At 45.3% G+C, this 72,089-nt stretch overlaps 1 protein-coding gene across 1 annotated transcript; it reads left to right on the top strand.

Annotated features, from left to right (window-relative positions):
• Window positions 1–15,632: 15,632 nt before the first annotated feature.
• On the top strand, window positions 15,633–42,257 carry LOC139555959 (delta-like protein 4). Its single transcript, XM_071369378.1, has 11 exons — window positions 15,633–16,159; window positions 16,304–16,564; window positions 17,019–17,076; window positions 18,290–18,553; window positions 24,942–25,002; window positions 25,773–25,903; window positions 27,556–27,725; window positions 31,516–31,735; window positions 33,839–34,601; window positions 39,846–39,957; window positions 40,605–42,257. Exons 1-11 carry the CDS (start codon window positions 16,106–16,108, stop codon window positions 40,608–40,610), a joined length of 2,100 nt encoding a protein of 699 aa, XP_071225479.1. The 5' UTR covers window positions 15,633–16,105; the 3' UTR covers window positions 40,611–42,257.
• Window positions 42,258–72,089: the final 29,832 nt, after the last annotated feature.

Consider the following 72,089-nt stretch of genomic DNA (forward strand, 5'->3'; position numbering starts at 1 on the left):
TGCGTGCGATCACGTGAAATAAAAATAAACGGTGTACATAAAATAACAATCTCTGAACGCCCCACAAACAACTCCACGTGTTGGATCTGTTAACCACACGCTCAGTCACAATTCTGTGTTCTGAAAAACGTCTCCGGAGGGAAAAAAAGCCTAATCTTCTCCGCACCACGTTGCTCCCGTCCAGGCGAAAGAAAGAAAATCCCAAAAAAGAGAGGGAGGAATGAAGTAAATCAAATCAATAGCCTACAAATACATCCCCCAAAAGGACATAGGCCTAATCGTTTGGACTAAATCAAACAGAAAGGAGGGAGCAAATTCCTCAGAGGAATCTATAGGATAAGTTTGTTATTATTAAAATGAAATATCAATAGGAGAAGGCGGTCTTAAACATTAGGCATAAAATTGACACACTAAACCTCTCGTTAGGTCTGTAGATGTGTCGCAATCGACCGACTATCAATGGTGAAGGCCTATGTGAAAATTATAAATACATTATAAAAAGTAGAGTATGGGCCTAATATAAAATTGACCGTATCTGATTACTTTGTCTGCCAATTATCGTTTTAGGCTACTTTTAATTACCCCTTTTATGTCAAGTGAGAAAATTAACCATTTACAGCCTGTCATCTTGTCTGTAGAACACATAGGCTAACAGGCTGTAAATGGTTCATTTTCTCACTTGACATAAAACGTTAGCAGACCTAGATTAGAATATAGGACCTATCCCCCTCTCAGCTAAATGTCAGTAGGCCTAGGTTAGAATATAGGACCTATCCCCCTCTCAGCTAAATGTCAGTAGGCCTAGGTTAGAATATAGGACCTATCCCCCTCTCAGCTAAATGTCAGTAGGCCTAGGTTAGAATATAGGACCTATCCCCCTCTCAGCTAAATGTCAGTAGGCCTAGGTTAGAATATAGGACCTATCCCCCTCTCAGCTAAATGTCAGTAGGCCTAGGTTAGAATATAGGACCTATCCCCCTCTCAGCTAAATGTCAGTAGGCCTAGGTTAGAATATAGGACCTATCCCCCTCTCAGCTAAACGTTAGCAGACCTAGGTTAGAATATAGGACCTATCCCCCTCTCAGCTAAATGTCAGTAGGCCTAGGTTAGAATATAGGACCTATCCCCCTCTCAGCTAAATGTCAGTAGGCCTAGGTTAGAATATAGGACCTATCCCCCTCTCAGCTAAATGTCAGTAGGCCTAGGTTAGAATATAGGACCTATCCCCCTCTCAGCTAAATGTCAGTAGGCCTAGGTTAGAATATAGGACCTATCCCCCTCTCAGCTAAATGTCAGTAGGCCTAGGTTAGAATATAGGACCTATCCCCCTCTCAGCTAAATGTCAGTAGGCCTAGGTTAGAATATAGGACCTATCCCCCTCTCAGCTAAATGTCAGTAGGCCTAGGTTAGAATATAGGACCTATCCCCCTCTCAGCTAAATGTCAGTAGGCCTAGGTTAGAATATAGGACCTATCCCTCTCTCAGCTAAATGTCAGTAGGCCTAGGTTAGAATATAGGACCTATCCCCCTCTCAGCTAAATGTCAGTAGGCCTAGGTTAGAATATAGGACCTATCCCCCTCTCAGCTAAATGTCAGTAGGCCTAGGTTAGAATATAGGACCTATCCCCCTCTCAGCTAAATGTCAGTAGGCCTAGGTTAGAATATAGGACCTATCCCCCTCTCAGCTAAATGTCAGTAGGCCTAGGTTAGAATATAGGACCTATCCCCCTCTCAGCTAAATGTCAGTAGGCCTAGGTTAGAATATAGGACCTATCCCCCTCTCAGCTAAATGTCAGTAGGCCTAGATTAGAATATAGGACCTATCCCCCTCTCAGCTAAATGTCAGTAGGCCTAGATTAGAATATAGGACCTATCCCTCTCTCAGCTAAATGTCAGTAGGCCTAGGTTAGAATATAGGACCTATCCCCCTCTCAGCTAAATGTCAGTAGGCCTAGGTTAGAATATAGGACCTATCCCCCTCTCAGCTAAATGTCAGTAGGCCTAGGTTAGAATATAGGACCTATCCCCCTCTCAGCTAAATGTCAGTAGGCCTAGGTTAGAATATAGGACCTATCCCCCTCTCAGCTAAATGTCAGTAGGCCTAGGTTAGAATATAGGACCTATCCCCCTCTCAGCTAAATGTCAGTAGGCCTAGGTTAGAATATAGGACCTATCCCCCTCTCAGCTAAATGTCAGTAGGCCTAGATTAGAATATAGGACCTATCCCTCTCTCAGCTAAATGTCAGTAGGCCTAGGTTAGAATATAGGACCTATCCCCCTCTCAGCTAAATGTCAGTAGGCCTAGGTTAGAATATAGGACCTATCCCCCTCTCAGCTAAATGTCAGTAGGCCTAGGTTAGAATATAGGACCTATCCCTCTCTCAGCTAAATGTCAGTAGGCCTAGGTTAGAATATAGGACCTATCCCCCTCTCAGCTAAATGTCAGTAGGCCTAGGTTAGAATATAGGACCTATCCCCCTCTCAGCTAAATGTCAGTAGGCCTAGGTTAGAATATAGGACCTATCCCCCTCTCAGCTAAATGTCAGTAGGCCTAGGTTAGAATATAGGACCTATCCCCCTCTCAGCTAAATGTCAGTAGGCCTAGGTTAGAATATAGGACCTATCCCCCTCTCAGCTAAATGTCAGTAGGCCTATGTTAGAATATAGGACCTATCCCCCTCTCAGCTAAATGTCAGTAGGCCTAGATTAGAATATAGGACCTATCCCCCTCTCAGCTAAATGTCAGTAGGCCTAGGTTAGAATACAGGACCTATCCCCCTCTCAGCTAAATGTCAGTAGGCCTAGGTTAGAATATAGGACCTATCCCCCTCTCAGCTAAATGTCAGTAGGCCTAGGTTAGAATATAGGACCTATCCCCCTCTCAGCTAAATGTCAGTAGGCCTAGGTTAGAATATAGGACCTATCCCCCTCTCAGCTAAATGTCAGTAGGCCTAGGTTAGAATATAGGACCTATCCCCCTCTCAGCTAAATGTCAGTAGGCCTAGGTTAGAATATAGGACCTATCCCCCTCTCAGCTAAATGTCAGTAGGCCTAGGTTAGAATATAGGACCTATCCCCCTCTCAGCTAAATGTCAGTAGGCCTAGATTAGAATATAGGACCTATCCCCCTCTCAGCTAAATGTCAGTAGGCCTAGGTTAGAATATAGGACCTATCCCCCTCTCAGCTAAATGTCAGTAGGCCTAGGTTAGAATATAGGACCTATCCCCCTCTCAGCTAAATGTCAGTAGGCCTAGGTTAGAATATAGGACCTATCCCTCTCTCAGCTAAATGTCAGTAGGCCTAGGTTAGAATATAGGACCTATCCCTCTCTCAGCTAAATGTCAGTAGGCCTAGGTTAGAATATAGGACCTATCCCCCTCTCAGCTAAATGTCAGTAGGCCTAGGTTAGAATATAGGACCTATCCCCCTCTCAGCTAAATGTCAGTAGGCCTAGGTTAGAATATAGGACCTATCCCTCTCGCAGCCAAAATAAATAAATAAAAAACAGCTATAATGACATTTAGCAGGGCGGGTGGGTCATTGGATGGTGGCTACATGTTGTCTTACCTCCAATAGTAATAACAGTAATCGCTTTTAGTCATCGGTCCGTTTCTCAGTGACCAGGATTGACATTCAAAAACCTGCTTGTTTCCTCAGGAGTTTTGAAGTGTTGCATGGACTCCTTTGTGAATAATCCTGAACTTGTTAGGGTATCTGAATCCCCTGAAGATGCCTCGGTCAATTAAATGTTTCTTCACCTCGTCAAACTCTCGGCGCTTTCGACGTATTCCAGCTGACAGGTCCTGGTGTGAGGATGTCTTCGACAGAGGACGAGGTTGGCAGTTGTTGGAACTTGGAAAGGGATGGGTCCTCATGCTCCTGGCTAACGGTGCTAGCTTTTTCTGAAGGGAGCTGTTTCTTGGAGCTGATTCCTGAAGGGGGCTGTTTCTTGGAGGTGATTCCTGAAGGGAGCTGTTTCTTGGAGGTGATTCCTGAAGGGAGCTGTTTCTTGGAGGTGATTTCCTCGTCTATTGCTCGAGTCCGGGTAAAAATGCCACATGCAATGTTGCCTTTTGTAGCCACCAATACTTGTTTTTACTTAAGCTAATGGGGTTTAAATTGAAGTGGAGCTCTCAGTTCATGCGGCCATCTCATTCAAGGGTCACGTGATCCCGCAGGTGGAGTTTTAAAATTTCCTGAGACGGGTCTGGGTTTGAAACCAGTTTTTTTTTTTTTTTTTACTTGCCTGAGACTCAGTCTAGGTTTGAAACCAGAGCTGTGGGTGTTAAACCTCTCTGGGTCTGGGTTTGAAAGCAAAGCTCGGGGGTGTTAAATCTCTCTGAGACTGGGTCTCGGTTTGAACCTGTGGGTCTGAGAGCAGCCACATCGTAAACTCCAAACCCAATCCTTGCTCTTAGTCTTGTACCTCCAGCATCAGTGTCAATCTGCTACGACCTCCAACATATTTGCCTACCCTCGCTTAAATCAAGATTTACTATACTTTTACGACAGAGCCCATCTGGACATCAAACATAGACTCCATCGAGCAGCAACAGCCACAGACAGCCAGTATGGCCTCATCAATGTAACGGGTCAATCACAGCTAGAGCCTGATCCAGTCTAGTGTCAGGGGAAGACAATGATCGACTGTCTGAAACAGATTTTAGTCTAGAGATCACATGTAAGGCTTTAGAGGTGTGAAACCAATACATTGTCACATGGCAAATGTATTAACACAAAAGGCAATGCAGTGTAAATTATTGGCGTTCTTACAGCCCACTGGATAGGGTGGTTGGGTTTGCTGTTGTTATGAAACTGCTGTGTACATGATTGTAAAAACTATTGGTTGCTAATTCCGGAGAAATGACGGACTATGTAAAAAACTGTTGGTCACTAAATCCAGCTAGAGGACCACGTAAAAACGGTTGGTCACTAAATCCAGCTAGAGGACCACGTAAAAACGGTTGTCTGGTATGAACCTCACCCACTATATACTTATAAATGATTGGTTTGGTTGTGTCCTCTATAGTGCTGTCCGGTTACAACATGGTGTTGAGGCCCGTCCCTGTACTCTTGATAGTCACCACAACACAGCTGTTTCCATTTGAGGAAGTTTATATGATTTTGGTCATCTCAATGACTTGGAATCTTATTGTTGTTGTTATTTGGATGCACGCAACGACATCCAGACATTTGTGTTAACGTCAACAATAAAAAGTCCTCGAGAACACGCTGACCTGAGTGGGCGGGTGCAGCGTCCAGATACGCATGTCCAAGCGCTTTGATTGGTTGGGAATGTCAAGGGCTATGATGGGTGAGGGATAACTAAGGTGAGGCTGAGCAGCCAAACTAACGGGACCGAAGGGAAACTGATGGGAACATGAGGGGACGTTAGGTAGGGAGAAGAGGAGCAGGACATTCTTTTTTTACAAATAGAGAAAGTGGCACACTGCATGTATAATCTCAGACCCTGAGGAAGGCACAGTGATGCCGAAACGTTGGTAAATACCCATTAAATTGCTGGGAGTTTATACATGGTGTGTGTGACTTTCTTCATTTTGATAGTTTATAGTTTATTCACCGTTAGTCAGCACCTCCACACAAACTATTTTCTGGGTGTGCGCCAGCTCATGGTTTTTTTTATCTAACAATTATAGATGATACCTAAATATGTAAGACAACTAAAATTATTCTCACCACAATCATGTTTGGTATATATGATAGACTACTTTCCGTTCACGCAAGAAAACAAGTGTCCGATGATAAGCGAGGCAAGCAACGTCATGTAGCCTAGCATATTGTTTAATTCTGCTGCATTCCAGGCATAGCTCTGACAACAATAGATATTCTACTGTCAAATCTCTGAACAAATAGTTGTTTACACTCTCACAGCACTGCCTGAATCAGAGGGCCACAGTTTATTCACAGTGAGAACAGGCAATGGTCTGAAATCTACAACCAGAGAACGTTTCTGACCCGATCCTGGTCCGACCCCTTGTTTTCTTCTTCTTGATACGGTTTTGGTTCTTCTTCTGGTTCTCTAAAGACTACTGAGACAGGAGGCGAGAGGAGGTGAGAGGAGGTGAAAGAGGGACAAAGGGAAGGGGAAGTGGAACAGACACTGAGGGGTCGATGCTAGATGCTTTATCCCCCAGTCAACCTCCATCCTCCCTCCACCAAGACCAGAGGAAGTACACCAGGAACTTAAGGTCTGGTTAGAGAAAGAGACCCTGCTGTGATGACGTGGTATGTGTGTGTCTGCGTGTGTGTGTGTGTGTGTGTGTGTCTGTGTCGGTGCTTATAGTTGAGAGAGAGAGACCCTGCTGTGATGATAGGAAGACAAGAGATTTGTTCCGATGTCTCAATCCTTCTAGGCACAATATTAAGCTACTCTCTCTCTCCCTCTCTCTGACTTTCTCTCTCTCTTTATTTCTCTCTCTTTCCCTCTCTCTCTCTCTGACTTTCTCTCTCTCTTTATTTCTCTCTCTCTCTGACTTTCTCTCTCTTTATTTCTCTCTCTCTCCCTCTCTCTCTCTCTCTGACTTTCTCTCTCTCTTTATTTCTCTCTCCCTCTCTCCCCCCCCTCTCTTTCTCTCCCTCTATCTCTCTCTCCCCTCTGTCTCTCTCCTTCTCTCTGTCTCTCTCCCCCACCCCTCCCTCTCTCTCTCTGTCTCTCTCTCTCCCCCCCCTCTGTCTCTCTCCCTCTCTCTGTCTCTCTGTCTCTAGATAATCTATGATAGTCTGTGGTTAGGTGGTTTAAAGGTTCAGATCTAACATTGGGTTTATTGTGGTCACAGTTTCTTCCTAACACTGTAATAATAAAATACTGTGTCCGTTCAAGTAATTACAAACAGAATGCATTAGAATAACCCACAGAATATGTGCCAATCAAAATCTCCCCTTTGATCGTGTTAGTGTGGACATGCAGGCATTTCCTGGGAAGTATCTGGGATCTATGAAAGAAATCTTGCATCGCTTTCAGCTCTGATAGAAGTAATTGCATGACTTGTTTTTATATTATTTTAACTAGTAAAACATGTAATGACAGTAAATTCAATATAAATAGGCAACTAATATCTATAAAATAATACTAATACCTATGAAAAAATACTAATATTTGAAACAATACTAATATATATATATGAAAAAATACTAATATATGAAACAATACTAATATATATATGAAACAATACTAATATATATATGAAACAATACTAATATATACAGTGGGGAGAACAAGTATTTGATACACTGCCGATTTTGAAGGTTTTCCTACTTACAAAGCATGTAGAGGTCTGTAATTTTTATCATAGGTACACTTCAACTGTGAGAGACGGAATCTAAAACAAAAATCCAAAAAATCACATTGTATGATTTTTAAGTAATTAATTTGCATTTTATTGCATGACATAAGTATTTGATCACCTACCAACCAGTAAGAATTCCGGCTCTCACAGACCTGTTAGTTTTTCTTTAAGAAGCCCTCCTGTTCTCCACTCATTACCTGTATTAACTGCACCTGTTTGAACTTGTTACCTGTATAAAAGACACCTGTACACACACTCAATCAAACAGACTCCAATCTCTCCACAATGGCCAAGACCAGAGAGCTGTGTAAGGACATCAGGGAGAAAATTGTAGACCTGCACAAGGCTGGGATGGGCTACAGGACAATAGGCAAGCAGCTTGGTGAGAAGGCAACAACTGTTGGCGCAATTATTAGAAAATGGAAGAAGTTGAAGATGACGGTCAACCACCCTCGGTCTGGGGCTCCATGCAAGATCTCACCTCGTGGGGCATCAATGATCATGAGAAAGGTGAGGGATCAGCCCATAACTACACGGCAGGACCTGGTCAATGACCTGAAGAGAGCTGGGACCACAGTCTCAAAGAAAACCATTAGTAACACACTACACCGTCATGGATTGAAATCCTGCAGCGCATGCAAGGTCCCCCTGCTCAAGCCAGCGCATTTCCAGGCCCGTCTGAAGTTTGCCAATGACCATCTGGATGATCCAGAGGAGGAATGGGAGAAGGTCATGTGGTCTGATGAGACAAAAATAGAGCTTTTTGGTCTAAACTCCACTCGCCGTGTTTGGAGGAAGAAGAAGGTTGAGTACAACCCCAAGAACACCCTCCCAACCGTGAAGCATGGAGGTGGAAACATCATTCTTTGGGGATGCTTTTCTGCAAAGGGGACAGGACGACTGCACCATATTGAGGGGAGGATGGATGGGGCCATGTATCGCGAGATCTTGGCTAAAAACCTCCTTCCCTCAGTAAGAGCATTGAAGATGGGTCCTGGCTGGATCTTCCAGCATGACAACGACCCGAAACACACAGCCAGGGCAACTAAGGAGTGGCTCCGTAAGAAGCATCTCAAGGTCCTGGAGTGGCCTAGCCAGTCTCCAGACCTGAACCCAATAGAAAATCTTTGGAGGGAGCTGAAAGTCCGTATTGCCCAGCGACAGCCCCGAAACCTGAAGGATCTGGAGAAGGTCTGTATGGAGGAGTGGGCCAAAATCCCTGCTGCAGTGTGTGCAAACCTGGTCAATAACTACAGGAAACGTATGATCTTTGTAATTGCAAACAAAGGTTTCTGTACCAAATATTAAGTTCTGCTTTTCTGATGTATCAAATACTTATGTCATGCAATAAAATGCAAATTAATTACTTAAAAATCATACAATGTGATTTTCTGGATTTTTGTTTTAGATTCCGTCTCTCACAGTTGAAGTGTACCTATGATAAAAATTACAGACCTCTACATGCTTTGTAAGTTGGAAAACCTGCAAAATCGGCAGTGTATCAAATACTTGTTCTCCCCACTGTATATGAAACAATACTAATATATGAAACAATACTAATATATATATGAAACAATACTAATATATGAAACAATACTAATATATATATGAAACAATACTAATATATGAAACAATACTAATATATATATGAAACAATACTAATATATGAAACAATACTAATATATATATGAAACAATACTAATATATATATGAAACAATACTAATATATGAAACAATACTAATATATATATATATGAAACAATACTAATATATGAAACAATACTAATATATATATATATATATATATATATATATATATATATATATATATATATATATATGAAACAATACTAATATATATATACATATATATATATGAAACAATACCAATATATAAAGTGCCTTTGGAAACTATTCAGACCCCTTGAATTTTTCCAAATGTTTTAACTTTGCTACCTTAATCTAAAATGTATTCAATGTTTTTTTCCCCTCATCAATCTACACATAATAACACATAATGACAAATCCAAAACAGGTTTTTACACATTTTTTCTAATTTATATATATTTTTTAACTGAAATATCACATTTACATAAGTATTCAGACCCTTTACTCAGTACTTTAATGAAGCACCTTTGGAAGCGATTACAGCACAGAGTCTTTTTGGGTATGACGCTACAAGCTTGGCACACCTGTATTTGGAGAGTTTCTCCCATTCTTGTCTGCAGATCCTCTCAGGCACTGTCAGGTTGGATGGGGAGCGTTGCTGCACAGCTATTTTCAGGTCTCTTCAGAGATGTTTGATCGGGTTCAAGTCCGGGCTCTGGCTGGGCCACTCAAGGGCATTCAGAAACTTGTCCACGAAGCCACTCCTGCATTGTCTTGGCTGTATGCTTAGGGTCGTTGTCCTGTTGGAAGGTGAACCTTCACCCCAGTCTGAGGTCTTGTCACGTTGTATAAATGATTGGAGACAGGCGCAGGAATTGGTAATAGGGGGTTTTAATACTCCACCTGAAATATACAACATGCCATAAAAGGCACGGGGACGAAGCCCAAAACAAACACGTATACAAAAACACAGGGATGTAACCCAAACAAAAGAGCAAGCTTAAACCTCTAATAAATACACGGGACGAGACCCGTAATAACAATACACGGGACGAGACCCGTAATAACAATACACGGGACGAGACCCGTAATAACAATACACGGAACGAGACCCGTAGTAACAATACACGGGACGAGACCCGTAGTAACAATACACGGAACGAGACCCGTAGTAACAATACACGGGACGAGACCCGTAATAACAATACAAGGGACGAGACCCGTAATAACAATACACGGGACGAGACCCGTAATAACAATACACGGGACGAGACCCGTAATAACAATACACGGTACGAAACCCGTAGTAACAATACACGGGACGAGACCCGTAATAACAATACACGGGACGAGACCCGTAATAACAATACACGGAATGAGACCCGTAATAACAATACACGGGACGAGACCCGTAATAACAATACACGGGACGAGACCCATATTAACAATACACAGGACGAGACCCGTAATAAAAATACACGGAATGAGACCCGTAATAACAATACACGGAACGAGACCCATAATAACAATACACGGGACGAAACCCGTAATAACAATACACGGAATGAGACCCGTAATAACAATACACGGTACGAAACCCGTAGTAACAATACACGGGACGAGACCCGTAATAACAATACACGGGACGAGACCCGTAATAACAATACACGGAATGAGACCCGTAATAACAATACACGGTACGAGACCCGTAATAACAAGCGTACAATACTAAACGGGATGAGACCAGTAATAGGGAGTACACAATTCAAGCAGCACAAAAGCCAAAACAACAAAGCACAACGGACATGGGAACAATAACCGACCAGACAAAGGTGAACAGAGGGCACATATATACAATTACTAATCAAGGGAAATGGGAACCAGGTGTGTATAATGAAACAGTTCAGTGACGCCTAGAGGCCGGTGGCGTAGAACTCTGGAACTGGTGCACGGAATGAGCAGCTGTACCGGGGGAATCCGTGACAGTCCTGAACGCTTTGGAGCAGGTTTTCATCAAGGATGTCTCTGTACTTTGCTTCAATCCTGACTAGTCTCCCAGTCCCTGCCACTGAAAAACATCCCCACAGCATCCCCAGACCACCGTGCCAGGTTTCCTCCAGACAAGACGCATTCTGGAGGAATGTGCACTATACAGGGAGAGTGCACTATACAGGGAATAGGGAGTCATTTGGGAATAGTCCTATATAATAAACCATATCTGGCCTCCAGGCTTGTTTCAGCTGCCTAGCAGAGACCTCACGGCTTCCTTGTCATTTGATTCTGCACATATAGCAGGACAATTTACCGTTATCAGCTGGTCTATATACATGTTAAACCTTCTGCCAATAAAACACAATTGTCGCCGTTTTTATGGCATTTTTTTATGTGGGGTGTATTGGAGCCATATGGTGCGAGAGTTAGATAAGCGGGGTGATATTTGCCATCAGAGACCATAACAGCCATTATACAGCAGACCTAGCTATAAAGACTACAAACACTCAGGACACTAGATTGTTGTCCACCTAGAAACGGTCAACAATGCCCTAATGTTGAGACGGGGTGGGGGAGAATATTGTAGACCCATAGCAAACACACACACATAACAACATTTAAACAGGTTGCTACACAAGAGATGTAAAGTTGATCTATATTTGCATAAAAAAGCTAACTCATAAAAAATGCAGGTCTACACATTTCCTATCAAGCGAATAATTCCTAATTCCTAATTCTCTTCTCAGCCAAATGTAGCAATACATAATAAACAATACTGGGATGACACTTATTAGCATAAATATCATATCAGAGTTGAGAAGACAAAGACATCTGGTCCAGAACAGTGTGTCTCCGTGGTCCCATTATCCACCAGACAGGTATGTCAATATGTCTACACCAGGTCTGCCCTCCTTGTCAACAACAGGAAGAGGTCAAATTAAGGTTTTAAATGGAGTAGACCCACAGGACAGTAGATCTCCAGGAAGAGGGTTGGGCTGTAAACCCACAGGACAGTAGATCTCCAGGAAGAGGGTTGGACTGAAAACCCACAGGACAGTAGATCTCCAGGAAGATGGTTGGGCTGAAAACCCACAGGACAGTAGATCTCCAGGAAGATGGTTGGGCTGAAAACCCACAGGACAGTAGATCTCCAGGAAGAGGGTTGGACTGAAAACCCACAGGACAGTAGATCTCCAGGAAGAGGGTTGGACTGTAAACCTACAGGACAGTAGATCTCCAGGAAGAGGGTTGGACTGATAACCTACAGGACAGTAGATCTCCAGGAAGAGGGATGGACTGAAAACCTACAGGACAGTAGATCTCCAGGAAGAGGGTTGGACTGAAAACCTACAGGACAGTAGATCTCCAGGAAGAGGGTTGGACTGAAAACCTACAGGACAGTAGATCTCCAGGAAGAGGGATGGACTGAAAACCTACAGGACAGTAGATCTCCAGGAAGACGGTTGGGCTGAAAACCTACAGGAAGGTAGACCTCCAGGAAGAGGGTTGGACTGAAAACCTACAGGACAGTAGATCTCCAGGAAGAGGGATGGACTGAAAACCTACAGGACAGTAGATCTCCAGGAAGAGGGTTGGACTGAAAACCTACAGGACAGTAGATCTCCAGGAAGAGGGTTGGACTGAAAACCTACAGGACAGTAGACCTCCAGGAAGAGGGTTGGACTGATAACCTACAGGACAGTAGACCTCCAGGAAGAGGGTTGGACTGATAACCTACAGGACAGTAGATCTCCAGGAAGAGGGATGGACTGAAAACCTACAGGACAGTAGATCTCCAGGAAGAGGGTTGGACTGAAAACCTACAGGACAGTAGATCTCCAGGAAGAGGGTTGAGCAGTCCTGGTCTAAAGAGGGGCTCTGAAAAGCTTGTCTGGTTTCTGTTAGAGGTTTACTGTTGAAAATGCCACCGTCAGCTAGTCATTTCCACAGAACATTTGACTCTTAAACCACGTTTTACTCTTTAAACCTGTTAGAAAAACAACTGTTAGAGAATAATAGACTACGAAAGTCAAATCAGGAACAACAGCAGCTGTCTTTCTTTCTCCTTGTGGATATAATAGGAAACTCAGATGATGGGATTGTTTCTCTGGGTTTCAGCTGTCAAGGCAGAGAAGGGTTGTGTTGTTGTTTTTATTAGGAAAAACGAATGTGTTCCGTGAGAATGGTATAGAGAGGAAGAGAGAGACCTGGGACCAAGGCTTACAATAAGCTACACACGGTATGGCCAACCACTGAGGAGAATTCTCAAAGGATTGAAATAGCATTGCACCTCTGTGTGTGTGTGTGTGTGTGTGTGTGTGTGTGTGTGTGTGTGTGTGTGTGTGTGTGTGTGTGTGTGTGTGTGTGTGTGTGTGTGTGTGTGTGTGTGTGTGTGTGTGTGTGTGTGTGTGTGTGTGTGTGTGTGTGTGTGTGTGTGTGTGCGTGCGTGCGTGCGTTCGGGAGCTTGTGCCACAGAGCTTTGGTTGTAATAATTATTCATCAAAACACAGAATAAGCCTATAACGCAATTCAAGTTTAGATAGCGCCTAAACTTTCTTAAAATATCATTTTACCAACGGTGCCAAGTGAACAGGTTAGGTAGCCTAGCCCCAATGGTGACCATGGAAACGTCGCGCGTGCCAGTCAGTGTGTCTCCATTTCCGCCAGATGGTTATTGGGGAAAGCCGTGAGCGCACCGACCAATCAGAGGTACAACCTCGGATTATTGGCAAAACATCAACTAAAATGAATCGTTATTAATTAATAGGACAAGTGTTCAAAAACAGCCTCGAGACTAGATACACTTCTCAGCATCCTCCGTGTGCACAAACACACTTCTTTATGTAATAAAACATGAGGCATTTACTAACATCAAATAAATCGTTTTTGTCTTCATTATTATTTGTCTTGATTTTGTCTTGATTATTGAATTGGAAGAATTTACAAGAATATGAAATTGTAAAATAATAACAGATGTTTTGGCACATGCTAGAATTTATAGGCTAGTGGCTTCTTGCCGATGATAAAATAGGCTATTTCAATAACTGCGAGAATAATGTGTAATACATTTAAACAATTACTTAGCCTACATTTTGGGATGTGTGTTAAGTGTAATGATGCCATGGCAATTAGGAAATGGGACACTTTCGATGAATTTATTTGAATGTTTTCGGTGTCACCCTTGAATTTATGATTTAGGCCATCACATTAACGCCGTGAGGTATTAATCCATTATTTAGTCCTTTAGCCTACCGTGGGAAAGTCGTTGGTTGTGAAAGGGCATCGAGGAATAAACCAATTTTACGGGTGCTGAGGAGCGAGAGAGGGAGAGGGAGAGAGAGAGAGAGAGAGAGAGAGAGAGGAAGAGAGAGAGAGAGAGAGAGGGAGAGAGGGAGAGAGAGGCGGGGAGAAAGAGAGAGGGAGAGAGAGAGAGGGAGAGAGAGAGAGGGGGAGAGAGGGGGGAGAAAGAGAGAGGGAGAGAGAGAGAGGGAGAGAGAGAGAGGGAGAGAGAGGGGGGAGAAAGAGAGAGAGAGAGGGGGGAGAAAGAGAGAGGGAGAGAGAGAGAGGGAGAGAGAGGGGGGGAGAGGGGGGAGAAAGAGAGAGGGAGAGAGAGAGGGAGAGAGAGAGAGAGGGAGAGAGGGGGATAGAGGGAGAGAGGGGGGGGGAGAAAGAGAGAGAGAGGGGGAGAGAGGAGGGAACTACATTAGCATACAGCTAAATAGTTATGTTTCCCTGCACATTAAACCCGCATGAGCCAGCTAGAGAGGGACACGCGTCCCAACAATAGGAGGCGTGCTGCAATTGAACTTTTAAAGACACGGGGCGCGGGGCCCGGGCAGCACGTGCGCGCCACTGGAGAAATCAAAAGCGTAAAAGAAAAGAAAATATATTTACTTATGTTCTTAATTTTTGAATTATATATAGGCCTAAAAAGAAAGGCCTATATATACACCATTTTAATGTGCGTTAAAAGGAACAGTGTGATAGGCCTATGGGTTTATGTGCGATGTGATGTTACGCCTGTAATCTCATGATTTTTAACATACATTTGATTTGGTGCATGGAACATATAGTCTAGGCCGTAGTAAAAATGGACCTTTGGAAACGTAGAAGTTATGCTTACCAAAATAAAGTTAAAGACCTTAACAACATTGTTTATTATAAAACGAACAATTCAAGAACATTTAATAACAAAGTAATTTAGTTCCTTATTGCCTTGCGAGCATTACCCCTCGAGCCCAGCCCAGAGGTCAGGAAATGGCTCTTCGGTGCTGTCAATGAGGTGGAACACAATTAACCGTGCAATGAAGTGGAACCGAACCGAAGAAAGGGTGCATGGAGATTAGGGACAGTAATTTACTTTCTGCTTTTCATTCTAAAGTGTCAGCTTTCCTGTCAAGATAACAGTTGGGGAATAAAAGTGCAGCGTGAAACCTCTCTTCCTTCTCTCGTGCGCATTGTAAATACGTGAACAGATGCTATAGCTTGTGAATAATCGATGCTCTTTTGTTGGTCGGTCGACATTCGGTCGGTCGTCAGTCAGTCAGCACAGCGCAGTACTGTTGAGTATTCGAATCTGGATATCATTGTTTTTGGAGAGCGGAGGAAGGAGGGAGGGAGGGTGGGTGAACATATAAAGTGGGCGGCGTTAACGTCTCGATTGACAGTTTATCTAATGAGCAGCGCAGCACGAGTCTATAAATTGGGGGAGACGTCACTCCCAAGTGTTCATTCACTAGTAATAAGACGCACGGTGAACAGACATCCACGGAGCGCAGCGCAACACTGACGCGCCAAGTACCAAAACAAGACAGTGGTGTTGCATCGTCCTGCACGCACACACACACACACACACACCGACGTAACCATTGTGGAGTACTGTACTGTACCACTGTGGAAGCGAAGAGGAGAACAGCGCGAACAGAGAGGGATCAGATAATGGATATTGATCTTCCGTTATTAAACCTTTACCTCTTTTGGACAACCTGGGAATTCTAAAACATATTACTTTGGCAGGTTGGAACATCCAACAAAGATTCTAATTACGGAAAAACAACGAAGTGGAACGAGAAGGAGGATTTATATTTTGTTATTTCTTTCTGCTTTTTTTATTTGTATTTCGCCTCCCAACACTTTGGAATAGTGGGCTTTGGAATATATTGGCGGGTGACGCGACTGCCCTGGATAAGCGAGAAGGATGGCAACTTGGTTCACTTTTACCATCGCATTCAGCACCACTGTACTGACACAGGTAAGGAGGAATCTGCCGGATACCCTACAGGAGCTCCTCAACGAATGATCACTCGACATAGCCTATTCCAAGGAAAGGGTCTATTTTAGCGTGTGCGTAACGGTGTTTTCAGAAAAATCATATATTCTCTTCTCTTTTTTTTAGGTATTTGGATCCGGTGTTTTTGAGATCGATCTACATGAATTTAAAAACAGCAAAGGATTGCTGGAGAATGGCAACTCGTGCAGGCTCAACTGCAGGACTTTCTTTCGTGTTTGTCTTAAGAACTACCAGGCGGTAGTGTCGCCAGGTGACTGTATCTTTGGAAATGCCTTGACACCGGTGCTAGGGACCAACTCCTTTAGCGCCATGGACGGGGGAGCTTTCAGTAGACCCATCCGACTACCGTTCAACTTTGGATGGCCGGTAAGACAGAGCGCCTATATGTAGTCCATGTTACTAGTTGAATGTATTCCATGCCAAGGTCAGTGTTGTTGTGTTGTGAAGCAGGCGGGTTGTGATTGGTTTGGACAGAAAGCGCACCAGTTATTGGTGAGTAATGAGATAATCCATCATTAGGTAATGCTGTGTGTATAACCAAACACACACACACACACACACAGAGGATTGACACACAACACACAACGTTGTTTATTTCTAAATGCACCACACAGCGGTATGACCTACTATATAACCTGTTTGCCTCGATGCAAATGTACAATCCTAAATTGTATAGCCATGCATAAACAGACAGTTCGTTTTTTGAATTGCGCTCAATTTTATCTGTGATAAAGTGTGATGTTGTCAAATGTATTATATTGCCTGTACCAACTGGATTATGAGTGATCTTTTCTAATGACTGGATGCGTTCTGTCCTTAGGGATCGTTTTCTTTGATAATTGAAGCCTGGTATTCATCTTCAACAGATCTACCTGTTGGTAAGTCGATCTATTCAACGCCACAAGAGGGCGACCTTTCTACACATTTCACAAATAGTCCCTCTGTAACTAATGCACCTTTTAAGTGTCAAACTTTTATCCCATAATGAGTATCTTCTCACTATCGTTGATCCATTCCCCTTATTGTTAATTGTTCCCTATATTCTTTTCATATTTTTACTCCTTTATGCAGCCCTTTGTTGCTCAGCTTCAAAACACCTTTTTCATTCTTATGCTCCAACACAATGTGACTTCCTGCGGTGTATTTCTGGCGTGGGAACGAGTTGAGGGCTTTGGTGAGAACACACAGAGCCTGCCAAGTATATGTGACTACATCTTCCTGTATTTAACACCTTGCTCTGTTCCGCCCATTGGACGCGGCCTGGGAAGGTTTGTTTTTTTGACGACAGAAAGGAAGAGGACATTTTAATCTCAGTTTATTGTTCATCTAAAACCCTTATGGTTTTGTTCATATGAGATTTGATAAGAAGCCCTCTGATCTGTGTAAGGGCAGGCTGTAGGGCCGCGGGGTACATATTCAAACCAAGACCAGTGAACGGAGCACGCATGATGTTTTCACATCGAAATAGGTCTAGGATATTTCAATCGTATGATATGAGATATGGCACGAGATAGAATATTTTGAATGATAGGAGAACAATGGCTTATATTGAATACCGTAACAGGCGTCATTAGACCCAGTTAGACAATGTATGTGAAACATGATTTTAACACAGAAGACTACTTTCCAACATGCCTGTAAGAAAACAGACTGCTTCCTTTTGGATCTCACTTTGGCGTCTAGGCTGTGTTACTGTAAAAAAGCACTTTGTGACAACTAAAAAGTAATTTATTGATTGATGTAACTAATGCATGTTCTCTAGACATGTTTGTGAGATATACAAACATCCTTCAACAGTGTGGTGCTGGGCTGAGAAAGTGTACATGACAAGATGTTTACTAATGCTCTCTTGTCTCTCTCTCTCTCTCTCTCTCTCTCTCTCTCTCTCTCTCTCTCTCTCTCTCTCTCTCTCTCTCTCTCTCTCTCTCTCTCTCTCTCTCTCTCTCTCTCTCTCTCTCTCTCTCTCTCTCTCTCTCTCTCTCTCTCTCTCTCTCTCTCTCTCTCTCTCTCTCCTCTCTCTCTCTCCTCTCTCTCTCTTTCTCTCTCTCTCTCTCTCTCCTCTCTCTCTCTCTCTCCTCTCTCTCTCTCCAGACACCAGCAACCCAGAGATGTTGATTAGTTTCTTTTCCATCCAGAGACAGCTGGGTGTAGGGACCGCCTGGTCTCTGGATGTTCAGAGCGCCCGACAGACAGAGATAAGGTATTCTTACCGGTTCATCTGCAATGACAATTACTACGGAGAAAGTTGTTCCAAAATATGCACGCCAAGGGACGACCGTTTTGGCCACTACACCTGCGACCGTGATGGCCAGTTGTCCTGTCTGCCCGGCTGGAAGGGGGAATACTGCGAAGAACGTAAGCAACCCGAGAGAAACCAACCGTTATCGAACCCCCCCCCCAAAAAAAAACTCATCCCCACTGGCCTATCAGAGTCCATGTCACACTTGTCTTTGACCAATATGTTGGGTATATACAATCACAATTTCTTCAATGATTATAGGCCTTTACTATAGGACAGTGTTTTTTTTCCTTCTAGCAAGCTTGGTCATCGTTTTTGATGCATTTTGGCTGTACTGTTTCTTCCATGAGTATAGTTTCGCTGTGCTTTTGGTTCTTCCCGAGCTTGTTGATACATCGTTTTCAGAGAGCGAGTGAAAGGTGTACAGTAGCTGTGGTTTACTTGTATATAGGTGGTCTGTGGCCTCTGCCGAGAGGTTGGGTTGTTAAATGGCACAGCACTTGGTACTCGTAACTGGTTCAAGGCTGATTTGATTTGGTTTTCCTCAATCGCTACATTGGTGGCAGCGGCGGGATGAATGCCACAGTCTCTCAGGGTTTTGTTGAAAGCCTGATGCACTGGTCCTGTGAGAGATAGAGGGATAAATAGATATGAGACAGAATGAGAATAGTGTTGCCCCCCCCCCAGTATGTTAACCTACTACGTACTCAGGAAGTATTTATTTTCTTTATGCACATTAAAAGGGCCACAGAAATAACAGTGTGGATATGAGGGCATGTTTGCCATGCTACATTGGTCTAAGAGGTCATCTCTGAGGACTACGGCATGTATAGTAAGTGTATGAGAAGGAGTCAGCCTTGTGTGTAGGCCCTAGGGAACAAAGAGATGCTGTTAGAGAGGAGCTGCTTGCTGAATATGAGGACAAAACCCACAATATGCTTAAGACACAGGTACTAGTGCACTATAAATGAGCACAAAAACAACAGCTGCTTCTCTTCTCTATGTTTTGGACAGAACCGATACTGAATGAACTCGTACTATCACAGGGAGAACAGCCAGTTGGCAGGGTTAGTGTTGGGAGGCAGGGTTAGTGTTGGGAGGCAGGGTTAGTGTTGGGAGGAGGGGTTAGTGTTGGGAGGCAGGGTTAGTGTTGGGAGGCAGGGTTAGTGTTGGGAGGCAGGGTTAGTGTTGGGAGGAGGGGTTAGTGTTGGGAGGAGGGGTTAGTGTTGGGAGGCAGGGTTAGTGTTGGGAGGCAGGGTTAGTGTTGGGAGGAGGGGTTAGTGTTTGGAGGCAGGGTTAGTGTTGGGAGGAGGGGTTAGTGTTGGGAGGCAGGGTTAGTGTTGGGAGGCAGGGTTAGCGTTGGGAGGCAGGGTTAGTGTTGGGAGGAGGGGTTAGCGTTGGGAGGCAGGGTTAGTGTTGGGAGGCAGGGTTAGTGTTGGGAGGCAGGGTTAGTGTTGGGAGGCAGGGTTAGTGTTGGGAGGAGGGGTTAGTGTTGGGAGGCAGGGTTAGCGTTGGGAGGCAGGGTTAGTGTTGGGAGGAGGGGTTAGCGTTGGGAGGCAGGGTTAGTGTTGGGAGGCAGGGTTAGTGTTGGGAGGCAGGGTTAGTGTTGGGAGGCAGGGTTAGTGTTAGGAGGCAGGGTTAGTGTTGGGAGGCAGGGTTAGTGTTGGGAGGCAGGGTTAGTGTTGGGAGGCAGGGTTAGTGTTGGGAGGCAGGGTTAGCGTTGGGAGGCAGGGTTAGTGTTGGGAGGAGGGGTTAGCGTTGGGAGGCAGGGTTAGTGTTGGGAGGCAGGGTTAGTGTTGGGAGGCAGGGTTAGTGTTGGGAGGAGGGGTTAGTGTTGGGAGGAGGGGTTAGCGTTGGGAGGCAGGGTTAGTGTTGGGAGGCAGGGTTAGTGTTGGGAGGAGGGGTTAGTGTTGGGAGGCAGGGTTAGTGTTGGGAGGCAGGGTTAGTGTTGGGAGGCAGGGTTAGTGTGGGGAGGCAGGGTTAGTGTTGGGAGGCAGGGTTAGTGTTGGGAGGCAGGGTTAGCGTTGGGAGGCAGGGTTAGTGTTGGGAGGAGGGGTTAGCGTTGGGAGGCAGGGTTAGTGTTGGGAGGCAGGGTTAGTGTTGGGAGGAGGGGTTAGTGTTGGGAGGAGGGGTTAGTGTTGGGAGGCAGGGTTAGTGTTGGGAGGCAGGGTTAGTGTTGGGAGGCAGGGTTAGTGTTGGGAGGCAGGGTTAGTGTTGGGAGGCAGGGTTAGTGTTGGGAGGCAGGGTTAGTGTTGGGAGGAGGGGTTAGTGTTGGGAGGCAGGGTTAGTGTTGGGAGGCAGGGTTAGTGTTGGGAGGCAGGGTTAGTGTTGGGAGGCAGGGTTAGTGTTGGGAGGCAGGGTTAGTGTTGGGAGGCAGGGTTAGCGTTGGGAGGCAGGGTTAGTGTTGGGAGGAGGGGTTAGTGTTGGGAGGCAGGGTTAGTGTTGGGAGGCAGGGTTAGTGCCCGTTGGGAGGCAGGGTTAGTGCCTGTTGGGAGGCAGGGTTAGTGTTGGGAGGAGGGGTTAGTGTTGGGAGGCAGGGTTAGTGTTGGGAGGCAGGGTTAGTGTTGGGAGGCAGGGTTAGTGCCCGTTGGGAGGCAGGGTTAGTGTTGGGAGGAGGGGTTAGTGTTGGGAGGCAGGGTTAGTGCCCGTTGGGAGGCAGGGTTAGTGTTGGGAGGAGGGGTTAGTGTTGGGAGGCAGGGTTAGTGCCCGTTGGGAGGCAGGGTTAGTGTTGGGAGGAGGGGTTAGTGTTGGGAGGCAGGGTTAGTGTTGGGAGGCAGGGTTGGTGTTGGGAGGCAGGGTTAGTGCCAGTTGGGAGGCAGGGTTAGTGTTGGGAGGCAGGGTTAGTGTTGGGAGGCAGGGTTAGTGTTGGGAGGCAGGGTTAGTGTTGGGAGGCAGGGTTAGTGTTGGGAGGCAGGGTTAGTGTTGGGAGGCAGGGTTAGTGTTGGGAGGCAGGGTTAGTGTTGGGAGGCAGGGTTAGTGTTGGGAGGCAGGGTTAGTGTTGGGAGGAGGGGTTAGTGTTGGGAGGCAGGGTTAGTGTTGGGAGGCAGGGTTAGTGTTGGGAGGCAGGGTTAGTGTTGGGAGGCAGGGTTAGTGTTGGGAGGCAGGGTTAGTGTTGGGAGGCAGGGTTAGTGTTGGGAGGCAGGGTTAGTGTTGGGAGGAGGGGTTAGTGTTGGGAGGCAGGGTTAGTGTTGGGAGGAGGGGTTAGTGTTGGGAGGCAGGGTTAGTGTTGGGAGGCAGGGTTAGTGTTGGGAGGCAGGGTTAGTGTTGGGAGGCAGGGTTAGTGTTGGGAGGCAGGGTTAGTGTTGGGAGGCAGGGTTAGTGTTGGGAGGAGGGGTTAGTGTTGGGAGGCAGGGTTAGTGTTGGGAGGCAGGGTTAGTGTTGGGAGGCAGGGTTAGTGTTGGGAGGAGGGGTTAGTGTTGGGAGGCAGGGTTAGTGTTGGGAGGCAGGGTTAGTGTTGGGAGGCAGGGTTAGTGTTGGGAGGCAGGGTTAGTGTTGGGAGGCAGGGTTAGTGTTGGGAGGCAGGGTTAGTGTTGGGAGGCAGGGTTAGTGTTGGGAGGAGGGGTTAGTGTTGGGAGGCAGGGTTAGTGCCCGTTGGGAGGCAGGGTTAGTGTTGGGAGGAGGGGTTAGTGTTGGGAGGCAGGGTTAGTGTTGGGAGGCAGGGTTAGTGTTGGGAGGCAGGGTTAGTGTTGGGAGGCAGGGTTAGTGTTGGGAGGCAGGGTTAGTGTTGGGAGGCAGGGTTAGTGTTGGGAGGAGGGGTTAGTGTTGGGAGGCAGGGTTAGTGTTGGGAGGCAGGGTTAGTGTTGGGAGGCAGGGTTAGTGTTGGGAGGCAGGGTTAGTGTTGGGAGGAGGGGTTAGTGTTGGGAGGCAGGGTTAGTGTTGGGAGGCAGGGTTAGTGTTGGGAGGCAGGGTTAGTGTTGGGAGGCAGGGTTAGTGTTGGGAGGCAGGGTTAGTGTTGGGAGGCAGGGTTAGTGTTGGGAGGCAGGGTTAGTGTTGGGAGGCAGGGTTAGTGTTGGGAGGAGGGGTTAGTGTTGGGAGGCAGGGTTAGTGTTGGGAGGCAGGGTTAGTGTTGGGAGGCAGGGTTAGTGTTGGGAGGCAGGGTTAGTGTTGGGAGGCAGGGTTAGTGTTGGGAGGCAGGGTTAGTGTTGGGAGGCAGGGTTAGTGTTGGGAGGCAGGGTTAGTGTTGGGAGGCAGGGTTAGTGTTGGGAGGCAGGGTTAGTGTTGGGAGGCAGGGTTAGTGTTGGGAGGCAGGGTTAGTGTTGGGAGGCAGGGTTAGTGTTGGGAGGCAGGGTTAGTGTTGGGAGGCAGGGTTAGTGTTGGGAGGCAGGGTTAGTGTTGGGAGGCAGGGTTAGTGTTAGGAGGCAGGGTTAGTGTTGGGAGGCAGGGTTAGTGTTGGGAGGCAGGGTTAGTGTTGGGAGGAGGGGTTAGTGTTGGGAGGCAGGGTTAGTGTTAGGAGGCAGGGTTAGTGTTGGGAGGCAGGGTTAGTGTTGGGAGGCAGGGTTAGTGTTGGGAGGCAGGGTTAGTGTTGGGAGGAGGGGTTAGTGTTGGGAGGAGGGGTTAGTGTTGGGAGGAGGGGTTAGTGTTGGGAGGAGGGGTTAGCACCAGTTACTAGAGGTTGATGTTTATGCCTCTTTTACCAAAACAAATTCATCAGAGAAAACATTTCAGGTGACCATTTTAAAACATAAATCTTTACCATTTGTTTGTTTGAGTCAGTTTGAACCGCAGTGTGACAAGGGATCTGTCATCGGCGTCACTTGGCCGTGAAGGAGAAATTGGCATGTGTTATGGTTGCATTTTGACCGTGGCGCCAAATCCTTGACCAGAGCAATTACATACCCACCTACCGTCCGTAGTCGCTCTCCCTGGCTGTGAGAGAGGAGCTTGTATTTCCATACTACTACTACCTGAAAGTAGAGCGCGTTCCTGGTCATTTAATCCCGGGCAGTTTGAACGTCACTGGCGGAACACGGGCTGCAGCAGCATGCGCTGGGGTTAATCGCTACGTTATTATCCGCCACGCGCCACCGAAGTTGTAGTCTCCCTATTGTTGGGGGCTCGTGGGCCGCATAGCAACTGCAAGTACGGTTCGCGCAGACAAGGAACAACAATGGTGGCAGCTGTCCGCTATTGAGCACGGGCATCTGTTTAGGACTAACCCGGCCGTTTACCGGTGGTCGCCAGCCTATCCAACCGGAATCGGTGTCACACACACACACACACAGAGAGAGAGAGAGAGAGAGCGCTAGAGAGCTAGAGAGAGAGAGAGAGAGAGAGAGATAGAGAGAGAGAGCTAGAGAGAGAGAGAGAGAGAGAGAGAGAGAGAGAGAGAGAGAGAGAGAGAGAGAGAGAGAGAGAGAGAGAGAGAGAGAGAGAACTAGAGAGAGCTAGAGAGAGCTAGAGAGAGAGAGAAAGAGAGAGAGCGCTAGAGAGAGAGAGAGAGAGAGAGAGAGAGAGAGAGCTAGAGAGAGAGAGAGAAGAGAGAGAGAAAGAGAGAGAAAGAGAGAGAGCTAGAGAGAGAGAGAGAGAGAGAGAGAGAACTAGAGAGAGCTAGAGAGAGAGAGAGAGAGAGAGAGAGAGAAAGAGAGAGAGAGAGAGCTAGAGAGCTAGAGAGCTAGAGAGAGAGAGAGAGAGAGAGAGAGAGAGAGAGAGAGAGAGAGAGAGAGAGAGAGAGAGAGAGAGAGCTAGAGAGAGCTAGAGAGAGAGAGAGAGTCCTCATGGTCCCGCTGTAGCAGTTGGGTGGTGTGACAGGTTCAGTTGGAGCTTGTGTCTGTCTGCCCTTTGAAGAAGAAGCCTTACGGCTGAAATGAATAGATTTTATGATGGAGATTGGCCTTAATGCTTAAGTAGCCTGACGTGTGATATATGGCCAATATACCACTGCTAAACGGAGTGCCTGGACACAGCCCTTAGCCGTGGTATATTGAACATATACCACAACCCCCCTTGAAGTGCCTTTTTGATATTATAAAACTGATTATCAACGTAATTAGAGCAGTAAAAATACATATTTTGTCGTACGGTCTGATATGCTATGGCTGTCCAGCCAATCAGCATTCAGGGCTGGAACCATCCAGGTTATAACGAAGCTTTTAGAATGCATAATGGCTATTATAGCTTAGTTTTATCATAGCCTATACACATGCAAGCACATCATTTGTGTATTTTATGATAAAGGCCCATTTTTGGGGGGTTGAAATAATATTTCATGATGTAGGCTAATGTTCAGAAGTCCATAACATCAGTAGGCTATAATATCCTTGGAAATTGTCGCTCTTTTCATGTACACGACTTACTGTAATGATAGCTTTGCCTATCGTGACTGTGGCTCAGATGCACATAGTGTAGTCAGATTGATGTACATGAGTTACTGTAATGATAGCTTTGCCTATCGTGACTGAGGCTCAGATGCACATAGTGTAGTCAGATTGATGTACATCCACTGGATGAATAACGTTTGAAACACTATAGATGACCCCTGGATATATATCTATTGGTGTGTTACAGCCATCTGCCTGGTGGGATGCAGTGAAGGAAACGGAAACTGCTCCAGACCTGGAGAGTGTGTGTAAGTAATATAGAAATTATAAAATGTGTGTGTGTGAAGGAGACAGTATTTAGTGCTACTATTTCTCTAAACTGGTCCAATATTTATATTCCATGTGATGTCAACTGTTCAGCAGAAAGCAATCTATTTTCCAAAGCTCAATATCAAGCAGCCAACCTCTCTCTCTCTCTCTCTCTCTCTCTCTCTCTCTCTCTCTCTCTCTCTCTCTCTCTCTCTCTCTCTCTCTCTCTCTCTCTCTCTCTCTCTCTCTCTCTCTCTCTCTCTCTCTCTCTCTCTCTCTCTCTCTCTCTCTCTCTCTCTCTCTCTCTCTCTCTCTCTCTCTCTCTCTCTCTCTCTCTCTCTCTCTCTCTCTCTCTCTCTCTCTCTCTCTCTCTCTCTCTCTCTCAAGACTTTGGTCAGAACTATAAGTATGCAGCTCACACAAAGTCTAGAGTAGAATAATCGACTCCATATGAACATTTGTATAGAGGGGTTTCTGCAGAAAGGGAAAATGCATAAAATTGGTCCTTGTAGTCATAAAACTATAGTCAAGTGTTCTGCACTCTGTCTTAGAGGGATACTGTAGATTATTGGCTGTTACAACATGGTTGGTTGCAGTGCACTGTTGTACAGTTATGTTTAATCAACCAATTAACAAATAAACCTATCAATGTAATTAACCAATCAGTCAGTCAATAAATAATGTATAGATAAATGTATGGTATTGATGGAGAAACATTTACCTGAATTGCAGAGTTTTTAATGGTACATTACCTCTCCTGTGTCTCCAGGTGCAGAGAAGGTTGGCAGGGTCCGTTCTGTGATGAGTGTAAGAAGTACCCAGCTTGTAAGCATGGCACCTGCCAACAGCCATGGCAGTGTAACTGTAAGGAAGGCTGGGGAGGGCTCTTCTGTGACCAAGGCAAGAACACATCTTCATCATCACCATCGTAGTTGCACAGAGAAATCTGACTGAAACATATCAGAAAATGTGCAATAAATTATGTTTTTGAGTCAAATACTGACTCTAAAAGAATCCCCCAAAAAATAGAGAAGACGTTGACATGAATCTGTATGTCAACATTATCTATCAGCTGTTATTGTGTTCGTCCACTATCACTGGTGAGCTCATCAGGATTTTCCTGTACACTTATTTTCTATGAGAAGAAAAGATGTTAGTGGACTAATCTGTTTGATTTAGTAGTTTACCTTACATACAGGACGTTATGTTGACCTTACATACAGGAAGTTATGTTGACCTTACATACAGGATGTTATGTTGACCTTACATACAGGACGTTATGTTGACCTTATGTTGACCTTACGTACAGGACGTTATTTTGACCTTACATACAGGAAGTTATGTTGACCTTACATACAGGAAGTTATGTTGACCTTACATACAGGATGTTATGTTGACCTTACATACAGGATGTTATGTTGACCTTACATACAGGACGTTATGTTGACCTTATGTTGACCTTACGTACAGGATGTTATTTTGACCTTACATACAGGAAGTTATGTTGACCTTACATACAGGAAGTTATGTTGACCTTACATACAGGACGTTATGTTGATCTTACATACAGGAAGTTATGTTGACCTTACATACAGGATGTTATGTTGACCTTACATACAGGATGTTATGTTGACCTTACATACAGGACGTTATGTTGACCTTATGTTGACCTTACGTACAGGATGTTATTTTGACCTTACATACAGGAAGTTATGTTGACCTTACATACAGGAAGTTATGTTGACCTTACATACAGGAAGTTATGTTGACCTTACATACAGGACGTTATGTTGATCTTACATACAGGAAGTTATTTTTACCTTACATACAGTACATTATGTTGACCTTACATACACATTTTTTGGGGGGAAATGATATTGTTTTATAATAATACAATTGCTCAGAGAAAGTGATTTTGTTTAACAAGTAATACTTGTTTCTCAAAAGTTAGAGGTCAAAATTGTTGAGACCCCTAAAGTAAAATAAAGTAGTCAGAAGTTAAGTATTTAGTCCTCTATTCCCAGCATGCAATGACTTCATCAAGCTTGTGACTCTACAAAACTTGTTGGATGCATTTGCAGTTTGTTTTGGTTGTTTCAGATTATCTTGTGCCCAATAGAAATTAATGGTAAATAATATATTGTGTCATTTTTGAGTCACTTTTATTGTAAATAACAACATAATATTTTTGTAAACACTTCTACATTCATGTGGATGCTACCATGATTGCGGATAATCGTGAAAGAATTGTGAATAATGATGAGAAAGTTACAGAGGGTCAAAGATCATACCCCCAAGACATGCTAACCTCTCACCATTACAATAACAGGGGAGGTTAGCATTTTATATCATACCCCCAAGACATGCTAACCTCCCCTGTTATTGTAATGGTGAGAGGTTAGCATGTCTTGGGGGTATGATATAAAATGTTAAAATATTGCTCTTCTTTATCAAGTGTGTCAAATGATTTAACCCCACGATACATGTACAGTATTTGACCTTATATTTGACCTTTATTTGACCTTTGACCTCTCTGCTCCCTCCCCTCTCAGACCTGAACTTCTGCACGCACCACCAGCCGTGTGTGAACGGGGCGACCTGTATGAACACGGGTCAAGGCAGCTATACTTGTACCTGTCCCCCTGGGTTCACTGGGGTCAACTGTGAGCTGGAGCTGCAGGAGTGTGACAGCGACCCCTGCAGGAACGGAGGACTCTGCACGGTAAGCAGTGGTTAGATAGATATGTTAGAAGGGACAGCACTGTGGAGGAAGGGACAGCACCGTGGAGGAAGGGACAGCACCGTGGAGGAAGGGGACAGCACCGTGGAGGAAAGGACAGCACCGTGGAGGAAGGGACAGCACCGTGGAGGAAAGGGACAGCACCGTGGAGGAAGGGGACAGCACCGTGGAGGAAAGGGACAGCACCGTGGAGGAAGGGACAACACCGTGGAGGAAGGGACAGCACCGTGGAGGAAAGGGACAGCACCGTGGAGGAAGGGGACAGCACCGTGGAGGAAAGGGACAGCACCGTGGAGGAAGGGGACAGCACCGTGGAGGAAGGGGACAGCACCGTGGAGGAAGGGGACAGCACCGTGGAGGAAAGGGACAGCACCGTGGAGGAAGGGGACAGCACCGTGGAGGAAGGGGACAGCACCGTGGAGGAAAGGGACAGCACCGTGGAGGAAGGGGACAGCACCGTGGAGGAAGGGGACAGCACCGTGGAGGAAGGGGACAGCACCGTGGAGGAAGGGGACAGCACCGTGGAGGAAGGGGACAGCACCGTGGAGGAAGGGGACAGCACCGTGGAGGAAAGGGACAGCACCGTGGAGGAAGGGACAGCACCGTGGAGGAAAGGGACAGCACCGTGGAGGAAGGGGACAGCACCGTGGAGGAAGGGACAGCACCGTGGAGGAAGGGGACAGCACCGTGGAGGAAGGGACAGCACCGTGGAGGAAGGGGACAGCACCGTGGAGGAAGGGGACAGCACCGTGGAGGAAGGGACAGCACCGTGGAGGAAGGGGACAGCACCGTGGAGGAAGGGACAACACCGTGGAGGAAGGGGACAGCACCGTGGAGGAAGGGGACAGCACCGTGGAGGAAGGGGACAGCACCGTGGAGGAAGGGGACAGCACCGTGGAGGAAGGGGACAGCACCGTGGAGGAAGGGGACAGCACCGTGGAGGAAGTGGTTAGATAGACAGGTTAGAAGGGACAGCCCCTGTAGGAACGGAGGACTCTGCACTGTGAATTAGTAAGCACTAGATGATCTCGTTAGATGGGACAATGCCTGCAGGAACGCCCGTTAACCTTTCATGAGCCTCTACCCCGGGTCCGGGATCACCCCCCACCCCCCCACACACTGATTAGCATAGCTAGCATAGCTTCACAAGTAGATAGTAGCATCTAAATATCATTAAATCACAAGTCCAAGACACCAGATGAAAGATACAGATCTTGTGAATAAAGCCACCATTTCAGATTTTTAAAATGTTTTACAGGGAAGACACAATATGTAAATCTATTAGCTAAACACGTTAGCAAAATACACAATTTCTTTGTCCACCATTTTTTCTCTCCACCAGTAGCTATCACCAATTCGGCTAAACTAAGATATTGATAGCCAATAACCAATAAAAAACCTCATCAGATGACAGTCTGATAACATATTTATGGTATAGGATAGGTTTTGTTAGAAAAAAGTGCATATTTCAGGTAGAAATCACAGTTTACAATTGCACCGACCATCACAACTCGACTAGAATTACTATAGAGAGCAACGTGTATGACCAATTTACTCATCATAAAACATTTCATAAGAATAGACAAAGCATAGCAATGGAAAGACCCAGATCTTGTGATTCCAGACAATATTTCAGATTTTCTAAGCGTTTTACAGCGAAAACACAATAAATCGATAAGTTAGCATACCACATGTGCAAACGTTACCAGAGCATCGATTCAAGCCAAAGAGAGCTATAACGTAATCATCGCCAAAATATATTAATTTTTTCACTAACCTTCTCAGAATTCTTCCGATGACACTCCTGTAACATCATTTTACAACATACATATAGAGTTTGTTCGAAAATGTGCATATTTAGCCATACAAGACCGTGGTTACACAATGAAAATACTAGCAAATCAAGGCTCAAAATGTCGGACGTCATCTTTCAGAGTGATCTAGTTTAATCGAAAGCTAATCATATACTTGACTAAAAAATACAGGGTTGACAGGAATCGAAAGACAAATTAGTTCTTAATGCAACCGCTGATTTACATTTCTAAAATTATCCTTACTGTGCAATACAGGGTTCGCCAAGTGAAGCGATAACAAACAAAATGGCGAATTATGCGTTTAAAATATTTCGACAGAACAACGATTTATCATATTAAATATTTCTTACTATGAGGTGATTTTCCATCAGATTCTTGGGCAATGTATCCTTTCTTGGGTCTAATCTTCTTTTGGTCGATAGATATTCTCTGTCCTTCGAAATGTCCACTAACATCGACCGAGACCCCGAAACGTGACCAAAGCTTCAAAGTGCACGACAAAGAAATTCCTCAAAATCGCACTAAACGGATATAAATTGCTATAAAACGGTTCAAATTAACTACATTATGATGTTTTTAACAACTATAACGACTAAAAACATGACCGGAGAAATATCACTGGCTAAACAACCATTTGGAAAGAGGCAAGCCCGATGTCCATCTTGCGTAAGACGCGCGAAGGAAAGGACGGTACTTCCACGTTTTCTTGTTTTATAGTGGCTCTGATTGTGCAATCGACTCCATTCAAAGCGTGATGACGTACTGACACCCAGAGGAAGACGTAGGCAGTGTCGGTTTCTCCATAGCATCTACTGGCACCTTAAAACCGACCCCAGATCAGGGGTCAAAATTTCTGAAATCTGACTCCCTGTCAGGAAAAGTGCTGTAGAAGTAGTTCTGTACCACTCAGAGACAAAATTCCAACGGCTATAGAAACTAGAAAGTGTTTTCTATCCAATAATAACAATAATATGCATATTGTACGATCAAGAATTGAGCACGAGGCAGTTTAATTTGGAGACCAAAAAATGCTAATGCGGAACAGCACCCCCTATAGTTGCAAGAAGTGTTAAGGAGTACGTGCTAGATGGCCCCCTACAAGTCACTAAATGCCCAGGCTAGAAGCGACAAAAAGTGGCAATATTGTCAGAACTGATGAGTAGATGGGTACACTATAAATACAAAAGTATGTGGACACCCCTTCAAATGACTGGATTCAGCTATTTCATTCGATCACACAGCCATGCAATCTCCATAGACAAACATTGTCACTAGAATGGCCTTACTGAAGAGCTCAGTGACTTTCAACGTGGCACCGTCACAGTATACAATGACATTCTAGACAATTCTGTGCTTCCAACTTTGTGGCAACAGTTTGAGGAAGGCCCTTTCCTGTTTCAGCATGACAATGCCCCCCGCGCACTAAGCGAGATCCATACAGAAATGGTTTGTCGAGATCGGTGTGGATGAATTTGACTGGTCTGCACAGAGCCCTGACCTCAACCCCATCGAACACCTTTGGGAGGAATTGTAACGCCGACTACGAACCAGGCCTAATCGCCCAACATCAGTGCCAACCTCACTAATGCTGTTGTGGCTGAATGGAAGCAAGTCCCCACAGGAATGTTCCAACATCTAGTGGAAAACCTTCCCAGAAGAGTGGAGGCTGTTATAGCAGCAAAAGCAGGGACCAACCTCATATTAATGCTCAATAATTTGGTATGAGATGTTTAGACAAGCAGGTGTCCACATACATTTGGTCATGTTATGTACTTAAAGGTACTGGGTTAGAACTACGCTGCCTGGACCAAGGTGACCCACTAAATACCCAGCCTAAAAGGGACAATGGCAGAGTTATTGTCAGAACTAATGTGAGAGGAAGGAAGGACTGCATTTTTAGAAACGACTGTAATCCAAACTGTCTTGACCTTTGAGATCTTAACTCTCTCCCTTTATAGAACCTGGATGTTGGCTACAGGTGTTCGTGTCCGCAGGGCTTCGAGGGTTCTCACTGTGAACACAGCCTGCTGACCTGTGCTGACTCCCCCTGCTTCCACGGCGGACAGTGCCATCAGAAGGACAACGGGCATAGCTACATCTGCGAGTGTCCTCCCGGATACACAGGACTCAACTGTGAGAAGAGAGTGGACAAGTGCACATCTCTTCCCTGTGCCAACGGTATGCTACGGCCTCTCCCCCCCCCCCCCCACCCCCACCCCCCCCCCCCCCACCCCTTCTCTTCCCCTGAATTCCTCAGGCAGGTTGGAAGTGTGTGATGGAACTACTATCTCTCTCTCCACCCCTCTTCTCTCTCCCCCCTCCTCCCCTTCTTCCCTTCCCCTGAATTCCTCAGGCAGGTTGTGAGTGTGTGATGGAACTACTATCTCTCTCCCCCCTCTCCTCTCTCCCCCCTCCTCCCCTTCTTCCCTTCCCCTGAATTCCTCAGGCAGGTTGGAAGTGTGTGATGGAACTACTATCTCTCTCCCCCCTCTTCTCTCTCCCCCCTCCTCCCCTTCTCTTCCCCTGAATTCCTCAGGCAGGTTGGGAGTGTGTGATGGAACTACTATCTCTCTCTCCCCCCCTCTTCTCTCTCCCCCCTCCTCCCCTTCTTCCCTTCTCCTGAATTCCTCAGGTAGGTTGGAAGTGTGTGATGGAACTACTATCTCTCTCCCCCCTCTTCTCTCTCCCCCCTCCTCCCCTTCTCTTCCCCTGAATTCCTCAGGCAGGTTGGGAGTGTGTGATGGAACTACTATCTCTCTCCCCCCTCTTCTCTCTCCCCCCTCCTCCCCTTCTCTTCCCCTGAATTCCTCAGGCAGGTTGGGAGTGTGTGATGGAACTACTATCTCTCTCCACCCCTCTTCTCTCTCCCCCCTCCTCCCCTTCTTCCCTTCTCCTGAATTCCTCAGGTAGGTTGGAAGTGTGTGATGGAACTACTATCTCTCTCTCCCCCGCTCTTCTCTCTCCCCCCTCCTCCGCTTCTTCCCTTCTCCTGAATTCCGCTTGGGCCGGCAGTCTGGATTGTTATGGAACAACAGAAATCTGTGGGAACTGTGTGTCTATTGTGCTGGATGTAAACATGTGATGGCTTCCAGTCGGCTTCAAGGAATGTCACCCAATACTGTTCATTCAGTCAAGCCTGTACTAGTTTGAACAGAGGATGAAGGAAAAGACTGTTGTGGTCCCGTGTGGCTCAGTTGGTAGAGCATGGCGCTTGCAACGCCAGGGTTGTGGGTTCATTCCCCACGGGGGGACCAGGATGAATATGTATGAACTTTCCAATTTGTAAGTCGCTCTGGATAAGAGCGTCTGCTAAATGACTTAAATGTAAATGTAATGGACAAATAATGTGATACATATCAAATCCACATGGACTTGGTTCAGGGTGACCTTTCAGATGCTTGTTGTGGTGCATGGATTTAGTGATGAAGGGAAAGGCCAGAATATTTCAGACTTGAGACTTCGCATCTGATGGTTACCAAGACCTCAAGATGTGTGTAGTGGGAAGTAAGGGAAAAGGGGAATATCTAGTCAGATGTCCAACTGAATGTTTTTAACTGAAATGTGTCTTACCGGATTTAACCCAATCGCTCTGAATCAGAGAGGTGCGGGGGGGGCTTGCCCTAATCAACATCCACGTCTTCGGCGCCCGGGGAACAGTGGGTTAACTGCCTTGTTCAGGGGTAGAACGACAGATTTCTACCTTGTCAGCTCGGGGATTCGATCCGGCAACCTTCCGGTTACTGGCCTAATGCTCTAACCACAGTGATGTAGTGTGATGTAGTGTGACATAGTATGACGTAGTGGGAAGTAGTGACGTAGTGGGAAGTAGTGACGTAGTGGTGTAGTGACGTAGTGGTGTAGTGTGTAGTGGGAAGTAGTGACGTAGTGATGTAGTGGTGTAGTGTGTAGTGGGAAGTAGTGACGTAGTGGGAAGTAGTGACGTAGTGGGAAGTAGTGACGTAGTGGGAAGTAGTGGTGTAGTGTGAAATAGTGACGTAGTGACGTAGTGGGAAGTAGTGACGTAGTGGGAAGTAGTGACGTAGTGGGAAGTAGTGACGTAGTGGGAAGTAGTGACGTAGTGGGAAGTAGTGACGTAGTGTGAAATAGTGAAGTAGTGGTGTAGTGTGTAGTGACGTAGTGGTGTAGTGTGTAGTGACGTAGTGTGAAGTAGTGACGTAGTGGGAAGTAGTGATTGTTTCTGGACAGGGCCTATTGTGTATGTCTGCATGCGTGTTCTCTCCTCCAAGACCCTGACCCCTGACCCCTTGTGTCTCTCCCCAGGCGGTCTGTGTTTGATCCACGGTGGCGTGCGTCTATGTAGCTGTCGCTCCGGTTTCACCGGCCAACGCTGTGAGATCAACATCAACGAGTGTGCCGGGAACCCCTGCACCAACGGAGGGACCTGCCTGGACCGCATCAACGACTACACCTGTGCCTGCCCCCCGGGGTACGCCGGACGAAACTGCGACCGCAGCCTGGACGAGTGCTCCATCCGCCACTGTCTTAACGGTGGGCTCTGCACAGGGGGAGGAGGAGGGCCGGGGAAACCCCCTGCCACCTGTATCTGTCCTGCTGGCTTCACCGGATCACGCTGCCAGTTCTTTGCTGTGACCCTGCCGGTGGGTGGGGAGAGGATCAATGGAGAGGGCCAAGATGGCTTCCAGTGGGCGGCAGTTTCCTTGGCTGTAGGGCTGGTTGCATTACTGGTGCTGCTATGCATGGTTGGGCTGGCTCTACGGCACATCCACAGGCAGACCGGCAGGGACAGGGGAGATGGGGAGACCATGAACAACCTATCAGATGTACAGAGGGATAACCTAATCCCCGCCTCCCAGCTGAAGAACACCAATCAGAAGGTTGGATTGGAAGTGGACTGCGAATCAGAGAAGTCAAACTTCATCCATAAGAACTATCAATTGGACTCGTATAGTAACGCAAAGTCAAAGGAGTTGAAGGATGATACGTCGCAAGAGGATAAAAGAAAAAGTCATGTGATCTACGACAAGTGTTTAGAAGAGAAAATACCGCTGAGTAGAATGTACAGGTAAGAAAAGCAGTTTTTTTTGGTCTAAATTAAGCTTTTCGATGAGTTTTATCTTGATTCTGAAATGTTAGACCACATCTGCAAACATGAAGAACTAGCCAACTGCTTCTGCAATGACACATTGAGACATAGGCTACTAACAGCGCTATACTTACAGCTCTATACTCTAGGAAACTGTTTAAGTACAGCTCTATACTTACAGCTCTATACTCTAGGAAACTGTTTAAGTACAGCTCTATACTTACAGCTCTATACTCTAGGAAACTGTTTAAGTACAGCTCTATACTTACAGCTCTATACTCTAGGAAACTGTTTAAGTACAGCTCTATACTTACAGCTCTATACTCTAGGAAACTGTTTAAGTACAGCTCTATACTTACAGCTCTAGGAAACTGTTTCAGTACAGCTCTATACTTACAGCTCTAGGAAACTGTTTCAGTACAGCTCTATACTTACAGCTCTATACTTGCAGCTCTATACTTACAGCTCTAGGAAACTGTTTCAGTACAGCGCTATACTTACAGCTCTAGGAAACTGTTTCAGTACAGCTCTATACTTACAGCTCTATACTTACAGCTCTAGGAAACTGTTTCAGTACAGCTCTATACTTACAGCTCTAGGAAACTGTTTCAGTACAGCTCTATACTTACAGCTCTATACTTACAGCTCTAGGAAACTGTTTCAGTACAGCTCTATACTTACAGCTCTATACTTACAGCTCTAGGAAACTGTTTCAGTACAGCTCTATACTTACAGCTCTAGGAAACTGTTTCAGTACAGCTCTATACTTGCAGCTCTATACTTACAGCTCTAGGAAACTGTTTCAGTACAGCTCTTGAAAACAGCTCTATACTTACAGCTCTAGGAAACTGTTTCAGTACAGCTCTATACTTGCAGCTCTATACTTACAGCTCTAGGAAACTGTTTCAGTACAGCTCTTGAAAACAGCTCTATACTTACAGCTCTATACTTACAGCCGCAATTCAATATGTGTGTGAAAGGTCAAGGCCATTCTATGGGCTCTACATCTTTTCTGATACCCCCACCCTCCCACCCACCCAAAGGATCAACAGTCAAGTCCGACGACTTAAACCATAACCCCCAATCCCCGACCTCCAAGCTTCTAGCTTGCTAATGATTTCAAATGATCTTTTAATCTCATTTTCTCCAAAGACTTTTACTAAAAACAGACCACAACAGACAGACTCCTTAGAAACACAATACTGGTCTTAATTTGCACACAGTTAATATGTTTGACTGTTGCTGAGCCATACTCCCCTCCCCCTGTCTCTCTGTGTGTAGAAGGGTGATTGTACAGAAGTGGTATGAAATTGGGGGGAAAAAAGAGAGAAAAAAAGACTGATTATTTTTTCCAAACATTCAGCTTTTTTACGTCTTACAGGATATGTCAGGTAGACATTTCTACTCCTCACACACTGTCACTACGGAAACGGTGAAAAAGTCTCAGTAAAAGTAGAACCATAAACAATAGTAATCATTTTGATTAACCTTGTATTACAGTTAAAACATTTTTTATATGTTATTTGTATACCAAATTAACAAATGAGTAGAAAACATTGTTTTAAAACTGATTCTAAAAATCTTTTAAATTGAATTGAGAGTAATATTATCTCTTGTTTTCTGTAAAATGTTCAATGTTGATCGTATGAATCTGAAACTTGTTGATTGATTGAATTATGCATCTTATTAATGATGTTGTTTCGATGTTCAACATCTTTCAAATTCTTTACCTACTTTTATTTGGTGCAAAATATAAGGCATTTCGGTGACAACTGGAAATCATACAGATACATAGAGGACTCTATATGGATATAACACATTTTACTATAGATGTTGAGTTTATGGGGCTGCCACCATTTTAAAGTAGCCAACTTGTTGGAAGTGATCAGCCAATGATCAGAGAGTATTGTCTTCTTCAAATTGGATTGCCTATGGCTTGTAAACCACAGAATAAGGTCAAATCCCAGAGCCAAGATTTATACCGGTACAGTAGAGTGGGGTACAGTAGAGTAGGGTACAGTAGAGTAGAGTAGGGTACAGTAGAGTAGGGTACAGTAGAGTAGGGTACAGTAGAGTAGGGTACAGTAGAGTAGAGTATGGTACAGTAGAGTAGGGTAGAGTAGGGTAGAGTAGAGTAGGGTACAGTAGAGTAGGGTACAGTAGAGTAGGGTACAGTAGAGTAGAGTATGGTACAGTAGAGTAGGGTAGAGTAGGGTAGAGTAGAGTAGGGTACAGTAGAGTAGGGTACAGTAGAGTAGGGTACAGTAGAGTAGAGTATGGTACAGTAGAGTAGGGTAGAGTAGGGTACAGTAGAGTAGGGTACAGTAGAGTAGGGTACAGTAGAGTAGGGTACAGTAGAGTAGAGTATGGTACAGTAGAGTAGGGTAGAGTAGGGTAGAGTAGAGTAGGGTACAGTAGAGTAGGGTACAGTAGAGTAGAGTATGGTACAGTAGAGTAGGGTAGAGTAGGGTACAGTAGAGTAGGGTACAGTAGAGTAGGGTACAGTAGAGTAGGGTACAGTACAGTAGAGTAGGGTACAGTAGAGTAGGGTACAGAAGAGTAGAGTAGGGTACAGTAGAGTAGGGTACAGTAGAGTAGGGTAGAGTAGGGTAGAGTAGAGTAGGGTACAGTAGAGTAGGGTACAGTAGAGTAGGGTACAGTACAGTAGAGTAGGGTACAGAAGAGTAGGGTACAGTAGAGTAGGGTACAGAAGAGTAGAGTAGGGTACAGTAGAGTAGGGTACAGTAGAGTAGGCTACAGTAGAGTAGGGTACAGTAGAGTAGAGTATGGTACAGTAGAGTAGGGTAGAGTAGGGTAGAGTAGAGTAGGGTACAGTAGAGTAGGGTACAGTAGAGTAGGGTACAGTAGAGTAGGGTACAGTACAGTAGAGTAGGGTACAGAAGAGTAGGGTACAGTAGAGTAGAGTATGGTACAGTAGAGTAGGGTAGAGTAGGGTAGAGTAGAGTAGGGTAGAGTAGAGTAGAGTAGGGTACAGAAGAGTAGGGTACAGTAGAGTAGGGTACAGTACAGTAGAGTAGGGTACAGAAGAGTAGGGTACAGTAGAGTAGGGTACAGTACAGTAGAGTAGTGTACAGAAGAGTAGGGTACAGTAGAGTAGGGTACAGTAGAGTAGGGTACAGTACAGAAGAGTAGGGTACAGTAGAGTAGGGTACAGTAGAGCAGGGTAGAGTATAATAGGGTACAGTAGAGTAGGGTACAGTAGGGTACAGGAGAGTAGGGTACAGTACAGTAGAGTACAGTAGAGTAGGGTACAGTAGAGTAGGGTACAGTATAGTAGGGTACAGTATAATAGGGTACAGTAGAGTAGAGTAGGGTACAGTAGAGTAGGGTAGGGTACAGTAGAGTAGGGTACAGTACAGTAGGGTACAGTACAGTAGAGTAGGGTAGGGTACAGTATAGTGGAGTAGGGTACAGTAGAGTAGGGTACAGTACAGTAGGGTACAGTACAGTAGAGTAGGGTACAGTATAGTGGAGTAGGGTACAGTAGAGTAGGGTACAGTAGAGCAGGGTACAGTAGTGTAGGGTACAGTAGTGTAGGGTACAGTAGAGTAGAGTAGGGTACAGTAGAGTAGGGTACAGTAGAGTAGGGTAGGGTACAGTAGAGTAATGTACAGTATAGTAGGGTACAGTAGAGTAGGGTACAGTAGAGTAGGGTAGAGTATGGTAGGGTACAGTAGAGTAGGGTACAGTAGAGTATGGTACAGTAGAGTAGAGTAGAGTAGGGTACAGTACAGTAGGGTACAGTAGAGTAGGGTACAGTAGAGTAGGGTACAGTAGAGTAGGGTACAGTAGAGTATGGTACAGTAGAGTAGAGTAGGGTACAGTACAGTAGAGTAGGGTACAGTAGAGTAGGGTACAGTAGAGTAGGGTACAGTAGAGTAGGGTACAGTAGAGTATGGTACAGTAGAGTAGAGTATGGTACAGTAGAGTAGGGTAGAGTAGGGTAGAGTAGGGTACAGTACAGTAGAGTAGGGTACAGTAGAGTAGGGTACAGTAGAGTAGGGTACAGTAGAATAGAATAGGGTACAGTAGAGTAGGGTACAGTAGAGTATGGTACAGTAGAGTAGGGTAGAGTAGGGTAGAGTAGGGTAGAGTAGAGTAGGGTACAGTACAGTAGAGTAGGGTACAGTAGAGTAGGGTACAGTAGAATAGAGTAGGGTACAGTAGAGTAGGGTACAGTAGAGTATGGTACAGTAGAGTAGGGTAGAGTAGGGTAGAGTAGAGTAGGGTACAGTAGAGTAGGGTACAGTAGAGTAGGGTACAGTAGAGTAGAGTACAGTAGAGTAGGGTACAGTAGAGTATGGTACAGTAGAGTAGGGTACAGTAGAGTAGGGTAGAGTAGGGTACAGTACAGTAGAGTAGGGTACAGTAGAGTAGGGTACAGTAGAGTAGGGTACAGTACAGTAGAGTAGGGTACAGTAGAGTAGGGTAGGGTACAGTAGAGTAGGGTACAGTAGAGTAGGGTACAGTAGAGTAGGGTACAGTAGAGTAGGGTAGAGTAGGGTACAGTACAGTAGAGTAGGGTACAGTAGAGTAGGGTACAGTAGAGTAGGGTACAGTACAGTAGAGTAGGGTACAGTAGAGTGGGGTACAGTACAGTAGAGTAGGGTACAGTAGAGTAGGGTAGAGTAGAGTAGGGTACAGTAGAGTAGGGTACAGTAGAGTAGGGTACAGTAGAGTAGAGTACAGTAGAGTAGGGTACAGTAGAGTATGGTACAGTAGAGTAGGGTACAGTAGAGTAGGGTAGAGTAGGGTACAGTACAGTAGAGTAGGGTACAGTAGAGTAGGGTACAGTAGAGTAGGGTACAGTACAGTAGAGTAGGGTACAGTAGAGTAGGGTAGGGTACAGTAGAGTAGGGTACAGTAGAGTAGGGTACAGTAGAGTAGGGTACAGTAGAGTAGGGTAGGGTACAGTAGAGTAGGGTACAGTAGAGTACAGTAAGGTAGACAGCCACCTGTGTGTAAACAATGACTTTATAATATATTATTGTAACAATATGTTTGTTCTTGTCTTGGATTGAATTAGAACATTTTACGATGGGGACAGCCATTAGAATCACCCATTGTTATGTTATACCTCTGTCTCCCTGTACATTCTTTTCCACCCCCATCAGTAGGTCACCCGATGCCTAGTTTGACCATATGCTTCTACTTTTAAAGGTTGACTGTCTGAATGTGTGTGTTGATTTGTGGTGTTCACAGTGAAAAGTCGGAGTGTAGGATATCAACGATATGTTCCCCTCGAGACTCTCAGATCTACCAGTCCGTCTTTGTTATAGGAGAGGAGCGGAGGGCGTGCGTCATAGCAACAGAGGTAAGGATAAATACATACCAAAAAATATATATATATATACTTTTTCATCAGTACTTATTTTGCGGTTTCCCTCTACAGCGTTTCACATCACACTTATTGTCAAGTACATTTATTCTTGGTGATGTTATGTTTTTTTATAGATAGACATTGTGGAAGTACTACATATTATTTTTTACTGAAACATAAGCCAGGAAAATATCCTGTAAGCCTAAATGGCGTAATCATGTATGCCAAGTCAATATGGTGAAATAATCTGATTTGGAAATGATCTCACTAAAACTATAAAAGTGTATCAAATCACCGTTCTTCAAACTGACAAGTTGATGGTCTGGAAAGGGGATATAGTGTACCTGGAACAAGCCCCGTTCATCCCACAGAGTTGGATCCCCTGGACTGCTCTCTCTGCACATGCTTTCAGATACGTGTAAAGCTTTACTTTGTCTCACAAGCCCTATGTTTTAACATAGAAGCGCTTGAGTGTAATTGAAAGCAGGATGAGCCAAGCTGAAAACATATAGCGTACCCGTAAGAATAGATAACAGAACTGTGCGGTTTCCCTGTTCATAGATAAACAGGGTAATGTTCCCTCACTGTTTCCTCAGTTCCCACAGCTTGCCTCTAAGTCTCTCTCCTCTCTTCCTCCCCAGGTATAAGCTGTGAGGGGTATGAAGAAGCGAGGAAGCGATAGAGGAGAAACACAATCGAGGCAGAATTTTATTTTTCTGGATTGTTTACAAAAATCTGAGAAGAGACTGGAGACTGTTTATGATGTCACCGCTGATGTCACTGCTGATGTCACTGCTGCTCTGGAACACTTGATGAATGGAGAGAGAGAGAGAGAGAGAGACGATAAGAGAAAGAGCGAGAGACAGAGATGGACGAACCTCTCCTCTTCTCTGTAAACGAACCAATGAACACTAGCCTGAGAACTTTATAGAACTTTTAACATCGACCGAGTGTTTTGTATACAAACACGTGTACAGTAGCAGTCATGAACCTATTGTGTTCTGGGAACGGTTAAAACAAATGGTTAAATCAACTGTTAAATGGTTAAAAAGACTGACTGAACTGCACAGAGTGTGGAGGGAACTAGTAGAATGTCAGCAACAAAACAACAAACTTGAACTGAACTCATCTGTCCTTGGCAGCAATGGAGGAGAGAGTAGGTGAAACGGGACAAATGGCCGGAGCTCGTAGTTGACCCCTGACCTCTCAGTTGACCCCTGCCCGACCTAATCATCGGGGACTTCGAAAGCCAACTAATCAAAATGGAGGTGCCTGAGATTCAACTGATCTTTAACCCCTAGCCAGTATAATTCACCAGCTAGGCAAGACCCAAGGTCCAGGGTGGAGCCAACTCGCTGAAACCGACCGACCAACCGCAAACAACCGACTGACCAGTCGGTTGAAAACCACAGACTAACCACAACAAAACACTGAGAACGATGAATGTCTGACTGAACAAACAAACTAACGTCTCAACTGTCAATCACTCCAAACAAAACGCCTGGTCGGACTACTCCAGACTTTTTCATTCCATTCAAATGGTGAAAAGATGCAGCCGGAAATTACTAGAAGCCGAAACAAGAGTTTCAATGCTAAAACTAAACACTTGTCTCTTCACGGAGCACTTAAACACCAAAAAGAAAAACAGGTGGGAAATACAATTTTTTCCATCAACAGGAATTTAGAGGAGGAGTATACATCCCAAATGGCACCCTATTCCCTAATAGTGCACTACTATAGACCAGAGCCCTATTCCCTATATAGTGCACTACTTTAGACCAGAGCCCTATTCCCTATATAGTGCACTACTATAGACCAGAGCCCTATTCCCTATATAGTGCACTACTATAGACCAGAGCCCTATTCCCTATATAGTGCACTACTTTAGACCAGATAGTATAGTAGTGCACTGTATAGGGAATAGGGCTCTGGTCTATAGTAGTGAACTATTAGGGAATAGGATGTAATTTGGGAGCCAAACAGCCCTGACATGAAGGCGAATAGAAGGACACTGTCATACCACGGCCTATCATTGTGAAGTTACAGAACCAATGTCATTTTTTTTATTTTTTGTTTATGATTATTTCCAGAGTTTAATTTAAATATTGATTGACACAAATGCTCTTTATATGTTTTATAATATTATTTTGTATATAATGGATATTTATAAGGACAACACTTCTGAAGAATAAAATACTTTTTTTCCTTCAATAAAACTGTTGTTCATTTTGATGCCGCGGAATGAAAAGTGAGATTAGTTTGGTGGTGTTTCTTAATAATGAAGAACTATAACTGATGCTTAGTGTTTTTCTCTAAGTGAGGCAGGTAGCCTAGTGGTTAGAGGCAGGTAGCCTAGTGGTTAGAGGCAGGTAGCCTAGTGGTTAGAGGCAGGTAGCCTAGTGGTTAGAGCAGATAGCCTAGTGGTTAGAGGCAGGTAGCCTAGTGGTTAGAGCAGGTAGCCTAGTGGTTAGAGGCAGGTAGCCTAGTGGTTAGAGGCAGGTAGCCTAGTGGTTAGAGGCAGGTAGCCTAGTGGTTAGAGGCAGGTAGCCTAGTGGTTAGAGCAGGTAGCCTAGTGGTTAGAGGCAGGTAGCCTAGTGGTTAGAGGCAGGTAGCCTAGTGGTTAGAGGCAGGTAGCCTAGTGGTTAGAGCAGGTAGCCTAGTGGTTAGAGGCAGGTAGCCTAGTGGTTAGAGGCAGGTAGCCTAGTGGTTAGAGCAGGTAGCCTAGTGGTTAGAGCAGGTAGCCTAGTGGTTAGAGGCAGGTAGCCTAGTGGTTAGAGGCAGGTAGCCTAGTGGTTAGAGCAGGTAGCCTAGTGGTTAGAGCAGATAGCCTAGTGGTTAGAGCAGTTAGCCTAGTGGTTAGAGCAGGTAGCCTAGTGGTTAGAGGCAGGTAGCCTAGTGGTTAGAGGCAGGTAGCCTAGTGGTTAGAGCAGGTAGCCTAGTGGTTAGAGCAGGTAGTCTAGTGGTTTAGAGCAGGTAGCCTAGTGGTTAGAGGCAGGTAGCTTAGTGGTTAGAGCAGGTAGCCTAGTGGTTAGAGCAGATAGCCTAGTGGTTAGAGCAGATAGCCTAGTGGTTAGAGTGTTGGACTAGTAACCGGAAAGGTTGCTAGATTGAATCCCTGAGCTGACAAGGTAAAAATCTGTCGTTATGCCCCCTGAACAAGGCAGTTAACCACTGTTCCTAGGCTGTCATTGAAAATAAGAATTTGTTCTTAACTGACTTGGTTAGTTAAATAAAAAAAATACATTTTAAAGGGACTGAAATGCTATTAAATGACATATTACATTGGAGTTTTAATATGTAATTCTATGGATAAAACGATCAAAACTGTCAGACTTTTACCGTACAATAAACCTACATTATCTATGTGAAACAGCCAACGTGACAACAACAAAGAGTTGGCTTAACTAGATAAAGCTACTAAGCTACTGCATCACTACACAACTTTCAAGTAATTCCTGGAAAACCCCACCGTACACACCAACCCCCCCACCGTACACACCAACCCCCCCACCGTACACACCAACCCCCCCACCGTACACACCAACCCCCCCACCGTACACACCAACCCCCCCACCGTACACACCAACCCCCCCACGATACACACCAACCCCCCAACACACCAACCCCCCCAACACACCAACCCCCCCACCGTACACACCAACCCCCCCCCCCCCCCCTCCACCAACACACTCACACACACCCCACCCTCCTCTTTCTGGTCCTCCTAAATTGGCTTGCAATTCAAATCCGTTTCCACAGTTACCACCACCCCCCCTCCCCTCGAGCTGGAAATGGTGAAACAAAAACAGACGAGGGGCTAAGGAGACCCCCCCCCCCCCACACACTCCCTAACAGAGAGATCCCAGACTCAAGCAGATGCCACGGGAGGCGGGGGGGGGGGGGGGGGGGGGGGTGAGACCCTGCTCTGCCATAAAAACAGTGGCATATGCCAAGCCTCTCGCACTACGTCAGACACACACACACTGAGCTGACTAGACCACAGAACCCATTAAAACACACACACTTTCAGGCAGCCATAGGCCACCGACTCCCCTTCAGGGTTAAGGGCAACCTATCCACCTCATGGTGCATACCACGATCTCACACCCCCTCCCCCCCCCCCACACACACACACACACACACACACACACACACACACACACACACACACACACACACACACACACACACACACACACACACACACACACACACACACACACACACACACACACACACACACACACACACACACACACACACACACACACACACACACACACACACACACACACACACACACGTCCTAACAAAGCCCTGTGTGGAGAATGCTTGGCATTGGGGCTGTGAATGTTTCTAGGGAGTATGAGCAGCCCAGATAGAAGGCAGTAGGTGAGGTTCGCTGTAAAGAAAGATATCATTAAAAAAGAAAATCCCCCTGGCTTGAGCACTATGTCAAACAACTTTATGGACCTGTCAGAGTGCACAATCTGACGCCTCACTGGGGCTCACACCTCGTTGCAGGACACACACACACACACACACACACCCAACACACACACAGGCCCTGTGGAGCAGCATCAGGAGAAGCCCAGAGGTCACCACTTATAGGTCAGGGGTCAGAGGTTGAGGGTGATCCCAGACAGGGGTAACAGGCTATAGCTCTCTAGCTCACTAATACCACATTTTTAATTGATTGTCTGTAGCTAAGCTGTGGTCCCAAATAGCACCCTATTCCCTATGTAGAGCACTGCTTTTAACCAGGGCCCATTGGTCTCTACTCTCTGGTCAAAAGTAGGGCACTATTTATGAAATAGGGTGTCAATTGGGATGTAATCTTAATCTTATCCTGAGGTGGATGGAGAGAGAAGAGATTACCTTTCATAGGTTGAAGGATTTTAATCAAATAATCTCTCATGCCGTGGACCGTGGAGTCCAGGGTCGTGAAGTTGGGAGGGGGAAGTTGACCTCATCTCCTATAGCTCAAGCGTTGAGTAAAGAGTCCAGGGTTGGGAGTCGAACGTTGGGAGCAGAGAGGGGGAAGTTGACCTCATCTCCCATAGCTCAAGCGGTGAGTATAGAGTCCAGGGTTGGGAGTCGAACATTGGGAGCAGAGAGGGTGAAGTTGACCTCATCTCCCATAGCTCAAGCGTTGAATAAAGAGTCCAGGGTTGGGAGTCGAACGTTGGGAGCAGAGAGGGGGAAGTTGACCTCATCTTCTACTGACAGATCTCATTCAGCTGGCCAACATCATCCTTCGGAGTCTCCTCTTGAGATCCGTGTGCAGGTAAATCATGCACTCTCTCATTATAAATCACGATCTGATGTCAATGGGAGATGTGTAGGAAGGAAACGTTCTGACGAACAAATCTCCAGATAGTTTAGATTTGGCCCTGAACGGATAGCAACGGCACAACTGAATGAAAAAGGAAAGGGGAAGACCTCGTCAGTTGTACAACTTCAACTGAAATGTGTCTTCCGGTAATTTAACCCCTCTGAATCAGAGAGGTGCGTGGGGGGGGGGCTGCCTTAATCGACATCCACGTCTTCGCCGCCCGGGGAACATTGAATGGATCGCAACGGAACAACCGTACAAAAGTGATTCTGATGCGGTTGTCATAGAAACCTCCAGTTAATAGAACACGGATGAAGTCATGTCTTTTGGCTGTGTACTGCTCTCTAGAAATGATTCAACCATCACGGCTCAACATGATTTATTGGGAGTAGAAAACAGTGGACTTTTAATATTTTTTTGTTTTTCTCTCAATAATGTCTCTTCTGTTTTGTTTATCTCCTGTGTACAGGTTAAGAGTTGGAATGCGTGTTAAACCCGTCTCCTCTCATCCAATTAGCAGAATCCCCACCGCAGTCAGCAGCCAATCAGCAGCCATCAACACCCCACCTCTTCCTCTCTCACACACACATCCTGTTGATCTGTCTATTGGGTACGTCCCAAAGTACACCCTATCTCCCTAGGGGCTCCGGTCAAAAGTAGTGCACTATAAAGGGAATAGGGTGCTATTCGGGAGGTAGCCATCCTGTTGATGTGTGTGTCTGTGTGAGAAGAGGATGCATTAGGAGGTTTAAAGAGGGATGTTCCGGACTGGACGAGAGGAAAAACACTTGTTATCATAACCATTAGTCATCTGGTAAAACCCTCCACTGCTACTGCTACTGCACGCGCACGCACGCACGCACGCACGCACGCACGCACGCGCACACGTGCACACGCACGCACACACACACACACACAACTTTCTACCTGTTACCCTGCTCGATGGGAATGAGGGGACTGTGGAACCCTCTCTCCTCTCATACACAGACTTACTCACACACACGCACACACACACACACACACACACACAGCTTTCTACCTGTTACCCTGCTCACTGCCCTGCTCGATGGAATGAGGGGACTGTGGAACCCTCTCTCCTCTCATACAGACTTACTCACACACACGCACATTATCATAGACACACTCACACACACACACACTGTTTTTTATCTTTCTCACGCACGCTTGAAGACTGTGGCAGCACACACACACACACACGCAGGCACAATTGCACGCTCGCTCACACACACACACACACACACACACACACACACACACACACACACACACACACACACACACACACACACACACACACACACACACACACACACACACACACACACTCACACTCACACTCACACTCACACACTCACAGTGTACTGAAAGGGCCCGGCCTCCGGCCTCTGGGTCTCCATAGCATGGCCAAGCATTCTCATTGTATTATAATCACAGCATCCTGTTTGTGAACTAGCGACATCACTTCCTACTTCCTGTCTGATAAAAAAAACGCAGAACATGCCGGAGGAGGCCCACTGCTTTTCTCACGCATCTCTCCCTGAGATCGCAGATCTGAGTCACAAATGGCACTCAGGGCATTCAGGGCCTATACTCTGGTCAACAGTGGGGAATATTCCAGCTAGTACATTGGGTTCCTTGGAAGTTGTGGGAACTTATGTGTTTGGTTTCACATTTTGGGAACGAAGAGATCTATTTTTAGGTTCCAGGGAGGTTCTGAGAACGTTTTATTCTGGTTCCAGGGAGGTTCTGAGAACGTTTTACTATGGTTCCAGGGAGGTTCTGAGAACGTTTTATTCTGGTTCCAGGGAGGTTCTGAGAACATTTTACTATGGTTCCAGGGAGGTTCTGAGAACGTTTTATTCTGGTTCCAGGGAGGTTCTGAGAATGTTTTACTCTGGTTCCTTGAAAGTTTTCCTAGGAGGTTTTATTAATGCTCTGAAAATGGAAATTATAGATTATTTAGAGGTTTTTGAATAACTTCCTTAAAACGTTCACTGAATGTTTCAATAAGACTTTTTTTGAGCTAACTTTTTTGAACTCCCAGCACAGACAGGACACATGGACATTTCCTTAGGCATTAATCATGCAAACACATTTATTTTTTATTGTGACACGGCATCAGTGAGATTCAAACCGATAATCTTGTGTTCTCTATCCATGGAATTAAGTCTACTGCACCACCAGGATGGAGCTAGCATACCAGATATTTGACTCATACAAAGCTGTTCATTTTAGTCTATGCAAAACGGACTCCATTTCACAGGAAACATGCACTCATAAATTAAGATCAGGCGAATTGCTTATTCCAGTTACTAATAAACATGAACCCATTAAGAAAATGACTGTAAAAACTGTTAAATCCCTGTGGATTGATGAGGAATTAAAAAATTGTATGGTTGAGAGGGATGAGGCAAAAGGAATGGCAAATAAGTCTGGCTGCACAACCGATTGGCAAACGTATTACAAATTGAGAAATAATGTGACTAAACTGAACAAAAAGAAGAAGAAACTACACTATGAAACAAATATAAATGACAAAGAATGATAGTAAAAAGTTTTGTAGCACCTTCAATTTTGGGAAAAAAGGCATTGAATCAAGGTGGCTCATTCAACACAAAACCAACTGATATTGCCAAATACTTTAATATTTTTTTTATTGGCAAGATTAGCAAACGTAGGCATGACATGCCAGCAACAAACGCTGACACTACACATCCAAGTATATCTGACCAAATTATGAAAGAGAGGCATTTCAAATTTTGCATTCCGTAAAATGAGTGTGGAAGAGGTGATTTTTTTTTTTTTGTCTATCAACAATGACAGGCCACCGAGGTCTGACAATTTGGATGGATAATTACTGAGGATAATAGTGGATGAAATTGCCATATCTTCAATTTAAGCGTACTAGAAAGTGTGTGCCCTCAGGCCTGGAGGGAAGCTAAAGTCATTCCGCTACCTAAGAATAGTAAAGCGCTGTTTACTGGCTCAAATAGCCGACCAATCACCCTGTTAACAACCCTTAGTAAACTTTTTGAAAATATTGTGTTTGACCAGATCCAATGCTATTTTACAGTAAACAAATTGACAACAAACTTTCAGCACGCTTCTTATAGGGAAGGACATTCAACAAGCACAGCACTAACACAAATGACTGATGATTGGCTGAGAGAAATTGATGATAAAAAGATTGTGGGAGGTGTTTTGTTAGACTTCAGTGCAGCTTTTGACATTATCGATCATAGTCTGCTGCTGGAAAAACATATGTGTCATGGCTTTACACCCCCTGCTATATTGTGGATAAAGTTACCTGTCTAACAGAACACAGAGGGTATTCTTCAATGGAAGCCTCTCCAAAATACTCCAGGTAGAATCAGGAAATCCCCAGGGCAGCTGTCTAGGCCCCTTACTTTTTTCAATCTTTACTAATGACAAGCCACTGGCTTTGAGTAAAGTAATATCTATGTGTGAGGAAGACTCAACACTATATACAGTTGAAGTCGGAAGTTTACATACACTTAGCTTGGTTTTTCAACCACTCCACAAATTTCTTGTTAACAAACTATAATTTTGGCAAGTCGGTCAGGACATCGACTTTGTGCATGACACAAGTAATTTTTCCAACAATTGTTTACAGACAATTATAACTGATTATTTCAGTTATAATTCACTGTATCACAATTCCAGTGGGTCAGAAGTTTACATACACTAAGTTGACTGTGCCTTTAAACAACTTGGAAAATTCCAGAAAATGATGACATGGCGTTAGAAGCTTCTGATAGGCTAATTGACAACATTTGAGTAATTGGAGGTTCACCTGTGGATGTATTTCAAGGCCTACCTTCAAACTCAGTGCCTCTTTGCTTGACATCATGGGCAAATCAAAAGAAATCAGCCAAGACCTCAGGAAGGAAGAAGCCAACCGCCATAAAAAAAGCCAGACTACGGTTTGCAACTGCACATGGGGACAAAGGTCATACTTTTTGGAGAAATGTCCTCTGGTCTGATGAAACAAAAATAGCACTGTTTGGCCATAATGACCATCAACATGTTTGGAGGAAAAAGGGGGAGGCTTGCAAGCCGAAGAACACCATCCCACCCATGAAGCACGGGGCTGGCAGCATCATGTTGTGGGGGTGCTTTGCTGCAGGAGGGACTGGTGCACTTCACAAAATAGATGGCATCATGAGGCAGGAAAATTATGTGGATATATTGAAGCAACATCAAGACATCAGTCAGGAAGTTAAAGCTTGGTCGCAAATGGGTCTTCCGAATGGACAATGACCCCAAGCATACTTCCAAAGTTGTGGAAAAATGGCTTATGGAGAACAAAGTCAATGTTATTGGAGTGGCCATTTCAAATCCCATAGAAAATATGTGGGCAGAACTGAGAAAGTGTGTGCGAGCAAGGAGGCCTAGAAACCTGACTCAGTTACACCAGCTCTGTCAGGAGGAATGGGCCAAAATTCACCCAACTTATTGTGGGAAGCTTGTGGAAGGCTACCCAAAACTTTTAACCCAGTTTAAACAATTAAAAGCATTGCTACCAAATACTAATTGAGTGTATGTAAACTTCTGACCCACTGGGAATGTGATGAAATAAATAAAAGCTGAAATAAATCATTCTCTCTACTATTATTCTGACATTTCACATTCTTAAAATAAAGTGGTGATCCTAACTGACCTAAGAGAGGGAATTTTTACTGGGATTAAATGTCAGGAATTTTGAAAAACAGCTTAAATGTATTTGGCTAAGGTGGATGTAAACATCCAACTTCAACTTTATATCAGCTACTCAAATCAGTCAGGTTTCAAGACTAGTCATTCAACTGAGACTGCTCTTCTCTGTGTCACGGAGGCGCTCCGCACTGCTAAAGCTAACTCTCTCTCCTCTGCTCTCATCCTTCTAGACCTATCGGCTGCCTTTGATACTGTGAACCATCAGATCCTCCTCTCCACCCTCTCCGAGTTGGGCATCTCCGGCGCGGCCCATGCTTGGATTGCGTCCTACCTGACAGGTCGGCTCCTACCAGGTGGCGTGGCGAGAATCTGTCTCCGCACCACGTGCTCTCACCACTGGTGTCCCCCAGGGCTCTGTTCTAGGCCCTCTCCTATTCTCGCTATACACCAAGTCACTTGGCTCTGTCATATCCTCACATGGTCTCTCCTATCATTGCTATGCAGACGACACACAATTAATCTTCTCCTTTCCCCCTTCTGATAACCAGGTGGCGAATCGCATCTCTGCATGTCTGGAAGACATATCAGTGTGGATGACGGATCACCACCTCAAGCTGAACCTCGGCAAGACGGAGCTGCTCTTCCTCCCGGGGAAGGACTGCCCGTTCCATGATCTCGCCATCACGGTTGACAACTCCATTGTGTCCTCCTCCCAGAGTGCTAAGAACCTTGGCGTGATCCTGGACAACACCCTGTTGTTCTCAGCTAACATCAAGGCGGTGACCCGTTCCTGTAGGTTCATGCTCTACAACATTCGCAGAGTACGACCCTGCCTCACACAGGAAGCGGCGCAGGTCCTAATCCGGGCACTTGTCATCTCCCGTCTGGATTACTGCAACTCGCTGTTGGCTGGGCTCCCTGCCTGTGCCATTAAACCCCTACAACTCATCCAGAACGCCGCAGCCCGTCTGGTGTTCAACCTTCCCAAGTTCTCTCACGTCACCCCGCTCCTCCGCTCTCTCCACTGGCTTCCAGTTGAAGCTCGCATCCGCTACAAGACCATGGTGCTTGCCTACAGAGCTGTGAGGGGAACGGCACCTCCGTACCTTCAGGCTCTGATCAGGCCCTACACCCAAACAAGGGCACTGCGTTCATCCACCTCTGGCCTGCTCGCCTCCTTACCTCTGAGGAAGTACAGTTCCTGCTCAGCCCAGTCAAAACTGTTCGCTGCTCTGGCACCCCAATGGTGGAACAAACTCCCTCACGACGCCAGGTCAGCGGAGTCAATCACCACCTTCCGGAGACACCTGAAACCCCACCTCTTTAAGGAATACCTAGGATAGGAGAAAGTAATCCTTCTAACCCCCCCCCCCCCCCCCCCCCTTAAAAGAGTTAGATGCACTATTGTAAAGTGGTTGTTCCACTGGATATCATAAGGTGAATGCACCAATTTGTAAGTCGCTCTGGATAAGAGCGTCTGCTAAATGACTTAAATGTAATGTAAATGTACTGCAGCAACTGAATGACTGCAACACTTATCAAAGAGCTGCAGTTAGTTTCAGAGTCGGTGGCAAGGAATAAGTTCGTCCTAAATATTTCTAAAACTAAAAACATTGTATCTGGGACAAACCATTCACTAAACCCTAAACCTCAACAAAATCTTGTAATAAATAATGTGGAAATTGAGCAAGTTGAGATGACTAAACTGCTTGGAGTAACTCTGACATGGTCAAAACATATTGATACAACAGTAGCTAAGATGGGAAGAAGTCTGTCTATAATAAAGCGCAGCTCTACCTTCTTAACAGCACCATCAACAAGGCAGGTCCTACAGGCCCTAGTTTTGTTGCACCTGGACTACTGTTGAGTCGTGTGGTCAGGTGCCAGAAAGAGGAACTTTCTAAATTGCAATTGGCTCAGAACAGGGCAGCACGGCTGGCCCTTGGATGTACACAGAGAGCTAACATTAATAATATGCATGTCAATCTCTCATGGCTCAAAGTGGAAGAGAGATTGACTTCATCACTACTTGTACTTGTGAGAGGTATTGACATGTTGAACGCACAGAGCTGTCTGTTTGAGCTGCTGGCGCACAGCTCGGACACCCATGCATATTGTACCCCACAAGACATGCCACCAGAGGTCTCTTCACAGTCCCCAAGTCCAGAACAGACTATGGGAGGCACACAGTACTACATAGAGCCATAGCTACATGGAACTCTATTCAACATCAAGTAACTGATGCAAGCAGTAAAATTAGATTTAAAAACAGATAAAAATACACCTTATGGAACAGCGGGGACTGTGAAGCAACACTAACATAGGCACAGACACACGATAACATACGCACTATACGCACGGATTTAGTACTGTAGATATGTGGTAATGGTGGAGTAGGGGCCTGAGGGCACACAGTGTGTTGTGAAATCCGTGATTGTATTGTTATGTTTTAAAAAATGTATAAACTGCTTTAATATTGCAGGAACTAATGGGGATCCATAATAAACCCCAGGAAGAGTAGCTGCTGCCTTGACAGGAACTAATGGGGATCCATAATAAACCACCGGAAGAGTAGCTGCTGCCTTGACAGGAACTAATGGGGATCCATAATAAACCCCAGGAAGAGTAGCTGCCTTGACAGGGACTAATGGGGATCCATAATAAACGCAAATACAAATTAGTGGGCATGGCCAACACACCTGAACACAATTAACAAGATATAGGACAGAGAGAGTTTTGTTGATTCTGAGAACGGAATGTATATGTTTTTATAACATTCTTAGAACGTTCTCTAAACGTTGAAGTTTTCTTGTGGTTTTAATCATCACAATAATATTTCTCATAAAAACTGTATGTGTATATGGAGTTAAGGGCAAGTCGTGCTCCTCTGTTTTGAGCCAGCTGCAGCTTTGCTATTTTTTTTTTTTTGCTGCACTTGACCATTTTACCGGACAGTAATCAAGACGGGACAAAACCAGACCCTGAACAACTAGTACAGCTGATTGTTGTGTAAAAAAAACACATCATATATTTTATAACAGACATACGCCTCCCCATCTTCACAACAACTTTATCAATATGACTTGACCGTGGTAATTGATCATCCAATGTTCTACCTAGGAGTTTAGCTTCCTCAACTCGCTCCATGGTTTAGGTTTTCTGAACAATTTGAGAACATGACTTTAAATAGAATCATGAAACCTGTCAGAAACTTTATGCTGAAGTAAAGAAATTCCCACAGAAAAACGTTGTTTCTTAAAGTTCTCTGAACTCGTTGATAACAATCCAACGTTCCTAGAACGTTACCAACATTTAAATTAAATGTAACCACGTTTCAACTTTTAGGAAACGTTCTGTTAAAGTAATGAACTACCGAGAAAATAACGTTATTTTGTCAAGTTCCTTTAAATGTGCCAAAGCCCAGCTTGTATCCTGCACTATTCCCAGAACATTGTGGGAAGGTTGTTGCAAAATAAGCATAACACAACCACCCTGTCACCAAGCTTTAAGAAACGTATGGTTCTCAGAACGTTATGGGCTCCATTTGAGATGCCCCCTGCACGTTGCCTGGACGTCTGGGCTTTTCAGCACACACTGTGATCTGCCCTGTACTCTGCTGCACGTTGCCTGGACGTCTGGGCTTTTCAGCACACACTGTGATCTGCCCTGTACTCTGCTGGCGTTGTGTGGATGCCTGGGCTTTTCAGCACACACTGTGATCTGTCCTGTACTCTGCTACACGTTGCCTGGACGTCTGGGCTTTTCAGCACACACTGTGATCTGTCCTGAACTCTGCTGCACGTTGCCTGGACGTCTGGGCATTTCAGCACACACTGTGATCTGTCCTGTACTCTGCTGGATGTCTGGGCTTTTCAGCACACACTGTGATCTGTCCTGTACTCTGCTGGATGTCTGGGCTTTTCAGCACACACTGTGATCTGTCCTGTACTCTGCTGGATGTCTGGGCTTTTCAGCACACACTGTGATCTGTCCTGTACTCTGCTGGATGTCTGGGCTTTTCAGCACACACTGTGATCTGTCCTGTACTCTGCTGGATGTCTGGGCTTTTCAGCACACACTGTGATCTGTCCTGTACTCTGCTGGCGTTGTGTGGATGTCTGGGCTTTTCAGCACACCCTGTGATCTGCGATCTGCCCTGTACTCTGCTGGCATTGCGTGGATGTCTGGGCTTGGTTGGATATCTGGGCTTTTCAGCACACCCTGTGATCTGCGATCTGCCCTGTACTCTGCTGGCATTGCCTGGATGCCCGGTGCTTTTCAGGAAACAACGGCCAAACAAGTACAGCAGAGGGAAACAAACGTTCCTAATCAACTGTATTTGTTCTGTTTAGGGAAAGAGGGAAATCTGTGTGTTGATGTTATGGGTTGGGAAAGAGGAAACAGATTGTTGACTATCTCCTTCTCCATCTCCAGGGTCAGGGATTAACTGATTACATGTAATCAATTGCATGCAATCTTGAGAGAGGGAAAAACTCTCACCGTAATCAGTTGCATTACCAGCAAAAATATTTTCTATCAGATTACACAAACTCAATGATTACTTCTTGGATTACTTTTATGTAATCCAATAAGTACTATGACATATTTTGTTTTCTTAATGACATTCAATTCAGCATTGAAAAAAAGGTGCAAGTTTAAGTTTGTTCCACGTGAGCGAGTCTGACCACAAGTCAGAGACCACTATGACGACACACCAAATGATGATCACCAATCAGAGACCACTATGATGACACACCAAATGATGACCACCAATCAGAGACCACTATGACGACACACCAAATGATGATCACCAATCAGAGACCACTATGATGACACACCAAATGATGACCACCAATCAGAGACCACTATGATGACACATCAAATGATTACCACCAATCAGAGACCACTATGATGACACACCAAATGATGACCACCAATCAGAGACCACTATGATGACACACCAAATGATGACCACCAATCAGAGACCACTATGATGACACATCAAATGATTACCACCAATCAGAGACCACTATGATGACACACCAAATGATGACCACCAATCAGAGACCACTATGATGACACACCAAATGATGACCACCAATCAGAGACCACTATGATGACACACCAAATGATGACCACCAATCAGAGACCACTATGATGACACATCAAATGATTACCACCAATCAGAGACCACTATGATGACACACCAAATGATGACCACCAATCAGAGACCACTATGATGACACACCAAATGATGACCACCAATCAGAGACCACTATGATGACACATCAAATGATTACCACCAATCAGAGACCACTATGATGACACACCAAATGATGACCACCAATCAGAGACCACTATGATGACACACCAAATGATAACCACCAATCAGAGACCACTATGATGACACACCAAATGATGACCACCAATCAGAGACCACTATGATGACACACCAAATGATGACCACCAATCAGAGACCACTATGATGACACATCAAATGCGTTTGATGGATCCATTTAGTCTTCTTCTAACGCCTCTTAAGGAGAAAGTAAAAAGTAATGAGATTACATTACTGAGTTTGAGACATCCAAAAGTTACATTACTGATTACATTTGTTTACACGTAACTAGTAACGGATTACATTTAGAAAGTAACATACCCTACCCTGTCCATTTCCACATCTACATTTGAGTCATTTAGCAGACGCTCTTAACCAGAGCAATTTACATGAGCAATTAGGGTTAAGTGCCTTGCTCAAGGGCACATGGACAGAGTTTTCCCCTAGTCGGCCCGGTCACGGTAATAAGACAATGGTTTTACACAACATTTCTTCCAACAATAGCCAACCAACACAGAACAAAAATGTGGATAACAAGCTTCGATAACAGAGGAAGAATGTTTTTTTTTGTGTTTTTTTAACGCTTGACTGTATAGCTTTAAATTCTTTACTGTAATTGAGTTGTGCAGGCAGAGCCTTCTCTTCTGCATCTGGCCACAGTTCTCAGTCTGTGGTTGTAGTTTTCACTCATTACCACTAGGTGTCAGTAAACAGCTCCTTTTACCATCAGTCGCCGTGGCCAGGGACAATCTCAGTGCCCCATCCAGTACAGGGATGGACATGATGATCTGAAAGGCATCCATTGGGCAAGTCAGGAGTGTTTTTGGTGGATTACGATCATGTGAAGATTACGATCATGTGCCCAGAAAAGTTAATGTATTTTTTTCCCCACCTAAACACAGTGGATGAACCAGAAAGACCAGACAACTGGAATTCTTTGGATTTTGGTTATCAGCAAAAAAAAAAAAATTTAAACCTGCCCAATGGATTAAGCTCCGAGCAGGCAGAATTTGCATGACTGCTCAGGTCACTTGCCCTGGGCCATAGAGCAACGCTTAATGCCGATCCGCGCAGGAGCTCCGGGGCAGTAGGTGTTTTATAGGCCTATGCCAGTATTGCAATCAAATACTTTAAATAAAAGCTTGTGTTCATTTAGAAACACAAGTATATTACAGTTGCCTCTTGATTGTACTGTATTTGCAACTACAGGAAATAATGATAACACTCAAGAGTTCTATTTCCTATAAGACGCTATTACTGAGAAACACCATTCAGGGATATGATATACAGTTGTAGTCAGAAGTTTACATTCACCTTGGCCAAATACATTTAAACTCAGTTTTTCACAATTCCTGACATTTAATCCTAGTACAAATTCCCTGTCTTAGGTCAGTTAGGATCACCACTTTATTTTAAGAATGTGAAATGTCAGAATAATAGTAGAGAGAATGATTTATTTCAGATTGTATTACTTTCATCACATTCCCAGTGGGTCAGAAGTTTACATACACTCAATTAGTATTTGGTAGCATTGCCTATAAATTGTTTAATTTGGATCAAACGTTTCAGGAAGCCTTCCACAAGCTTCCCACAATAAGTTGGGTGAATTTTGGCCAATCCCTCCTGACAGAGCTGGTGTAACTGAGTCAGTTTTGTAGACCTCCTTGCTCGCAAACACTTTTTCAGTTCTGCCCACAACTTTTCTGTAGGCTTGAGGTCAGGGCTTTGTGATGGCCAATCCAATAACCTGACTTTGTTGTCCTTAAACCATTTTGCCACAACTTTGGAAGTATGCTTGGGGTCATTGTCCATTTGGAAGACCCATTTGCGACCAAGCTTTAACTTCCTGACTGATGTTTTTGAGATGTTGCTTCAATAAATCCACATAATTTTCCTGCCTCATGATGCCATCTGTTTTGTGAAGTGCACCAGTCCCTCCTGCAGCAAAGCACCCCCACAACATGATGCTGCCACCCCCCGTGCTTCTCGGTTGTGATGGTGTTCTTTGGCTTGCAAGCCTCCCCCTTTTTCCTCCGAAATTTAACGATGGTCATTATGGCCAAACAGATCTATTTTTGTTTCATCAGACCAGAGGACATTTCTCCAAAAAGTTTGCAGTTGCAAACCGTAGTCTGGCTTTTTTTATGGTGGTTTTGGACCAGTGGCTTCTTCCTTGCTGAGCGGCTTTTCAGGTTAGGTCGATATAGGACTCGTTTTACTGTGGATATAGATACTTCTTCACAAGGTCCTTTGCTGTTGTTCTGGGATTGGTTTGCACTTTTCGCACCAAAGTACGTTCATCTCTAGGAGACAGACCTGAGCGGCATGACGGCTGCATGGTCCCATGGTGTTTATACTAGCGTACTATTGTTTGTACAGATGAACGTGGTACCTTCAGGCGTTTGGAAAATGCTCCCAAGGATGAACCAGATTTGTGGAGGTTAACAATTTTTTTCTGAGGTTTTGGCTGTTTTCTTTTGATTTTCCCATGATGTCAAGCAAAGAGGCACTGCGTTTGAAAGTAGACCTTGAAATACATCCACAGGTACACCTTCAATTGACTCAAATTATGTCAATTAGCCTATCAGAAGCTTCTAAAGCCATGACATCATTTTCTGGAATTTTCCAAGGTGTTTAAAGGCACAGTCAACATAGTGTATGTAAACTTCTGACCCACTTGAATTGTGATACAGTGAATTATAACTGAAATAATCTGCCTGTAAACAATTGTTGGAAAAATGACTTGTGTCATGCACTAAGTAGATGTCCTAACCAACTTGCTTGTATGTTAATAAGACATTTGTGGAGTGGTTGAAAAACGAGTTTGACTCCAACATAAGTGTATATAAACTTCCGACTTCAACTGTATATAAGAGACTTTTACTGAGAAACACCAAACAGAGATATTATATGTAAACACATGAGGTGAGGTCCGCTGGATTCTTGATTAACTTTGGTCCTGTACCTTCTGATCCCCACCCTACCCTACTGACCCATGACCTTGACCCAGTGGATAATGTTTTGGTCAGACACCTAAAGGAGACAGCAATTGCTGCCTTTTCTGGTTTGGGGTGGTCAGGTGTTGTTGTCCTTCGTTCTTCCAGTATGTCACCACCAGTATTCCAGTGGGTCACCACCAGTATTTGTCACGATCGTCGTAACTTTGAGGAAGAGTGGACCAAGGCGCAGCGTGATAATAATACATCCTTCTTTATTATTAAGAAGACGAACACGAAATACTTATATAAACGAACAAAACAACAAACAGACGACCGTGAAGCTATTCAAACAAATAGTGCTGACACTAAACACTACACATTGACAATTACCCACAATAGCCTAATGCCTATGGTTGCCTTAAATATGGCTCCCAATCAGAGACAATGAAAGACAGCTGTCTCTGATTGAGAACCATTCAGGCAACCATAGACATACCTAGACACCTACACTAAACACAACCCCATAACCTCTACAAAACCCCCTATACAATACAACCACCCAAGACGAGACAAATACACACAAACATCCCCCCTGTCACACCCTGACCTAACCAAAATATTACAGAAAACAAAGATAACTAAGGCCAGAGCGTGACAGTATTCCAGTGGGTCACCACCAGTATTCCAGTGTGTCACCACCAGTATTCCAGTGTGTCACCACCAGTATTCCAGTGGGTCACCACCAGTATTCCAGTGGGTCACCACCAGTATTCCAGTGTGTCACCACCAGTATTCCAGTGGGTCACCACCAGTATTCCAGTGTGTCACCACCAGTATTCCAGTGGGTCACCACCAGTATTCCAGTGGGTCACCACCAGTATTCCAGTGGGTCACCATCAGTATTCCAGTGGGTCACCACCAGTATAACAGTGGGTCACCACCAGTATTCCAGTGTGTCACCACCAGTATTCCAGTGGGTCACCACCAGTATTCCAGTGGGTCACCATCAGTATTCCAGTGGGTCACCACCAGTATTCCAGTGGGTCACCACCAGTATTCCAGTGGGTCACCACCAGTATTCCAGTGGGTCACCACCAGTTTAACAGTGGGTCACCACCAGTATTCCAGTGGGTCACCACCAGTATTCCAGTGGGTCACCAGCAGTTTAACAGTGGGTTTAACCTGTTCCAGTGGGTCACCACAATATGTAAGCCAGATCTATTTTTACTATACATTTGCATTGCAAATCAATCAAATCAAATCAAGCTTTATTTATACAGAACATTTCAGACATGGAATGCAACAACAATGTTCTTCACAGGAAAAAACGAAATATAACAATGAAAATTAAAATAAAAAAATGTACTACACAATTTACTACACACACATATAAGAGGATGAAAAACGGACGAATAACATTAAAAACTTGGACGACTAAAATAAGGAAAGCTAAAAACGTGTGTTTTTAACTTATTATGGCTGGGGGGCAGTATTGAGTAGCTTGGATGAATAAAGTGCCCAGAGTAAACTGCCTGCTACTCAGTCCCAGAAGCTAAGATATGTGTACTATTAGTAGATTTGGATAGAAAACACTCTGCAGTTTCTAAAACTGTTTGAATGATGTCTGTGAGTATAACATAACTCATATGGCAGGCCAAAACCTGAGAAAAATCCAACCAGGAAGTGGGAAATCTGAGGTTTGTAGGTTTGCCTATCCAATATACAGTGTCTATGGGGTCATATTGAATTTCCCTAAGGCTTCCACTAGATGTCAACAGTCTTTAGAACCTTGTTTGATGCTTCTACTGTGAAGGAGGGGGAATGGGAGCTGATTGAGTCAGGGGTCTGGCAGAGTGCCACGAGCTCACTCAGGCGCGCCCCCGTGAGAGGTAGCTGCATTCCATCGCATTTCTACAGACAAAGGAATTCTCCAGTTGAAACATTATTGAAGATTTATGTTAAAAACATCTTAAAGATTGATTCTATACATCGTTTGACATGTTTCTACGAACTGTAATTGAATTTTTGGACTTTTCGTCTGGCCTGCGCGTCATCAATTTTGATTTTGGAACTAAACGCGCAAACCAAAAGGAGGTATTTGGACATAAAATTTGAACGTTATCGAACAAAACAAAACTTTATTGTGGAACTGGGATTCCTGGGAGTGCATTCTGATGAAGATCATCAAAGGTAAGTGAATATTTATAATGCTATTTCTGACTTCTGTTGACTCCACAACATGGCGGATATCTGTTTGGCTTGTTTTGGTCTCTGAGCGCTGTACTCAGATTATAGCATGATTGCATTAAAGAGAAGTTTATCTAAAGTTCCATTATTAATACTTGTATCTTTTATCAATGTTTATTATGAGTATTTCTGTAAATTGATGTGGCTCTCTGCAAAATCACTGGATGTTTTGGAGGCAAAACATTACTGAACATAACGCGCCAAAGTAAACTAAGTTTTTGGGATATAAATATGAACTTTATCGAACAAAACATACATGTATTGTGTAACATGAAGTCCTATGAGTGTCATCTGATGAAGATCATCAAAAGTTAGTGATTAATGTTATCTCTATTTCTGCTTTTTGTGACTCCTCTCTTTGGCTGGAAAAATGGCTGTGTTTTTCTGTGACTAGGTACTGATCTAACATAATCAGATGGTGTGCTTTCGTCGTAAAGCCTTTTTCAAATCGGACACTGTGGTGGGATTAACAACAAGTTTATCTTTAAAATAGTGTAAAATACTTGTATGTTTGAGGAATTTTAATTATGAGATTTCTGTTGTTTGAATTTGGCGCCCTGCACTTTCACTGGCTGTTGTCAAGTCGATCCCGTTAACGGGATCTCAGCCATAAGAAGAACTCCTTTAAATATGTCCACAGTTCCGGCTCCCCTCAGGTTCTCTGGCAGCTATTCCAGAGGCTGGGGGTATAGTAACTAAAGGCTGTCTCTCCATGCCTCTTGGTCCCCCCCTCAGGTTCTCTGGCAGCTGTTCCAGAGGCTGGGGGCATAATAACTAAAGGCTGCCTCTCCATGCCTCTCGGTCCGAGGCTTATAAGACCAGTGCCAGAGGACCTGAGGGACCTACTGGGTGCATAACTTAAAAGCATGTCTGACATGTCTGGGGTGCACAATCATGGATTGATTTAAAAACGAACAGAAGAATCTTAAAATGTATTCTAAAACTCACAGGTAGCAAGTGCAGAGACCTTAAAACCTGTGTAATGTGTTCTCTCTGTCTGGTCTTGGTCAATACCCTGCAGCATTCTGTATGTTTTACAGTACAGAGACCTTAAAACTTGTGTAATGTGTGCTCTCTGTCTGGTCTTGGTCAGTACCCTGCAGCATTCTGTATGTTTTACAGTTGACCAATGGCTTTCTTGGATAGACCAGACAGGAGAGCATTACAGCAGTCAACCTGCTTGTAATTTAAAGCGACGAGTCTCTCTGTATCAGTCTAAGAGAGAAACGGCTGCACCTTGGCAATGTTCCTCAGGTGGTAAAAAACTATTTTGGTCACATTCCTAATGTTTGATTCAAAATTGAGTTCAGAAACTAAAATAACACCTAGGTTTTTTTAGCTGGTGTTTTATCTTTATTACCTGTGAATTAAAATGTGCGGACAGATTCTCTCTCTGTGCTTTAGCTCCAACAATAAGTACCTCGGTCTCGTCTTGATTTAGCTGGAGGAAGTTGTAAGCCATCCAAGTATTTAAATCACTAATACAGTCTAATAATTAAATCAGTGGAGAGAAAATCTTCTTGGTATCACAGAAATGTAAAGTTGTGTATGGTTTGCGTAGCAGTGAAAAACAGTGCTGTGTTCTCTGATAACGCTGCCGAGGGGTAACATATATAAACAGAACAGTACCGAGAGTGTGCAAAGCTGTCATCAAGGAAAACGGCTATTTGAAGAATCTAAAAATCTAAAAATATAATTTTATTTGTTTAACACTTTTTTGGTTACTACATGATTCCGTATGTGTTATTTCATAGTTTTGATGTCTTCACTATTATTCTAAACTTTTGACTGGTACTGTATGTAACGTGCAAACTGAGGCCGTGTGTATTCCTTGATGAGTTGATCAGGTACACAAAGCCAGGTCACAATGTACTGTACACTGGTAGGAGGAGGAAGTGAATGGAAACAAAAGCTCGTCACTCATTTGGGCTGCGTCCAAAATACTACCCTGTTCCCTTGGTCAAAAGCAGACACTCATTCATTGAAAGGCCTTGCCCTGGCATGATAGGAGCTTTATAGGACACCAGGTTCAGACCACAGAGGCCACAGGAAAGGCTTGTACACAGTAGAGTTATAATCTGCTTCCCAAACGGCACTCTATTCCCTACAGTGCACTCCTTTTGAACAGGGCCCATGGGTGTACTTCATAGGGAATAGGGTGCATTTTGGAATGCAATCCTAATAAAGAGCTTATACAGGAGTCTGAATCTTATCATACAAGCTAATGCCAAGCTATTTATATATAATCTTGTAAAGAGATTTTCCTGCTTGATGCAACTCATAGATCGACTATAGTAACTAACGTGGCTGTTGTTTTAACTTTAGCTATTCTTGAGCTAGTCTGGAGCTAGTCTGGAACTAGTCTGGAACTAGTCTGGAACTAGTCTGGAACTGGTCTGGAACTAGTCTGGAACTAGTCTGGAACTAGTCTGGAACTAGTCTTTAACAAGTCTGGAGCTAGTCTGGAGCAAGTCTGGAACTAGTCTGGAACAAGTCTGGAACTAGTCTGGAGCTAGTCTGGAGCTAGTCTGGAGCTAGTCTGGAGCTAGTCTGGAACTAGTCTGGAATTAGTCTGGAACTAGTCTGGAACTAGTCTGGAACAATTCTGGAGCTAGTCAGGAACTTGTCTGGAACAATTCTGGAGCTAGTCTGGAACTATTCTGGAGCTAGTCTGGAACTAGTCTGGAACAATTCTGGAGCTAGTCTGGAACTAGTCTGGAACAAGTCTGGAACAAGTCTGGAACTAGTCTGGAGCTAGTCTGGAACTAGTCTGGAACTAGTCTGGAACTAGTCTGGAACTGGTCTGGAACTAGTCTGGAACTAGTCTGGAACTAGTCTTTAACAAGTCTGGAGCTAGTCTGGAACAAGTCTGGAACTAGTCTGGAACAAGTCTGGAACTAGTCTGGAACTAGTCTGGAACTAGTCTGGAACAATTCTGGAGCTAGTCTGGAACTAGTCTGGAACAATTCTGGAGCTAGTCTGGAGCTAGTCTGGAATTAGTCTGGAACTAGTCTGGAACTAGTCTGGAATTAGTCTGGAACTAGTCTGGAACTAGTCTGGAACTAGTCTGGAACAATTCTGGAGCTAGTCAGGAACTTGTCTGGAACAATTCTGGAGCTAGTCTGGAACTATTCTGGAGCTAGTCTGGAACTAGTCTGGAACAATTCTGGAGCTAGTCTGGAACAAGTCTGGAACTAGTCTGGAACTAGTCTGGAACAAGTCTGGAACTAGTCTGGAACTAGTCTGGAACAATTCTGGAACTAGTCTGGAACAATTCTGGAGCTAGTCTGGAACTAGTCTGGAACTAGTCTGGAACAAGTCTGGAACAAGTCTGGAGCTAGTCTGGAGCTAGTCTGGAACTAGTCTGGAACAAGTCTGGAACTAGTCTGGAACTAGTCTGGAGCTAGTCTGGAACTATTCTGGAGCTAGTCTGGAACTAGTCTGGAACAATTCTGGAGCTAGTCTGGAACAATTCTGGAACTAGTCTGGAATTAGTCTGGAACTAGTCTGGAACTAGTCTGGAACAAGTCTGGAACTAGTCTGGAACTAGTCTGGAACTAGTCTGGAACAATTCTGGAGCTAGTCTGGAGCTAGTCTGGAACTATTCTGGAGCTAGTCTGGAACTAGTCTGGAACAATTCTGGAGCTAGTCTGGAACAATTCTGGAACTAGTCTGGAATTAGTCTGGAACTAGTCTGGAACTAGTCTGGAACTAGTCTGGAACTAGTCTGGAACAATTCTGGAGCTAGTCTGGAGCTAGTCTGGAACAATTCTGGAGCTAGTCTGGAACTAGTCTGGAACTAGTCTGGAGCTAGTCTGGAGCTAGTCTGGAGCTAGTCTGGAACTATTCTGGAGCTAGTCTGGAACTAGTCAGGAACTAGTCAGGAACTAGTCAGGAACTAGTCTGGAGCTAGTCAGGAACTAGTCAGGAACTAGTCAGGAACTAATCAGGAACTAGTCTGGAACTAGTCTGTAACAAGTCTGGAGCTAGTCTGGAACTAGTCTGGAACAAGTCTGGAACTAGTCTGGAACTAGTCTGGAACTAGTCTGGAACAAGTCTGGAGCTAGTCTGGAACTAGTCTGGAACTAGTCTGGTGTTAGTCTGGAACTAGTCTGGAGATATAGACCAGAGCCTTATTCACTATATAGTGCACTACATTAGACCAGAGCCCTATTCCCTATATAGTGCACTACTATAAACCAGGGCCCTATTCCCTATATAGTGCACTACTATAAACCAGAGCACTATTCCCTATATAGTGCACAGCGTACCAAAACAGATCAGCAACAGATCTTTGTCAAGCAGCGCTCACCAGTTTGAAATTCTATTTCCATTTAATTTCTTACAAAATACACCTTCAATCAGTTTCTCTTTAGACAAAATATACAGTACCAGTCTGGAGTTTGGACACACCTACTCATTCCAGGGTTTTTCATTATTTTTACTATTTTCTACATTGTAGAATAATAGTGAAGACATCACAACTATGAAATAACACATATGGAATCATGTAGTAACCAAAAAAGTGTTAAACAAATCAAAATATATTTTATATTTGAGATTCTTAAAAGAAGCCACCCTTTGCCTTGATGACAGCTTTGCATACTCTTGGCATTCTGTCAACCAGCTTCATGAGGTAGTCACCTGGAATGCTTTTCAGCCATATAGTATATTACCACTCCATTTCCCATCGTGTTGGGATGAACTCTATGGAGAGAAAGGCTTTTTCAAAACAGTAATAAAATCTGCCATTTTGACATGAGTCGCCTTGACAACTGTCTATGAATATTAAAATCAAAGCTATAATTAAAAAGCAGTCCTCGTTTTAGTCGTTCATATTTTTTTTTCTGAAATGCAGAGTAGTAGAAGTGTAATGTATTAAACATCTATATGACAGAAACCTAACGTTGCTGTACGCATGCCTAACTAAACCTATATGTCTGTTTTAAATAAAGGATGAGATGGTTGAGATGGCTGTTGTCGATGTGTGCAGAGGGTCCCTGGTTCAAGCCCAGGTAGGGGCGAGGAGAGGGATGGAAGTTAAACTGTTACATTGGTGCCGTGACCCGGATCACTGGTTGCTGCGGAAAAGGAGGAGGTCAAAAAGGGGAGAGAATGTAACCGATGTGAAATGGCTAGCTAGTTAGCGGGGTGCGCGCTAATAGCGTTTCAATCGGTGACGTCACTCACTCTGAGACCTTGAAGTAGTTGAGAGGAGTGGGGGAAGACAAAGTAATTTACCTGACTGCTAAAATGATTTTACTGTTTATGTATGGTGTGTAAAAAAAAAAAAAAGGAAAAGAGAAGGGAATAAAACAACTTTTACTGTTCAAACATCCAACTGTGGCACTAAAACAACGGAAAGAATGTCAAAGTCACCTCACTGTTAACTGCTTGCATGCCATATCTTACGGTACACTAGAAACTGTAAAGCCATTTAATTGCATGCCGAGTCAACCTGGGCTCAATCAGCGATCCTGCTAGTACGTTCATGACTAAAGAAACATGGCTTAATGATGCTGTAACATTTCTTTACCATGTTCCCATGTTGTAAAAAAAAAAACGTTATAATACTAATTGGAAAACAAATATGTAAAAATCCAATAAACAGTTTAAGAACCAAAAAATATGCCTTATCATCATTAACAAACTACGTATTAACTATTACACCCCCTTAGAAACACTATCTACTGAGGCTGTGTTCCCTCTGTCTCCTACCCCTAGAAACACTATCTAATGAGGCTGTGTTCCCTCTCTGTCTCCTACCCCTAGAAACACTATCTACTGAGGCTGTGTTCCCTCTGTCTCCTACCCCTAGAAACACTATCTACTGAGGCTGTGTTCCCCCTCTGTCTCCTACCTTTAGAAACACTATCTACTGAGGCTGTGTTCCCTCTGTCTCCTACCCCTAGAAACACTATCTACTGAGGCTGTGTTCCCTCTGTCTCCTACCCCTAGAAACACTATCTACTGAGGCTGTGTTCCCCCTCTGTCTCCTACCTTTAGAAACACTATCTACTGAGGCTGTGTTCCCTCTGTCTCCTACCTTTAGAAACACTATCTACTGAGGCTGTGTTCCCTCTGTCTCCTACCCCTAGAAACACTATCTACTGAGGCTGTGTTCCCTCTGTCTCCTACCTTTAGAAACACTATCTAATGAGGCTGTGTTCCCTCTGTCTCCTACCCCTAGAAACACTATCTACTGAGGCTGTGTTCCCTCTGTCTCCTACCCCTAGAAACACTATCTACTGAGGCTGTGTTCCCTCTGTCTCCTACCTTTAGAAACACTATCTACTGAGGCTGTGTTCCCTCTGTCTCCTACCCCTAGAAACACTATCTACTGAGGCTGTGTTCCCTCTGTCTCCTACCCCTAGAAACACTATCTACTGAGGCTGTGTTCCCTCTGTCTCCTACCTTTAGAAACACTATCTAATGAGGCTGTGTTCCCTCTGTCTCCTACCCCTAGAAACACTATCTACTGAGGCTGTGTTCCCTCTGTCTCCTACCCCTAGAAACACTATCTACTGAGGCTGTGTTCCCTCTGTCTCCTACCTTTAGAAACACTATCTACTGAGGCTGTGTTCCCTCTGTCTCCTACCCCTAGAAACACTATCTACTGAGGCTGTGTTCCCTCTGTCTCCTACCCCTAGAAACACTATCTACTGAGGCTGTGTTCCCTCTGTCTCCTACCTTTAGAAACACTATCTACTGAGGCTGTGTTCCCTCTGTCTCCTACCTTTAGAAACACTATCTACTGAGGCTGTGTTCCCTCTGTCTCCTACCCCTAGAAACACTATCTACTGAGACTGTGTTCCCTCTCCAACTAACTGACCAGCCTCGATTGGAGGTGTCCAAAGTGTACTTAACACAACTGGAGACGAAGAGTGGCGAGAGATGATTAAAATCCACATTGACTAGAATGTATTCAACCCTCAGTTCTATCATTTTTCCAAGACGTCATACAACCACGTCAGACAATTACAATTTTCCAGGTGTGTTCCGAGACACGATCCTGTGGGTCTCTCCCTCTCCTCCTGTCTTCCTCCCTCTCTTCCTTCCTCTCTCCCTCTCAACCCCCAGCCCTCACCTAGTCTCCAACCCCCAGCCCTCACCTAGTCACCTAGTCTCCAACCCCAAGCCCTCACCTAGTCACCTAGTCTCCAACCGCAAGCCCTCACCTAGTCTCCAACCCCCAGCCCTCACCTAGTCACCTAGTTTCCAACCCCCAGCCCTCACCTAGTCACCTAGTCTCCAACCCCCAGCCCTCACCAAGTCTCCAACCGCAAACCCTCACCTATTCAACTAGTCTCCAACCCCCAGCCCTCACCTAGTCAACTAGTCTCCAACCCCCAGCCCTCACCTAGTCACCTAGTCTCCAACCCCCAGCCCTCACCTAGTCACCTAGTCTCCAACCCCCAGCCCTCACCTAGTCACCTAGTCTCCAACCCCAAGCCCTCACCTAGTCTCCAACCCCAAGCCCTCACCTAGTCACCTAGTCTCCAACCCCCAGCCCTCACCTAGTCAACTAGTCCCCAACCCTCAGCCCTCACCTAGTCACCTAGTCTCCAACCCCCAGCCCTCACCTAGTCTCCAACCCCAAGCCCTCACCTAGTCACCTAGTCTCCAACCCCCAGCCCTCACCTAGTCACCTAGTCTCCAACCCCAAGCCCTCACCTAGTCTCCAACCCCAAGCCCTCACCTAGTCACCTAGTCTCCAACCCCAAGCCCTCACCTAGTCACCTAGTCTCCAACCCCAAGCCCTCACCTAGTCTCCAACCCCAAGCCCTCACCTAGTCACCTAGTCTCCAACCCCAAGCCCTCACCTAGTCACCTAGTCTCCAACCCCAAGCCCTCACCTAGTCACCTAGTCTCCAACCCCCAGCCCTCACCTAGTCACCTAGTCTCCAACCCCCAGCCCTCACCTAGTCACCTAGTCTCCAACCCCAAGCCCTCACCTAGTCACCTAGTCTCCAACCGCAAGCCCTCACCTAGTCTCCAACCCCCAGCCCTCACCTAGTCACCTAGTTTCCAACCCCCAGCCCTCACCTAGTCACCTAGTCTCCAACCCCCAGCCCTCACCAAGTCTCCAACCGCAAACCCTCACCTATTCAACTAGTCTCCAACCCCCAGCCCTCACCTAGTCAACTAGTCTCCAACCCCCAGCCCTCACCTAGTCACCTAGTCTCCAACCCCCAGCCCTCACCTAGTCACCTAGTCTCCAACCCCCAGCCCTCACCTAGTCACCTAGTCTCCAACCCCAAGCCCTCACCTAGTCTCCAACCCCAAGCCCTCACCTAGTCACCTAGTCTCCAACCCCCAGCCCTCACCTAGTCAACTAGTCCCCAACCCTCAGCCCTCACCTAGTCACCTAGTCTCCAACCCCAAGCCCTCACCTAGTCTCCAACCCCAAGCCCTCACCTAGTCACCTAGTCTCCAACCCCCAGCCCTCACCTAGTCACCTAGTCTCCAACCCCAAGCCCTCACCTAGTCTCCAACCCCAAGCCCTCACCTAGTCACCTAGTCTCCAACCCCAAGCCCTCACCTAGTCACCTAGTCTCCAACCCCAAGCCCTCACCTAGTCTCCAACCCCAAGCCCTCACCTAGTCACCTAGTCTCCAACCCCAAGCCCTCACCTAGTCACCTAGTCTCCAACCCCAAGCCCTCACCTAGTCACCTAGTCTCCAACCCCCAGCCCTCACCTAGTCACCTAGTCTCCAACCCCAAGCCCTCACCTAGTCTCCAACCCCCAGCCCTCACCTAGTCACCTAGTCTCCAACCCCAAGCCCTCACCTAGTCACCTAGTCTCCAACCCCAAGCCCTTACCTCGTCTCCAACCCCAAGCCCTCACCTAGTCTCCAACCCCAAGCCCTCACCTAGTCACCTAGTCTCCAACCCCCAGCCCTCACCTAGTCTCCAACCCCAAGCCCTCACCTAGTCACCTAGTCTCCAACCGCAAGCCCTCACCTAGTCTCCAACCCCCAGCCCTCACCTAGTCATCTAGGCTCCAACCCCCAGCCCTCACCTAGTCACCTAGTCTCCAACCCCAAGCCCTCACCTAGTCTCCAACCCCAAGCCCTCACCTAGTCACCTAGTCTCCAACCCCAAGCCCTCACCTAGTCACCTAGTCTCCAACCCCCAGCCCTCAGCTAGTCACCTAGTCACCAACCCCAAGCCCTCACCTAGTCTCCAACCCCCAGCCCTCACCTAGTCTCCAACCCCAAACCCTCACCTAGTCACCTAGTCTCCAACCCCCAGCCCTCACCTCGTCTCCTAGTCTCCAACCCCCAGCCCTCACCTAGTCACCTAGTCACCTAGTCTCCAACCCCCAGCCCTCACCTAGTCACCTAGTCTCCAACCCCAAGCCCTCACCTAGTCACCTAGTCTCCAACCCCAAGCCCTCACCTAGTCTCCAACCCCCAGCCCTCACCTAGTCTCCAACCCCAAGCCCTCACCTAGTCACCTAGTCTCCAACCCCCAGCCCTCACCTAGTCTCCAACCCCAAGCCCTCACCTCGTCTCCAACCCCAAGCCCTCACCTAGTCTCCAACCCCAAGCCCTCACCTAGTCACCTAGTCTCCAACCCCCAGCCCTCACCTAGTCACCTAGTCTCCAACCCCAAGCCCTCACCTAGTCTCCAACCCCCAGCCCTCACCTAGTCATCTAGGCTCCAACCCCCAGCCCTCACCTAGTCACCTAATCTCCAACCCCAAGCCCTCACCTAGTCTCCAACCCCAAGCCCTCACCTAGTCACCTAGTCTCCAACCCCAAGCCTTCACCTAGTCACCTAGTCTCCAACCCCCAGCCCTCACCTAGTCACCTAGTCACCAACCCCAAGCCCTCACCTAGTCTCCAACCCCCAGCCCTCACCTAGTCTCCAACCCCAAACCCTCACCTAGTCACCTAGTCTCCAACCCCCAGCCCTCACCTCGTCTCCTAGTCTCCAACCCCCAGCCCTCACCTAGTCACCTAGTCTCCAACCCCCAGCCCTCACCTAGTCACCTAGTCTCCAACCCCCAGCCCTCACCTAGTCACCTAGTCTCCAACCCCAAGCCCTCACCTAGTCACCTAGTCTCCAACCCCAAGCCCTCACCTAGTCTCCAACCCCCAGCCCTCACCTAGTCTCCAACCCCAAGCCCTCACCTAGTCACCTAGTCTCCAACCCCAAGCCCTCACCTAGTCACCTAGTCTCCAACCCCAAGCCCTCACCTAGTCACCTAGTCTCCAACCCCCAGCCAGAGAACACCAAGATTGGCAAATTCGCCACTGGCGCCCTGTGCTCTTCATAGATGAAAGCAGGTTCACACTGAGCACATGTGACAGACGTGACAGTCTGGAGACGCCGTGGAGAACGTTCTGCTGCCTGCAACATCCTCCAGCATGACCGGTTTGGCGGTGGGTCAGTCATGGTGTGGGGTGGCATTTCTTTGGGGGGCCGCACAGCCCTCCATGTGCTCGCCAGAGGTAGCCTGACTGCCATTAGGTACCGAGATGAGATCCTCAGAAAACCTTGTGAGACCATATGCTGGTGCGGTTGGCCCTGGGTTCCTCCTAATGCAAGACAATGCTAGACCTCATGTGGCTGGAGTGTGTCAGCAGTTCCTGCAAGAGGAAGGCATTGATGCTATGGACTGGCCCGCCCGTTCCCCAGACCTGAATCCAATTGAGCACATCTGGGACATCATGTCTCGCTCCATCCACCAACGCCACGTTGTATCACAGACTGTCCAGGAGTTGGCGGATGCTTTAGTCCAGGTCTGGGAGGAGATCCCTCAGGAGACCATCGGCCACCTCATCAGGAGCATGCCCAGGCGTTGTAGGGAGGTCATACAGGCACGTGGAGGCCACACACACTACTGAGCCTCATTTTGACTTGTTTTAAGGACATTACATCAACGTTGGATCAGCCTATAGTGTGGTTTTCCACTTTAATTTTGAGTGTGACTCCAAATCCAGACCTCCATGGGTTGATAAATTTGATTTCCATTGATAATTTTTGTGTGATTTTGTTGTCAGCACATTCAACTATGTAAAGAAAAAACTATTTAATAAGAATATTTCATTAATTCTGATCTAGGATGTGTTATTTTAGTGTTCCCTTTATTTTTTTGAGCAGTGTACATCATGATTTAGTAATCAGAGATCACTCATCTGTTTGCGCTTCTCTTTAATAGCTCAATGGGTGATGCACACTTTTCATCAGAAACCCAAACGTTTGAGAGAAGGAGAGGGTGATGAAAGAGAGGGTGATAAGAGAGGGTGATGAGAGAGAGGGTGAGAGGGTGAGAGAGAGAGACAGAGAGAGGGTGATGAGAGACAGGGTGATGAGAGAGAGGGTGATGAGAGAGAGGGTGATTAGAGAGAGAGTGATGAGCGAGAGGGTGATGAGAGAGAGGGTGGTGAGAGAGAGGGTGGTGAGAGAGAGGGTGATGAGAGAGAGGGTGATGAGAGAGAGGGTGATGAGAGAGAGCGTGATGAGAGAGAGGATGATGAGAGAAAGGGTGATGAGAGAGAGGGTGATGAGAGAGATGGTGATGAGAGAGAAGGTGATGAGAGAGAGGGTGAGAGAGAGA

The sequence above is a fragment of the Salvelinus alpinus genome, chromosome 27 (genome assembly GCF_045679555.1).
Source record: "Salvelinus alpinus chromosome 27, SLU_Salpinus.1, whole genome shotgun sequence".
In the NCBI taxonomy this organism is placed as follows: domain Eukaryota; kingdom Metazoa; phylum Chordata; class Actinopteri; order Salmoniformes; family Salmonidae; genus Salvelinus; species Salvelinus alpinus.

Excerpts from the sequence above, each read along its gene's own strand:
- LOC139555959 (XM_071369378.1), top strand. The coding sequence starts at position 16,106 with ATGGCAACTTGGTTCACTTTTACCATCGCATTCAGCACCACTGTACTG. Across the intron at positions 17,077-18,289 it reads TTCAACAGATCTACCTGTTG|ACACCAGCAACCCAGAGATG; the intron begins GTAAGTCGATCT and ends CTCTCTCTCCAG. Across the intron at positions 31,736-33,838 it reads ATCTCTTCCCTGTGCCAACG|GCGGTCTGTGTTTGATCCAC; the intron begins GTATGCTACGGC and ends GTCTCTCCCCAG.